This window comes from Diadema antillarum, unplaced genomic scaffold (genome assembly GCF_040938485.1).
Source record: "Diadema antillarum isolate AM-2024a unplaced genomic scaffold, OU_Dant_1.0 seq00002362_RagTag, whole genome shotgun sequence".
NCBI lineage: Eukaryota > Metazoa > Echinodermata > Echinoidea > Diadematoida > Diadematidae > Diadema > Diadema antillarum.
The window spans coordinates 103,385-175,473 of NW_027272976.1; the positions used below are offsets into that span (position 1 = coordinate 103,385).

The 72,089-nt window shown below is 38.3% G+C and overlaps 2 protein-coding genes across 2 annotated transcripts; both read right to left on the minus strand.

Moving 5' to 3' along the window:
* Positions 1-8,159: 8,159 nt before the first annotated feature.
* Positions 8,160-57,574, minus strand: LOC139714653 (zinc metalloproteinase nas-6-like). The gene is made up of 16 exons (XM_071626332.1): positions 57,305-57,574; positions 55,607-55,663; positions 55,205-55,232; positions 17,584-17,670; positions 16,904-16,965; positions 16,026-16,113; positions 15,543-15,660; positions 14,961-15,139; positions 14,304-14,516; positions 13,215-13,241; positions 12,694-12,822; positions 12,136-12,156; positions 11,536-11,655; positions 10,608-10,736; positions 9,744-9,884; positions 8,160-8,434 (listed from the first exon to the last, which is right to left on the minus strand). The coding sequence occupies exons 1-16, from the start codon at positions 57,359-57,361 to the stop codon at positions 8,223-8,225; spliced, it is 1,668 nt and encodes a 555-aa protein (XP_071482433.1). The 5' UTR covers positions 57,362-57,574; the 3' UTR covers positions 8,160-8,222.
* LOC139714652 (uncharacterized) lies at positions 34,394-39,564 on the minus strand. The gene is made up of 5 exons (XM_071626331.1): positions 39,547-39,564; positions 38,921-39,040; positions 37,537-37,665; positions 36,647-36,787; positions 34,394-35,402 (listed from the first exon to the last, which is right to left on the minus strand). The coding sequence occupies exons 2-5, from the start codon at positions 39,027-39,029 to the stop codon at positions 35,191-35,193; spliced, it is 591 nt and encodes a 196-aa protein (XP_071482432.1). The 5' UTR covers positions 39,030-39,040; positions 39,547-39,564; the 3' UTR covers positions 34,394-35,190.
* Positions 57,575-72,089: the final 14,515 nt, after the last annotated feature.

Genomic DNA, 72,089 nt, shown 5'->3' on the forward strand with positions numbered 1-72,089 from the left:
TAGTAAGAAAGTGTACTTCACAAAAATATTTCCATACAAGCTTTGCACTATAAACTAACAGAAAGTTGGAAACGTGCTCGTTTTGATAACCACGTTTTCCCCTGACCGGTAGTTGCAATTGTTCTTTTGCCCTGCAGAGTTTCAAGTTTGTCTGTTATGGAAACCTGTGTAAAGACATGTTCACGTGACTTTAAAAAAAAGTAAGGTATCAAAGCTTCAAACGTATACTTCGTGGAGGCGTGATAAAGCCCCTCAGTGGCAGTGCGTTAATACATCGTCTGACGTTAATTTCTCCCGCCGATTGAGAGGGGGGGGGGGGGGTGGAAGGAGAGATGAAAATTCATTGAATCTGTGAAGAGGCAGCGAGATATACAATGACGGGATCTCAGCCAATATCTCGCGGGCACAATGGGCTCTTAGCTACAAACGAGTAATTTATTTCTTTCTCCTTCAAGTCGGTGGAGGCCCCTGACAGTAGCACCCCCCTGTGCCGACACGTGCCCCCTCAGTTCGCCGGACGTTAGGCGGCGCTGTCAACAGCCTCCTCCTCCTCCTCCTCGCTATGCGGCGGGCCAAACTTTGTCGACGAAATCATATTACTTGGAACGGGTGACCAAGTACTAGTTCCCTGCCGGGGAAAAAAGTGCGACGAATCCGGCGCAGTATACCACTCGCTGCTGCTGCTCGGTACTTCATCCGCACACTCTGGCCACGATGTATACTGAATATGATGAGATGTAATCGACACCTAAGGTGAGAGGTTCTAATTAGCATAGTCATCTTAATTTCATTTTATCTCATTTCATTTCCAACAAAAGTACAGAATGCAATATGGCATTTGCATATACAAAACCATAGAGTACAATGTGACTCATGCATTTTCAAGCGAAATTAATGCAGTTTTTTTTTACAATAAAACAAAATGTTGTTTAAGGAAATGCATATAAGGCAAACTGTATTTGAATTGTATCAATGAAAAGATGGCGACATCATGACATGGGTATTCAATTCATGTTGAATTTCTATGTGATGTTTATCCACTATATATCTTCACGAGGTAGCAAATGTGGAGCCTGTTGCGTAAAACTTAGTACCTGAGAAAAACGTGTGTTGATATATAGCAAAGCTTCTCTTTGTGTTAAGTCAATAATTGGGGAGGGCGAGGATCATTAACTTGAAATTTCGATTCTTCCCAGAGTTTTTCTCGTGTTCAACGTTTTATGCAGCAAGCCCTTGGTCACATAGTTATATAGGCCTACAGAGTCCGCAGTGGACTAACTTTAAATGGAAACTCAACTGATTAAGGCACGGAAGAAATACTCATGTCATTTATGTATTTCAATGAATATGAACCTCCACGAATTAGGTAATTTAGATATAACATTAAGATCTCAAGGAAAATAAATCTTTCTAAACCATACTTAAGGTACTTCACTTTTTCTGGTAAAGACAAGAACCAGATTGAAATCATAATAGGCCTACTTACACTTCATATTTTTAAACATGCACAGAGCAGCAGTATGAGATAATGACACGTAGAAATAGAACGTTTTGAAAAGAAAAAAAGGGTTAGTCTAACCTCGAGATATTGACGAATGTGATTTGACAAAGGGCAATGATACCTCCGACATGGGTAGCGATCAACTCATTTTATAAAGTAAATCTACGGGAAATTGCCTTATTTCAAATTAACGTCTACAGATATAAGATTGGAAGTGCTCTAGGGAGAATAAGGTTCTTTGTTTTAAGTCATAATAATGACATTTTTATGAAGATTACTGTATCTGACAGGGGAAGAGAAATAACGTAGGAACCGTAATCAGCCTCAAATTCGAAAAAAAAACAGCAACTAAAGACTTTAACAAAAAAAAAAAATTGGCCATTCACTTTTGAAGAAAAAAAGAGACCAAAAACAAATATAGATGCATAAAGCACTGACATTTGGAAAAGCACGGACCAAAATTCCCCCTACACTACATGAAATTATTTGTTAATGGCCATAAAACATATCATCGAAGGAAATCTCTCATTCCGAATAGAGGAAACATATCCAACTCGCTATCTCATGAATGTAAAAAAACAAACAAAACAAACACACATATACACACACATACACACACACGCACACACACAGACTCACATAAAAAGAAAAAGGTTTGCTCACGTCATCGAATTGGGCACAGACGAGTCAATGGAATGAACGATCTGTGAATACCTCAGACTTTAATGAATTGGTGAACATCGGCGGAATTTCTGTCTATGTACAATCCAGGATACAATTGTTTCCTCCTCAATTCCGTCGTCTTGCTCTCTAGCATTTCAAAACAATGACAAGTCGTGAAAGCAGAGGGGGATGGTTTATTGTTTGATTTCTTTTGACGCCGATGATAGCCTTTGAAAGCTTGTGAGGCTTCTTAAGATACGCCTTCTAATAACATTAACTTTAGTCAACAATATCTCGCTCATTTCAATTCTTTTTACACTTTTTTAAAGCTTAGATATTATTACTCATGGTTGAATAGAGAAGCCGTTGACTGTCTCCAGTTGACGAGAACGCTTCTAGCTAGGCCCAAGTATCTTTGTCTTGTATGCATTGTTTGCATACAGCTATATAGCTTGTGATGTCACATGAGTACAACGATATTAAGAAAGAATAAAGAAAATTCAACATATTTCCATTTTTCTCGCATAACAAAAGAACACTCGACTTCTCTCTGTCAGAAGGCAGGGGGAATAATATTACCCTTAACATACGTCACAAGAAATGTGCACTTTATTCAAAAAGTAAAGTTTTGTGAAATTCTCTTTTTATTTTCCTTATATAGTTGTACGCATGTGACATCATACACTGTAGTAGTCTTTTCTTCCAGCAGTGACTGCGCAAATACTTAAAATATTCGTAACTATGAACGGATTGTTCAATTTTCCTCAAACTTTTACTGATATAAAATGTTCTACTAATATTGCTGCATTCTCTCAATCCTTATGTATATGAAGGTGGACTTGTCCTTTAAAGGCTGTCACAATATCATTCTTCCGACCGTTATGGAAGTGTCGATGAGCAATCAAGATCACGACCTCCCGGTCTGTGCGCATGCCAAGAGATGGGTCACCATGCGAAGTGCACTTTGACGTTGATTGCACCTAGAAAAAGCGGGAAAAGGAAACATCAAATGGATTGATAATGATATGATAATGCAAGGGGACGTCCACTGGTTTTATTGACATATGTTAAAGTGTCATGTTCAAGTTACTAATTGTGAGCTTCAAAACAATGCATAATCTCAGCTATCATTTTGATGGTACTTCCAAGGAGCCAATTATGATAATCTCCTTTGCAGACATCATCATCACTACACCTTCTTTCCACACTGGCTAAAGCTCATCCTGCAAGGGTAACGAATAATAACATTGCACACGCCCCTCCTACTGCTGTTCACTTATACCATGATCAATTATGATACTTTCAATCTTATCCCAAATGCTCCAGTATAACAGAAAGACATCGCACTATAAAACCCGTATATCGTATCCTTGTTATTTGTGTATCACTGAATGAATAACCACTTTTTCAAAGGCGTCATCACTTCGTGAGAAAGAGAGAGGGAGAGAGGAAAAGAACACTATTCACGTAGACACCTAGCTGACTGAAGTGTTCTCTGCCTATTCTGGTATTGAGGTCCTTTCAAAGGCATGAAAGGAATCTGATTTATTTCTGTCGTCAGCACTGGGAAGGATGACCATCACAACAGAGCAGTGACCACCAGGTAGGCGATAGTTCAAGTACAATACGACTCACGCCGTGTCACTGAAAGCCGTGGTGCTCATATACCTAACCTTGAGCTCTTATAAGGTTCCTCGTTCAATACTGGACTTCTGTTCCATTATTCATATCAATGCAACGTGCTTAGCTGTGCTGTGGTGATTCATGCAGTAAGTTCGAGTTTGGAAACATTACTAAGTAGACGATCACAGTGTGAAAAAAAAAAGAAATAATACACAGATAATATGCATATTGTATATTAATGTATATGTATGTTTCTCTGTAATAATGATACCTAAACTATCTGCCTTTTCTGTCTTTCTCAACATTTCAAAGAGAAAATAAATGTCCCTTTTATTCAGAATTCATCGTTGAGGGTGCTTCACTGGTGATTTTGGAGATTTGTGGAAAAATTATGACGATGTAATGATAATTATCATGATGATGATGATGATAGTTACGATGGAAATACTAAAATAGCAATAACGATAGTACTAATACTGCTATTATTATTACTACTACTATACAAATACTAATAATCATCAATACTATTACCATTATTCTTCTTATCTTAACTTATCATTATTACTATTGTTACTATTATTATTATTATTATTATCATTATCTTTATTATTATCATTATTATTATTATTGTCATTAGTGGTAGTAGTAGTAGTAGTATTATCATTGTGATGATGATGATGATGATGCATGACACAAATTATAAAAGCATGCCGTCTTTGTATGTCGGTAGTACACGAGCAATGCAAATTGCAGTTTATGAATTTATTCCTCTCCATATGCGTTAAACCAGTTTTACGCCTGTTTAATTAACCTGTGATGTCAAATCTGGAAATTTGATGCGAGAAGCTGGTGTGCGTTGTGGAAAGTCTATGTTGGATATCACAACCCAGCAAAGACAACTTAATCACTGTTCCCATCACTCCATTTCCAACAGCCTACATGTTTACCCATTGTTTAATACAGTGGTACTTAAGGGTATTGTTTACCATTGGGAGCAGTGATTTAAAAAGATGTCCGAGATATCACATTTGATACTATGTGTAGGTCAGTTGTATCACTCACAAAAAATCCTAGTTATAAACATTTCACTTTAAAGCATCAGATATAAGGAGATACCACTATTTTTTCTCACTAAATCGTAACTGCAGACGATTTAGTCTATATAAACAGAAACAATGTTATTATAATCATTGTTCTTTTTTGGCATTATCTTATTTAGCAATAATTAACATTGGTTATAATAATTACACTTTTTACCTCGTTTATTTTATCCTTCACTCCCATTCTATAACTTATTTTAAGCACTAAAGGTGGGTTTTTGTTTCACCTGCAAATTGTAAATTATGCCTTCAATTCCATATGATTCAGCTTAATTTTTACTACCTTTATCATGTAACAATTCACTTACGTAATTCATGTAAATACCTAAAATATACTCATTGTGTTCATATACCCATGTTGTGTGTTTGTGGTTGTATTTTATAATTTCGCTGGAAATGAAAAATAAATGAAACGCGATGATAGCAACACTGTTTCCTCATCGGAAACAGCAACAGCAATTCTTTCCTCTATTCAAATCTAGTTTCAGCATTTTCTAGTATAAGATTGTTTGAATAACTGATGGGTTTAACCTGAGGACATTGCGTTGATATCAATCAATACATTGTGAATTGAACTAGAAATGAACGAATCGTTAACGGGTGAAAGCCCCTTATCTCCCAAAGCCTTTTCAATTCACACTACGTTTTCCCCTTGATAATAACAGCTGATGTCAGAATATCTGATATACATTGTACTCTTTTTCTCGGAAGCATTTCAGTGCAAAAAACGGAAAGGAAAGAAAAAAGATATCCAATGGACTTTTCAATTTCTCTCGTTGGGTCAAGGCATTGGTGGTCTTTGAAAATAGCAGGAGCTGATACGTCTTCTTCATGCTGAGTTAATGCAGCGTTATAAGCCAACGTTTCCTGGTGTTGTGGTGGGTGTTTATTTTGTATTACGACGAATACAATTCCTTTCTTAGCGAAGCCTCTCCCTCCTCCCTCCCTCTTTGACGTGTATTTTTGAAGGTAAGATTTTCTTCAAAGTATATAGTGGCTCTAATTTGCGAAAACACAATATAAATACACAATAGGGGGAGAAATTTAATTATGCACACACGCATACATACAAAATATCTGATATACAATATACTAGTATACAATCATGATGTTTTATATACTTATGCATATGTATATATACTCATATATATTATATATATTATATTTCTATATATATACAAATGAATACATATGTGCATATATATATATATATATATATATATATATATATATATATTTATTTATCATAAGCAGAAATGGACGAATACATACAAAAGTGCTACCATATACTTACCTCTTAAGTTTCTTTTATGCTTTTCACATTATTTTAGTTTCCCAGACTCACACTCTAATCCATCACAATCGAGTGCTTTAGTTCTTGTGTCGTGTGTATCATTGCTCGGATCATGTTGATCATACCACTTATCTCCTACACTAAATACTTATTTGCTAGGATTGTACAATTTGCATATCACTAATAATTTTAATATCCGTATATTTGAGTTGTTTTAAATACATTCATTTGAATGTTTTTACAAGACTGCGTCATTCCATGCCATCTTAGTAGGATGAAGCAATGACGAAATTTTGCGAGCTGGTAAAGATCAACATTGTAATAATGCATGTTTATGTGCGTGTGTGTGTGTGTGTGTGTGTGTGTCTGTGCGATACAACAGCTGTTACCGCTGTAACTCTGAAAAGTTAAACTTCCAATGCCGCAGAGCGAAAAAAAAAAACACACACGAAAGGTTCATATTCTGCGTCAAAACTTGTATAGGTATAATTGATAGAATGGAAAAAAAATAACCTTAAATATCAGAAACTCCGTCAATCTCTCTTTGCCCTCGTCACATCGTATGAGGCAGAATATCTCGCACCATCATTAGCATTCTCTCATCATCTGATGTCTTCGGAAACATCCACTCCGCATATACAATCATTACTCCAGATGACAAAAAGCAACGCGTGTCTACGCAATCATCTGCGTTGCATAACGTCCACCATACAACTAGCGTACAACACACGACTGGAAAAGCAGGAGGGAAAAAATATATGTACGACATTTCTCTTTATGTGTTAACGACAGGAGGAGTGAATTTTATTCACAGGTATATAATATACTACATGTACTATGGTAACACGAAAACATTGTACAGCATCAATATTAGTACAAAGACCTTGTTAGTATAAATTTATGTCCTGTTTGTATACTTTGTAAAAGTGATTATCAGAAAAGCGAAGCTAGTAACAGGACTCTGTTTTTTGTTTTACTGTATTTTTTTCATTTTCTATACGTCATGAGCACCGCTCAGCGGCGCTGACACATATTTACATGGCCCTAACCTTTTCTTTTGTGTGCCTTGAGTAATGATTGACACAGAATACCCAATAGAATATTGTACGCACTGTCGACATCCCTGGAACCGAATGGTTTAACCAGAACAACTTTACGGAACACGTGAAACACTGACACAATAACAAGACTGCGGACTTCGCGAAGAACTCAGTCCTGTTGTGTAGGCACAGCGCCCTAACTCAATATTCGTTCTCAATCACTGATCTTACTCTAACAAATTCTTGAAATAAATTTGAAGAGTATGACTGCTATACATGTTTCCTTTTTGATTTTTAGATCCTCGATCATTGCTAAGCAAAACACAACCCAAAATTTAAGCGCGTGCTCACAAGGATCAATTACATTTATAGATACTACAGCAGCTCTCCTCAGTTTTTGGATTGTATTTGTTTGTTTTTATTTAACTTTGTTCAACTGGTTAATTGCACTTGACAATTTGAAACACGCATGCGTTACCATGGTGATTCGTCGGTAATGCAGTAAAGTGTTTCTCTCTTTCCTCTGAGCATAACGATCTTACAGTCACTTTGGGTACGAAATGATTGCCAAAGTTTACGACAAGTTAGAGTTACAGCTGATCATTACGAAGAACAAAGTACTGTGTTCAATTTTCACACAGAAGGTGTAATGAATGTGATAAAGCTTGCTAAACCTCTCGTGTTTGCAATCGTATGTTAACACAACAACTGCTGTGTTTAACTGAAGGATTTAGTAATAGGGTTTACGAAGATTACAGTATTTTGTGTTATTGAAAACACTGCATAGTTTGTAACACTTTCAATAACTGAACATCTGCGTTTATTTTGTCAGGTCCCTCACGTTCTTGGACCAACAGGTAAGGCCTGTAGAGGTTCCTTGAACGTTTGTCAGTGAGTAATGTACACGCACTTCATTGAATGCTGACTCTTGATTTGATGTCGACATTAATCAGAATTGGGTTATACAAAATGTTACATCTAAAGCAGAGGTGTAGACATGACTACACCAATCTGGAAAGAACAACAGTGGCCAGCGCAACCACCAACCACTGCTGCAGAGACCAGCGGCCGCTCGCCCCGTTACCGGCGTAGAGTTGCTCCGGACACATCCCGCAAGTCGACGGGCAAAACATGTTCATGTACTCCGGCTTGCTCTCGCACATGCCTTGTGATTGGTAGATGGAGCAGTAACCGTTGGTGTCCTGGCATTGCGCTGGATTTGGGGGAGAAAAAGGAAAGGTGGAATACATTAATGTCTGTGTAAAGCAGCTACGACCAAAAGTCGATACGCACAGATTGATTCTGACAAAGAGGACAAACGAAATGCATATCTTTAATGGTTTTGTACATCCTTGTTGGGTGGAGGTGAAGTGAGGATTATTCGTCTGAAAAGCCAGGCAGCTCATTTAGAGGCTCGAATGCTAACAACTAGTAGAAGGGCCACTTTGAGAATTCAGGATTCAGTTTTTTTAACCAATAATGAAAAAAAAAATGGATGCAAGTGAAAAGTAACTCTCTTTCCCTGACGTAGATGGCGTTTATCCAATCATAGGACTGCAATTCTTCTTGAGCACAACCTCCGTCACTGCGCAAGCGTATAATGACGATGATAAAAACGAATGAAGATGATAATCATGCTGATTTTCATAACTAGTAAATGACTGCAATTTGATTGACTCTCATCATGTCGTCATAATTAGCCAAACTTTCAATCATGGTTCTGTAAAATTATGCATCATCATTTCAGTTCCCATGCACGGCAACGTTTCGTACCGACTGCCAAAGTACATAATGTATACGGAATCGTCAATGAATGATACCTACCCCACCATACTAATGTAGCGATTCCTATTCTGTCTGAGGACGAACATGATTATAATGGTTACCGGGGCTCGAACCTCTAACCTCACTGTGCAATGTTGAGACTTACAGAATCACAAAGACATCTGCATCATCTCTCCGCCTCCTCTAATTTCTTATTTTTCTAAATCCTGATATAACCAAATCTTAACCCGTGTTTAAAACAAACAAACAAACAAACAAAACAAACGTTACTTGTCCCGTTTCCTTACGTATCAACCTTTCATTTATCGCATTCTGATAACTCAGATCATGGTGAAAATTGTGTTCTTCGTCACCGTCTTTTACGTCAAAACGTGTCTTCTACATATACCATGTTGATTGTGTCACTTGGACAATTAATCTAATCTTGATACAGCTACGAGGATAGAGAGGGGGTTTTTGGTTCCAAGTGGTAAATGAGCTTTGTAACTCTTTTTTCCCCGTGAAGCTACGAGCATAGAGGCCTTTCTTTCGTTGTTGTATTTTTTTTTTCGCCCGGTATCATCTGGTCATAATTATAAAGTTAGGCCAACTCTGCTCCACTGGGTAACGATATGGCGACATAATGCTCTGCTAAGCTAGATTAATTGTCCAAGTAGCAAAGGAATATATGCCATGTTGTACCGAACTGAAACCGAGTCGGCCAAATTGTGTGTACGGATAGCTTTGTTTTAGCCTACCTTGCGGCACGAGGTCAAGAGGCGAGCTGGCCGTGCAGAGCCCGCAACTCTTTCTGCAGTTGTAGTTCATGTAGCCCGGGTTTAGGTCGCATTGGTCGTAAGCTGCCCAATCAGGACAGTTTTCATTATAATCTTCGCAACCTGTAAAAAACAAATGGAGGGAGAAGAATATGAGGTATTTGAGGCATAAATCAAAAGTACTAAATAGAGAACGTAAGACCCAATTTTGTTCTTGAGTTGCCTTTTGCTTTTGCTATTTCATTTTTCCATTTGAGACAAAGGTTTGACATTCTATATACAGCTGCACGAGCTGGTCTTCCATGGGGTCCAGTTGGATGTGCTCTTTGCGATGAATGAATGAAAGACGCGATCTTTTTACGTGCATGAGATGTCTTTAGTTATTGCTTTTACTGTTGTTTGTTTTTTTCTTTTTGTGAAAAAAACTACTCTACTAAATGATATTCTTCTGAATTTCTACCTTGCGTATGGATCTTGAAGGCATTATCTACACTTCAATACCTTTGAAACACGAATGACTGAGAGAAACAGAAAGGTGATCGATGTGGTGACGACGACGACAACAACGACGATGAGGACGATGATTTTAATCAAATTGTAATCAAATGAATAAAGTGAAGCTGTTTCGTTACATCAGAAGAACAATCGTCTCTTTTTCTCTGATTTTACCGCGATAAGCTGGATATCAAACTAGGTGGTAGATTCAATGCTCAACGGTGAGTTTGATACCACACACAAGCACTGTGAGTAAATTGATAACAACACTCTGTGTACTCCAGTAACTTATATCGATCATGTCCAACTCTTAAGTTTGGCTTTCGACAAAAGATGGCGCTATGCACTTACTTTTCATTAGGCCTTCACTGCACTGTCCGCACGATTTCGGGCAGTTCGTCAGCATGTAGTCTGGGTTAGCCGAGCACTGGTCAAATCGAGCCCACAGGGCGCAGTTGTCGTTCAGGTCCACGCAGTTTTCTGGTCAAGCATAGAAAAGAACACACATAGTTTTAATCAGGGATGATTTCATCGTAGTGACATTCAGCCCTGTGGCCGATTATATGCCAAAACATGAATTACTGCTTTACAATAAAATCTGCAGTCGGTGATTGTGTGCAGTGATACCACTTACTCCATCATGCGAACGTTCACAATTTCGTTTCTTAGTTTAATTGCTATCATTCAAATTGCAAATTGGCATAAGGTAACATATTTTCATAAATTCATTGTTTTGCACTTTCATACTAAGTACATGCACCTGTTGCATCAAATTGCTGTGTTTAGAACATAAAATTATTTCTATGTCCCATATCCCGAACTGACTTCCGCTGACAATTGTGTCATGATTTACGATCAGAATCACATTCGGTGATCTCCGTGTCCGCTAGGGTCTAGGGCCATTACCCCTGGGCAATTACCCCGGACCTTTCTTCTGATCCTAACCCTGATCCCAATCCTGAACCTAATCCTAAACCTAAATTTAACCCAAACTCTAACCCTAACCCCGATCTTTACTCTAACCTTATCACAAGATTAAAAAGATTAGGATTATGGTTAGGTTTAGGATTAGAATTTGGGTTAGAGTTAGGATTAGGTTCAGGGTTAGGATTAGGGTTAAGATCAGGGGAAGGGTCTGGGGTAATTGTCCAGGGGGTAATTGCCTTAGATCCCATGAAAGAGTTTTGGCTGCTTCATTGGTGCGTTTTGATTTTGTTTTGTGTGTTTGTTTCTTTGTTTGTCTGTCTGTATGTATGTCTGTCTGTCCCATCATTCTCACCTGTTACGACGTCACACTGATTGCAGCTGACTTGGCAATTTGGCAGCATCCACGACGGATTGGCTTCACATTCACCAATGCTTGCCCAGTATTCACAGCTTTCGTCCATATCCCTGCAGTCTATCAACACGAAGAAAATAAAGCAGAGGAGATGTTAGACCGAAAAACAAGGTAACAAAGGTTCAAATGAGCAACGGCGCCTTTCAGATACAGGTCATTATAAAAGCAATGACTTTTGTATGGTCACACTTAAATTATTTTCAAGGTTTTAGTGAACATGAAAATAAAAACAGGAGTTTTGTAACGTCAGTAAATTGAGATGAAGACTCGTTTCAGTTTTCTCTTTGATGCTTGTTATTTCGCCATGCGATTTATTGTTTTTCCCCGCAGTACCCTTCATGTACACAGAAATTAACGGGATGAATTAACTTCCCAAACTAGTTTATTACTCTGGGATTGCTCGAGAACGCAAGCCCATATCATCATAATATGGGGAAAAATCATACGATCATAAGACGTCAATTGATTGAAAGGATTCTATTATAATTTGATGTAACGCTAAGTAATATCTGAATAATTTAAATCTGCCTCAATACTCACTTTCATTGCCTCCGCCGGTGCCTGATGAGAAAACAGGAAGAAAAAAGGGGTATGAGAGCGATTCGTCAAAAACAAAGATCACAGAAGATCCTACGCGTTCTGCTTTTGAGACAAATTCGTTGCAGTACAGATTACAGCATTACAGATTAAAGTTTACTACTGTTTTTCAAAAGGGATGAGGCGTGGATGTGATGTCTCTCTGGTTTTTCAAGTGGAGAAAAGAGAACGGTCATTAATTTGCATATATTCCTGACATCGGTAACTATGTATTCATGCATTCGTTAGTTCGTTCCTATAGTTTATTCATTCATTATCCATCTCCAACAAAACATGTAAATATCTTTTTTAACAGAAGATATGTGCATATATTGACATTTCAAAGTATAATAACCTTATGTAAAATCTATAAGTATAAAGTGAAATAAAGTACGACAAAAAATTTTGAATCGAGGAAAATGCTGGGCTGGGGAGGGATGCTAAAAGAGCAGCATAAGATTGTAATTATGATCGCATGAGACATGAGGCATGCACGAAGCCACAAAAATTACTCTCTGATACCTGTATCGGGTTGGCAGACGTCGCAGCTGATGAGACAGTTGGCCAACATCCACTGGGGGTTACGCTGACAGAAACCCGCTTCGGCCCAGGCCTGACAGTATTCATTCTTGTCAACACAATCATCTGGGTCTAAACAATTAATGGGGACATAAGGACAATGAATCAAGAAGATAAATAGATAGCTAGATATAGAAAGAAACCCTAAACATCTGACGAATGGTGGGGATTGACGTTGTTCTATGGGAATAAAATTGTCTTCGATAATTGAAGAGGAGCGTCAAATGACAAAACAGTACATCAGAAACAAAGCAAACCCCTCAAAATTGATGCTTTAATAACATTGCATCACTGGAAGTGCTGAAGCAGTATAGGAATGGGGACATCCGTGTATTTCTCTATGTTTTGCCTGAATCCGTATAATAGCGGTCTGCACTCCATTTGGTACGTAGTGGGACTTTATATGATCGTATTGTGTGTTGATACTCTTGGTGTTCAAAGATGAAGTTACCACTCATTCTTACTTGTCGGGTTTGTCCCATCATCTCCACCTCCACCGGTGTTGCCTGTGAAAAAAAGGAGAAAAAAATAAGTAAATAAGGAACGACTGACTGACTGAATGAATGACTGACTGACTGAATGACTGACTGAATGAATGAATGAATGAATGAATGAACCATTCAATCAATTTATGTATGTATATTTATGTATATACCTATATACACCTATATAACGATGTGTATACAGACTCACATAAAAAGTCATGGCAATCAAATTCATTTTCCCATTTTGATGAAGTTCTTGGCTTAAATCTCAAAACAGTGGATAATAGATAAATGGACTAGAATGACTAAAATGGGTTTTAAGATTTTGCATCCATGCAGGGTTGTCTTTGCTACTTTCATTTTCATCTTCATAATTGTACAGATGTAAGGATTATTCCTGCTCGTTACTTGACTGCCGCACCCAGGACAAACGTCAAGAGGAATATAATTGAAGACATTGTTGTAATAATGGCAAATTGCAGAAGCGGCATGAGAATAAGGCCATTATAAGATATATGTAATTGTGTGTGTATATTACAAGAACCACACCTGGTGCACTATGGAGTGTGGAAAGAGAAATGCCGAATAAAGAGAAGTGCACAACGTTTTGCATTTTTTTGACATAATGTCTGTGTAGCATGCTACAAAATGTGCAAAAGTGTGGACTTCGTAGTTATATGTTGATAATGATTGTATTTTGGGGGGCCATTTTTGTCTCCCTCTACAAATTGAATTTGTTAAGATTGCAACAGCTGATCTGTAAATTAACAAACATGTCGGAAAAAAGGAACCAGTGGGACTCGAGCCTGTCGTCCACTGCTTTCCGACATGTTTGTTAATTCACAGATCATCAGTTGCGATCTTAACTAACTTAATTCGTAGAGGGAGACAAAGTGAAGAAAATGGAACCTTCACCTTCACCCCTCTATATCTTTCTTTCATTTAATGATTCTATTCTTCTCTCCCTCGGATCCGCTCAGGCGTTAGTCCAAGTAAGATAAAAGCAAGTTAGTCCAAGCCAGTCAAACTCTGCCCTACTCAAAGAAGGGAAATGACCGTTGCACTCACTGCATTCATAGAGGATATTGATTTCGTCGATGTCAACGTTGCTGAAATCGGACCGGTAATCGAGTCGCACTCTCTGGTCGCGTGCGACGATGGTCGGTTGGCCGTTGGAGCTGAAGGCGGTCATGTGGTAGTGCATGACGGAGAAGTAGTCGTACGAAGTGCCGAGGTGGTCGATCCGAGTCAGATCGTACTTGTCGAAGTTGTATTCGAGCCCTGCGGAATTTTAAATCGGACAAAAGTTGTGAAAGTGATGACACTCTTGCTGGACTCAACTGCTATCGATACTACAGAGATGACCACAACCGACTCTGCAGAGGAAATGTTTCGCTCGTTTACAAGTGATTTGACGCAGAAAGCTCATTCTTGGTTATCACTGAATAACTTCCGTCCATCGTATTACACGTACATAAGGAATAGATCAATTGCTGGGGGAAATGGGTGAATGATCGATTCTTGTTCTTGTTGTCGTCGTCCTTTTTTTAGGGGGAGGGGGAGTTGTCTTCTGCTTTCGTGCAAATTGAAATCGCATTGAGCTGGCATTAGTCATGCTAGTCAATCATTATATATACTGTTAACTACAATAGCTTATAATGATTACAATAGCTTTAACTATAATAATAGCTAATATTCAAGTTTGGAAATTCTTGAGGCCGTTACCTCTGATGATGTTCTGTGTGTAGATGTAGACAAAGCTATCTCGATCAGCTCTGGTCTGCTCGTGCTGGAACCCGATGGCGTGCATGAATTCGTGGATGATGGTGCCCAAATTTGTCGTGCAGCCCACCCCGAGAGACAACTGCTGGCGACCGCCGACACGCCCGACTAGTGAATAGCAGCTATATAGGGCAAGGAGCAGAGAGATTTACACTATGTTAAAAAAAGCTACTGTCACGTGAAATACCCATCAATGTGCAATTTAAGCTTGATGGCTGTTTCATCAAGCATAAAGATGCAGAAGTTTGACTGGAGGCAGCAGCAGAAGAAGAAAAGAAAACGGTGTGTGTGAGCAGGAGTAGAGAGTTGTAGATACCAAAATGGACAGCGGTCATACGTTTAAGTCACGGTGATTCGTTCACACGAAGTCTTATCTTCCGGAATAGGTGCTTTGTCAGTGGAATTTTGATCAATTTGCTGGAAGGAAAGACCTGGTGATTGTTCTCTTCCTTTCGTAGTTTTTCTCTGTCACGTCGCTGTCGTTTTTGTTTGTTTGTTTTTGTTTTTCTTTTGTTGTTTTCTTACCCGTTGCCAGGAAAGACCTCGACGTAGTCCCGCTGGTTGGTCCGCTGCACAAAGCGAATACACGTGGTGTCATGGTACCTCTGAATGGCTGTTTGGATACGCTGACGAGCCCCGTAGTCTGCATGGCGCGATCATGGTTCGAAAGAAACAAGTGACACATATATTCAAACAAAAGAAGGCGAATGGAGCTGTGAGTCGATTGTTGGAAAAGCAATGCTGGGTTGAGAAGCAATTTATCATAGAATTTGAAAAGCAATTCTCGACAAGCTCTTTGGTGGTTGAGGGCAACTTTTTTTTTTACCAAGATGTTCATAGAATATGATTAATCTACTGAAAAACAATCTATATAAAGTGATCGCCTGTCAATGAAGTTACTGAAGAATGTCTGAACTGTAAACCGGATATTATAATGACAGGACTCAAGTTGGAAGTTCAAAGAGTTCATGTGATTGCGCAGTTGAGTTTGTTTCCCGTGGGACTTACCGAATCGGTTATCGATGGTGTAGGGGACCACCCCATTTGGCCATCTCAATGAGCGGTCGCGAATGGCATTTCTTCGCCCCCTTCCTCCCTATCAAAAGAAGAAGGAGTAGGAGGAGGAGAAGAAGAAGAAGAAGAAGAAGAAGAAGAAGAAGAAGAAGAAGAAGAAACCTTCCAAAGTCAGTTCATGAACAGAATGCTTTACCTGATATGTTCTATTACACATAGAATATAAACTTGCATTTAGAGGTTGTGTTAGTGATCTGTGATCGTACAGAGAGGGAAGAATAAGATTATCAACATTATCAGTCAAAACTAGATGAACTTCGAATAAGTACATGCGAAACAATAAAAGATTACGTCAATGATTTCGCAACTGCATATTCCTCCGTAAAGGTTGTCGAAACAAAGTTATTACACAGTTAGAATGACATCAATGTATTTTTTTATAGATTTAATCAAAAACAGGATATTTAGTAAAGCTTCTTTGTCCACGTGAATTTGAGACTGATAGCGAGGCGTTAACATCACTGAATTCCTTAATTTGCATTATTATGTGACTATATCGCGATTGCACTGTTTCGTGTAAACACGAAAACCTGTTACATCATTTCCACCAACATGCTCGGTTCTCAAAATTCGTGCAATTTTTGCTTGATCTTATTTGAAACCATATCAACTTTGATTTTCAGAGGTATATTAAAATATTTAAAGAGTAACTTTCGCCAAGATTTACTTTGTGTTATGTTTTGTTGGAAGAAAAATGAAAATGAAATAAATGAATTGAATTGAATTGAAAGATTGGTCAATCATGCTGCAGACATCTATCGGTGCATGTCAAGAATATAATTGGAGGAATATTAAAGCGAGAGTGAACTTACCGTATCCCCGCAGGGAACGACAATATCCCCCTCCGAGAGGCACGTGGTGTCCTCACCGGCTTCTACAATGACAAACAAACGAACAAACAAACACGTAAATCAGGGGAGTTATACAGTCAGTGCAAAAAGAAATAATAATAAGGCACAGCACACCTGCGTGTATGTGTGTGTTTGTTTGTAGGGGAAGGTGGATTGTTGGAGAATGAACTTGGTGTGAAGCAACAGATCATGTCACTTTACCCTTGTGATTTGTAAGTGATGGTACATGGAACTCTTTTGGTACTCGGACATTTGTTTCGTGTACATAATACCAGAAGGCAGTTTCCCCAAAATTTGGCTCAAAAAGGTCATATAGAGTTAATCAAATAATTGATAATACTTACATGAGCATCCATTCTTACCTATGACATCAATTGAACAGATTTGAAATCACAATCTAAACAAGCTGACACTAGATGAATACTGTGCGCTTTGATGACGTATAGGTCTATTCAAGGTTTCAGATTTCAGTTTCAGGACACCAACATCAAAATATTCAAACACATTAAGCACTCTTGCAGCAATCAAACAATTTTTAGTTTACAAGTTGTCGATTATCATTCAATCATTATTGTTATTAGCAACAGATTTGTCACTATTTTTTCTTGCTCAAAACAAACTTTAGCTGAAGGATTTCTTACCACTTGACTTGTTCATAGCTTCTATGTTCATGTTTAAGATATGCTCCATAGCATCTCCTTCTCGCGGCGTTCCGAAAAATCGTAGTTCTACAGGAGGCAAAACATAATGAACACAGACAATAATTATGACGGATCGATGTGACATAATCAACGACGTGGTTAAAATAGAGTATATTTTGTATCATGTTTCGATATTTTGACTAATGAATATCTACTAGGAACACTTTTCTATCAAGCTGATAGGAGTGCTCTATACAACCTTCAAATTCCAATAATACACATTTTCTTTTTCATTTTCTTCTATTACGGTGTATGTATTTTCAGTCTTTTTGCTTTGATGAAAAGCGCGTTGAGCATTTAATCAGAGTGGAGAATGGCGCTACTGAAATTGCATGTATCATTATTATTATCAATTTATCTTCACGTTTGTGTAATCATTTTAGAAAATATCTCCGTCATGTCTGTGTGTTCCTTGCTTCATTATATTACGAAACAGATGGAAACAAGAGTAAAAAGTGAATTCCACCCACCGGTCAACCAATCCGTCAACATGGTATTTTAGTTTTAGGACGAGAAGCAATGTGACCAAATATTTTTTTTTAATGAAACAAAGCAAATTGTATAACTGAAAACACACAATGAATAACTTGAGTATGAATGTTATGTTGAAAGTAAAAGGTAATTCCAGGATTGTGTTAGTGAACAGGGCAATGGCGTATATTTTCACATGCACGATTGCGATTATGAATTTGTTATTCACTCTATAAGTATAGGGGAGAATTATATGAGAAACATGTTTAAAGGGGCTTTATTCGTTTCTTCTACACCTTGGTATTTTTTTAATGATTACTTGGCTTTTCACAACACCACTTAAAACGTTAACAATCACACATAATAATGACGATTTAATACTAATATGGATTAGATGACAAAGAAAACAACCAGATGGATAGGAAAAGATATGTATCAACAATATTTTGGACTAATACGCCAAAAAAAAAAATGAAACGGAAAATAAGGAAAGTGGTTTAAACAAAGTCTGACCCCTGATAACTATGACAGGATGCGTATAACAGTAAGTGTTAAAAATATTTAATAAGTGTTCAAAAATCGAGTTGCGGATTAAGACGCTGACGCTGCAGATGATCAAGATGATATGATAGAAATGATATATGGCAACATTTAGTCTCTTAGTACAGCTAGTACACGTCGGGTCAATCGATATTACAACGTTGTTATGGTGTATGAGATATTGTATGTTAATATGCTTCTGTTTCAGTTTCAGATGCACTTTGTGATTGTGGTTTTGGGTGTATACATGTAATATGTTTCATGTATATTTGTTTTAACATCCACTGTACGACGAATTTCCGTTGCAGACAATAAAGTAATCAATCAAATACCCACGAAATTTTTATTGGCTTTTTTTTCTCTTCTGGAGTAGATTTATATACACCAACCCTGTCAGGAGCACCATTAAAAGAAGAGTAATGACAGATAGTAAGTATCAAGCAAAAACTAGCGATCAGAGAATAAATACCAAGCTGCTGCAACAAAGTTTTTTTTTTCTATGACTTTTTTTTTTAGGGATATTACATTAACTTCCTTTTCTGCGGTTTAGGTCAAGCAAAGAAAACGCAAGCAAGCAAGCAGATGTACCCAATTAGCAATATTCAGAAGGAACAATGTGGATATTAATTGTATGTTAGCTTCAACCGACGGAGTTCAGTCATACAGGTCGACAAAAAAAAAAGATATAATGAAAAGGATTAATTTCCTTGGAATTGTTCGGCGTTAATGTATAAAATGTGACCCTGCACCTCAAAACAAACAAAAAGTCGCCAGACATGAATTTTTAGTTAAGACCGTATTCTGAAAGAGCAGACTTTAAGCTTTAAAATGATGTATAACTCAAATTTGAAAGAAAGCACAAACTCAGGAAAAGTGTGAACTGAGAAAAGAGGCTCTCAAGTACAATGTCTATTCAAGCGCTTAATCTTTACCAAACCGTGCTGGCTGTGTGATGAATGGGACAAAAAACAGGAAGTAAACCACCAGAGTAACAACAATGAAGGGATTATCAAATTAAACCGAAATTAAGCATGCCTCATTAACACATTCTGTTCATAATTAATGCCAACTTTCAAAGCAGTAGCACTATTCTTTCAAAAGTTATTAGAGTTGAAAGTGAAGAGTGTGGACAAGGTTTTTCAGAAATGAAAAAGGGATTCTAAAGACACACCTAATCACACTATTCTACCAAAAATGTTCGAGGTAAACTGCTAAAAAAACACTTTTCTGCCCGTTTTAAGATACCAAATTTTAGCATAATGTTAAAGAAGACCCGCTCTTTCAGAAAATATGAAAAAGTCAAGTTCGGCTAGGTTGACCCATTTCACTTATTTTCAGTCCTTACGCAAAATTAGTGTGTGCGACTTTATGTTCGTTTTGAGGTGCACGGTCACAAATGGTCCTGTCAGCACAAACAAACAAACAAACAAACACACACACAGACAGACACACACATACACAGACAGAACTAAAAGCGATCATGATTGGCTAAAAAAAAATAACGTTAGCACAACAGTTCAAGTAATAATGATAGTGATATGAATTGTCTTGTTATGACAGGCACATTATCATAACTGCAGATATACAGGTCCTCTGGATGGCAATACATGTATATGGCCAATACAGTTCCTCTGATGGCTAAAAAATGTAAATTTGTCTTACTGTCTGCCGGCGGCTGTACTAGATCCACCTGTAGATGTGACATAGGCACGTATAGAGAAAACAGGTACTTGAGCGAAATGGGGAAAAACGTGTACAAGGAAAATCTGAAATTCATGAAATACGAAGTCCAAAATGCCTATTGTTGGACACAGTCAACCTGTATTGCGTCTTAAAGGACAAGTTCACCTTCATAAACATAAGGATTGAGAGAATGTAGCAATATTAGTAGGACACATCATTGAAAGTTTGAGGAAAATCAGACAATCCGTTCAAAAGTTATGAATTTTTGAAGTTTTTGTGCAGTACCCGCTGGATGAGAAGACTACTGGAGTGTATGAATAACTTAGATGTCACATGCGTACAACAATATAAGGAAAATATAAAGAGAATTTCACAAAATTCCATCTTTTGAAAAAAAAAGTACACATTCCCCTGACTCGTTACCAATAAATGTTATGGGTAATATTATTCCCCCTGCCTTTAGAAAGAGGCAAGTCAATTGCTCTCTTATTATGCGAAAAAAGTGAAAATATGTTGAATTTTCTTTTATATTTTCTTTATACTGTTGTACGCATATGACTCACAAGCTGTAGTAGTCTCCTCATCCAGCGGTTCCAACACAAAAATTAAAAAAATTCATAACTTTTGCATCGATTGTCCAATTTTCCTCAAACTTTCACTGATGTGTTCTACTAATATTGTTGCATTTTCTCAATCCTTATGTTTATGAAGGTGAACTTGTCCTTTAACTATCAAAAGTTATCACAGACACCCATCATGAGAGAAAAATTCTGACGTATTTGGCAGGAACAAAAGTTATACTCTCCCCTTTTTGCAAAAAGCAAAGCTGCCAAAGCCACTTCACATGGTTTCCCACCCTACAAGTCATTAACTTTGATTTTTTTTTTCAATATACAGAAAGTATCTTGGTAAGTGTTGGTACATGTATACTTACTGAGCCAATACGAACGCCACGTGCGTTAACCTGTCCGACCTTGTAGTCATATGCTGCCTGCAATCGGAGACAAAAAAAAAAAAATTACGTTAGCAGGCTGCACACGACACGCTGATAAAACTGAATTAAAAAGAATCATGATATTCTGGAAAGGCAGTAAAATTGCTGCATATGAACTGGACGATAGAACAATGCTAAGATTAAAAAAAACAAAAAACAAATAGAGAAATCTATGCAACGTTCCATGAAGTTTCAAATTCATTGAAATGCATGTAGTCCATGGGACTGTTAATGATTTTATGGAAATCACAATTATCTTTGGGTGTCTGAGCTTTGAATGATGGCAAAAGTTATTTTAATGCAAGTAAATGGGCATTTTTTAGGTAAAAGGTTACATTTCAGGGATGTCAGGTTATTTTCTATTTCCAATTTGCTTTCCCCATAAATATAATATGATCTTTGAGAACACTTAAATGAAAGATAACTTTACCCCCAAATTTCTTCAAACAAGCAAAATATCGGAATTTATGCGAAAATGAAAATTCTTGGGCGAACACACATTAAGAGGGACTGACATCTATGTAACATATGAAGGTGAAATGATAAATTTTTATTGAAAATTTGTTGTTTTGAAACTGAATCGCCTGATATTGAATAGAAAAGACAGAAAAGACAATATCAGCCCTTAATTTCTACTGAACAATGTGTCTCATACCATTTCTAGGCTTTGAGGTGAACGTACGTTACGTGGACTGACATAACTTTGGCAGTTTTGTTTTCATCGATGTAATCAATTTTCAATACAACATTTCGTCCGGACAACCTTGCTGCCTTCAAATCCTAGGTTTGATTCATTGATTACCATTCATATTCGTATTTTGTCAATCATATTTGAAAATTAAACATCCAAACTCTTCAATTGTCACCGAAATTCATCCCTGCTACTTACAAATTCAATATTTTGCCATTCAAATTCGGTAAGTGATATATGGACCTTTATGTCGAGGACAAATTAGAGCCTTACTCATTTCTGTATCGGTCGAGTGGGTAAATTTGAGAAAGCGAATAATTGTGACAGGAAAATGCGTTTTTTTTTTATGTATGATAAAGGTGACCTATCATGGTAAATGCGACGAGCAAACGTTCACCTCTTTGGTTAGACTGTTGAAAGGCAAATGAATCATTTCATAGCCTTATACCATATAATCTGGGAGACAGTTTTGGATGAAACTGAGGAGCTGAATGCCAATAGGTGAGATCGATTTTACTGTCTTGATCTTAGCTCCTTTAGTGAATTTGAATTACAATTAACACAATATGGTGAAAAGTGCATGAAAATGTTAAAACATTGATGGACAAGAGATGAGATCAAAACAAGCATTTCCACAATCGAGAGTGTCTGTGACGAGATCGACAATATCTTCTTATTTTCAATAGAGTGAAATGACGACGAGAATGGGCGGGGAAAACCACTATCTAAGTTAGAAAAGAAAGCATGGCAGAATTCTTCTGCTATGTGCAGAGTGAATTTACAAGTTTTTTTCTTTCACACACACATCACTAAACTGCATCACTTTGATATTGATATAATAGTAAATTTCTTTTGTCAGCAAACGTGCGATGTTCGACGAAGAGAGACTGAATTTGCTTTTAAAGATACAAAATTCTACCAGGCAGTGGTGTTTCACAGTGAAATAATTGTATACACTTAAAACACATATCATAAACAGTGGAAAAGTTCACTTACATGTGACACTCCTACACCCAGACACAGCACCATAAACGCAATGCACCCTCGTAGCATCCTCAGCTTCGGTAATATTCCTGTCCACTCGGCAAATCGTTAAAGCGTAGTTCCACCAGTTTATACACCTGTTATCTGTTCTGAACGCTTCCACCAAGTCCAAATGCGCTTCTGCTCTGGAGACCACCTGAGGAGTCCCTATTTATTGACCGGTCTTACGTCGATTAAAGCCAGGAACCAGACCAGGTATGATCCGATGACCTTTGCCACTGGACTGTTGAGGCTGTTGAGGGGGTTGAGGCAGCTGCCCAAAAAGGTAAGCAGTATCCGTTCGAAGATCTTTATCACTGCAGTGACATCATTGACAGCCAATCAGAATGGGTTATGCAGGTTAGTCACTGTCGGTCATTAAGATAAGTTTTCGTGACTTCTTCCACGAATACACATTTTTTTTTTCTAAAGCAAAGTGAAGAAATCATGGAAGATAGGCGAATGGCGCGCTGTAATGATGTAGCATATATTCATAATCATCCTGGTCATTTGCGGTATTCAATGTCTCTCAGAGGTGATTGATGTGACTAGCGGTAGCATATTTTTTTTCCCTAACTGCAGATTATAATTTGATTGTCATGATCGATGTATATCTTTGGTTTACTCTGAACAAATGTCAGTGATAACTGGAGAAAGATGCTGTGTTTGTCAATGATTCAGCTGTAAGAAAGAGACAAAATATCATGTGTCACTTTAGATCATCAAACCAAGAATTTTAAGGGGATCTGGATGAGGGCACATTCATATTGCCTTTCGTAATATTAAAGGAAACCAAAACTAAGGGGAAAATGTGGATTGAGTGAAAGCAGCAACATTAATAGAACACACCAGTGAAAGCTTGAGGAAAATAGGACTATCGATTCAAAAGTTATGATTTTGTTTGTGTGTGTGTTGGAACCGCTGGATGAGGAGACTACTAGATGTTATGATGTCATGTGTGAGCAACAAAAAGAAAATATTAAGAGAATTCCACAAAATTCTTTTTTTTCATGAAAATTACACATTCCATCAACTTGATACTGACGTATGTTAATGGTAGCAACTATTGTCCCTGCTTTCTAAAAACGATTAGTCAATTGCTCTTCCATTGTGCTAGAAAAGTGATTTTTTTTGTGGAAATTCCTTCATATTTTCTTTTTACATTATTGTTTATACATAACATCATAACCCCCAGTAGTCTCCTCATCCAGCGGTTAGAACACACACAAAAAAACTTTAAAAATTTATATCTTTTGCATCGATTGTTCGATTTTCCTCAATCTTTCACTGATGTGTTCTACAAAATGTTGCTGCTTTCACTGAATCTACATTTCTCTTTGGGTGTTGGTTTCCTTTAAATCCCCCTCGTGAAGACATTATTTCATTATGAGCTCCCTTTTAGATACTTGATATCGTATATCTAATAATATGTTTGATTTGTTTAAGATTCATTATTGTCTGATCTTTTGATGTTACAGTATCGTCTGAGGCAAATTATTGTTCAATGGGGTCCCATTCTTTCTCTCTTCTTTGCTTTTTCTGTTTAAAACAACAAAACACCAATATTGAAGAACTTTCGTCGCAACTTGTTTGTAGATGATTTCCTTTGAAATCTAGCATGACTACTCATTCAAAGTACGGATCAGCCTTTCCGTTTATCGACTGACCAATTTACTGTCATTCCGCTCTGCTGGTCGAGCCAGCTATCGCAAGATAAGTGGCTGCCCTTATTTGGCGAGGTTACTTTTTGTGTGTGTGCAATGATTGAGAGGAAAGTTTCGGGTCGTGTGAAAAATGCAAATTTTTTCAAAGTTACGTAACAGATTGAGCGCGCGTCACCTCAATGAGAATGCTTCTTCAAAACATTATGGAAACCCTTTGGCCCGAATTCACGAAGGTGGTACAAATTAAACCATGGTTTAAACCATGGTCAAAACCATGGATAGCCAAGTGTCGCACGGACTATTTCGTTACGAAATCAGTAATTTCGTCGACAAAATGACTGTTTTGGTAAACAATATTATCATTTCGTGGACGAAATACTCATTTAGTTAAAAATGTTGTCATTACGTTGCGAAAAAATCATTTCATCGACGAAATTACTTATTTTGTAACGAAATGTTCGCTGTGACACTTGGCGCTCCATGGTTTTTGTCCATGGTTTAAACCATGGTTTCATTATTTTGTACCAACTTCGTGAATTCGGGCCTTCGAGACTGAATTATCACTGGATACTTAAGACTACCTCGCCTTCGTATAATGGCATTCACGTTTACTACTAGTAGTTGGGAGGCGGCAAGACCAATAAGATGAAGAACATGTGGTTCAACATCTGAAAGACATTACAGAAGTCTCGGGCAAGGCATTTTCACCACACAGTCCACAATGGTCCAAATGCATACCAGTGTCACTATGCGCCACTATCACTAACCATATGCAGAATTATTTCATAAGTACATATTATGTGCGGGTATATATATATATATATATATATATATATATATATATATATTCATTTATATCCATATATGCGTGTGTGTGTGTGTGTGTGTGTGTGTTCATGTGTGTGGGTTATTCGTGCGTGGTCGAAAGCAGCAAAGTGATTGCAGAGGCATCCCCACCCCTTTGAGATATTCAAAATATAGCTCCACAAACACTGTAAACATTAACCAAAAATCCTAGTACTCTTTCTTCTTTCTCCTTCTAAAGGTGCATATCCCAAGGTCTCGGAGATCCCTGTGCAGTGTAATAAAATGTCATCAGAGTATATTCATTTGAATTATAGACAATGAGCAAGACGCCACATCATTATCTCCCGAGCGTACCGTGTTCACAGGTACATGTATGACGTTGGATTTACATTGGCAACACGCATGCACGGCGCCATTCAACAGATTCCGAAAGACACCTTTCACCCCTACTCACGACAAGTTCACTGAACGCCAACCCTACAGCTGAAAATTTCACTCTTTAATTGTGTTGAGTGGAGAGAAAATCATCAGGATTCGACTGCCATCAGGAAAGGATTAGTATCCCAAATCCTTGTTGCAAAATTGATTGTTTAATTCTTCATTTCTTCGGATGGTTTGTTTCTTTTTGCTTTTTTAAGATCTTATCTTATTTATCTTACCACTATAATCATTACAACTTGAATCACTTACTTGATATAATCATTTTATGTAAGTGCAGTTCAGAAGAAATACGTGCTCCAGCAAAGGCGGATAAACTGTTTTCTTTGAATCGTATGATGTTGTGGTTGTGTCACCGGACTTCGACTTCAAGTAAAGAGATGGGCAAGGGTCATTATACCATGGAACAATTCAGCTCCGTGATTACGCGCACAGGATAGAGTGGTCAGGATTGATGAAATTTTTGTGATACCCATATGTTCTTTGCTACTGTCCACTTTTTTCTCTCTTCCGGCGGACTTCCGGTTACTTTGGCAGCAAGCGTCAGTCTGCTGAGAATAACTATGTTTGGTTTAATTGGCCTTACTCTCTGATGACATCTCTTCCTGAGATAATGTTTAAAGTACTGACCTGTTCTTTCAATGGTGTCTGGATCCGCTAAGTAGTCAAGTCGTCAAGTATTACGTAGATCGAGCGCTAACATAATATAAAGCATCATGTTGGACCCCTTGTTTTGTTTAATTGCATTAAAGTTATCCATCATGTCCACACTTTTGGTTACCATGCAGTCAAGCTTTGTGTTTATTTTTGGCAAGTGTTCTGTATGGAAATTAAGATGTACCGCATGTTATTACGTTACAGATGCGGGTATATTCTATGCAACAAAATTGCTGGAATAAAAAAAAATAGCTGTGTAACTATGATGCCATATTCATGTTTACACTGTTAATGAAAATCAACATTGATGAATAGATATTTATGAAATAAATCAAATCAAATCAAATCAAGCCTGTTACACCTAACTCTGTGCGTTTTGGCTTTGGAAGCGTACCACAGAACCGATTCGGGCGCAGAGGCCATTCGCGTATCTATAGCAGCAAGATTGTTAAGTCCATCTTCCCCTCCCTTTATAGGGCAAACCATACAAACATCTTATCGTCTGTTAGTGGTAATCCATGTAATTATGTTCGTTTGAAATGTTGATTGCTTTGTGAACACACACACATTTGGGAGAGGACTCGAAAAGTTTTAAGAAGCTGCAACAATTAGTGATTGCCAGAGTTTGTTTATTTTAAACGAGACTCCCCGAATGGCACTGAAGCTACAAATACCTCTAAAATGACGTTTATGTTTGAAGTCATATCACACTCAAAATCCATTTTGGATAGGTGTGTTTTATGCCATATCCCTATAATGTCGTCAGAGAGATCTGATCTTGAACTTATCCATTGTGGAGAAATAGCTCAAATCGGGCATGAAACTGTATTTTTCAAATCTTGGCATGAAAAAAGTATCAGGTATATCAACGATTTGGTTGATAACAAGGGAAATTTGTTGACCCGTGAAGGTTGTGAACGGACTTTGTTTGAAACTTAAAGGGACGCAGTCCTCACGAAATTTGAAAAAAAAAATGTTGTTGTTGGTACCTCCAATGAACTACTTTCACCAAAAACAAACTTTCAAATCACCAAATAAGCTCGTAAATTTTGGTTGAAAAAGTGTGAATCTGCATTGTGAATATGCTAATGAGCAAGTCCTGGCGGAGAGTCAGACGTCACCGTGGCACAACTCTTCCCAGCCGTGTTCTGCTCGTTATCCGTACGCTCCCTAGTTACCCGGATGCATGAAGACATCGGTGGCTACTCCGACTCGTATTTGACATTGTTTCTACGTTGTGTGTGTGTGTGTGTGTGTGTGTGTGTGTGTGTGTGTGTGTATTGTGCATTATATTCGCACAGTACACGTGTGGACGGTACAACTAGATCTACGGTAGATACGCGTACGCACCCCGTACGCGGTTTGCCCTTCGCACTTTTCAAGTCTCAAGCGCAGCTGCAGCCCTGTCGCCGCTCACGCATGTTCTATAGTACGTACAGATTGTACATATAGGTAGAAACGGTTCTACACAGGCGTGCTAGTACACTATAGGGGCGACCGCATTCAGCGTCGTCTGGTCAGGCTATCATACATCAGTAGTTTTGCAGAAAATTTCCCAGGAAAATCCTTTTTTCCGTCCCAGACCCACAAAAGTATCGTGAAAGGTGAGCTGTATGGCTGGGAAATCTCGGTACAACGATGCCGAACATAAGAAACTTAGGGCCTACAAAATCTCGAAATCGTGTTGTGACCTGCCTGTGCGTGGACAATTTGAGAACCGATGTTTTTACGTGGACCGGGAGGCTGTGGCCCTTGGTTAAACCGAGAAAACTCCTGAAACCAGATGCAATCCCGACCATTTGCCCACATGAGTTATAAAACAGAAACACCTCGAGCATCGACTTCGAAGAGAACCGAGGGAAAAAAGCGTAGAGAGGTAAGGAAAGTGGCTAGCTATGTTTAATTTACCGTGGGCCTGCAGCCGGGGTTGGACTGCAGCACAGTGCCACTGAGCTAGCTACCGCCAGTGCCAACTGGACATGCACGGCAAAGTGGAGCGAAATCATATCCCTACGACCCCCTGTGTTTACCCTTCCCGGCTCACGTCATATTTTTTTTTTTCGAGGAAAGGCGATATCTGACTACTTACAGAAATATTGAGATACAAAGAATATTTTCTTTGAAGAATTCGACTCTCTCATGCACAGGTTATCTTCGGTTTGAATGCCAAAATCAACTGGACGGAGTACTGTGTACATTAGTATGGTAAGGATTCGCGCGCGCGAGTGGTTTCTACGCTAAGAAGTATGCAACACGGACAGAAGCTAGAAAAGGACCGTGCCTATTTGATGTCAAGTTCATGGTATATTTAGTTTAAAAATACATATAAATTTATGTTAACAATACTAAGTTTTCATGAATTATATATATCTAAGCTTGAAATATTTTGTTTGAAATTATAAAACCACAAACTTTCACATCATATGATAAAATTGCAACTAATCATTTGAACACTTAAATTGGTTTTTAGAGGCACAGCTGTCAACTTGGTGAGTAGGGCATGCATGACGTACCATCTTTTTGCCGGCTCTTACACGATCGCTTGCAGGAATTATTTTTCAAAAATCGCGTACGGAGACAATTTTTGATGTCCACGCGTATAAATTGGTGAAAGGTTATATATTTTACTCTTCTTAATTATCAGTACAGTGAAAATCTCAGGACTGCTTCCCTTTAATTACCTGTCATATTATTCAGTAAGACAAGTTATTAAGTGTCGGTTTGGTGGTTATTTTCAAAGAATATAAAGTATTGTAGATCCATTATTGCCATCACATATCAAAATACTTCTGCAAGAATTAAAAGATATAGGTTTATTCAAAGAGCTCTTTTTGGAAAAACAAAATGTTTACCTTTGATATGTTTTAAATGGAACGACATTTGGATAGTCCCCCTGAAACTGTCAAAATGGAAACGTATCACACTGTGATATTACGTTTTACTGTAGACATTGGGTCGCGATATTTTCTGTATAAAATAATAAAATAGTAAATAGGATTTTGTTTTTATATAAGCAGCCTGTATAAGATATGGAAAATGTTAGTAGTGATAAATGTTCGTTTTGTATAGAAGAGTTTGAAGATATTGTACATTTCTTTTATGAATGTGGAACTAGTAAGTCAATCTGGACTGAAATTGAAAAATGGATAAATGAAGGTTCTAGAGACGCATTATTGTTTTACTATGAAGATATGGGAGTTAACACGACAAAGCAATTAATGACTGCTTAATTGGCATTTATGATATTATTTTTCCTATTCTGAGAAACTGATTAAAATACCTTTGTGAGTGAACGCATGTTCGGAAATTAAAGTTTGCAGACGCATTATATGTATATCAATATACATTGTATAACACATATATACATATGTATGTGTGTCTGTGTGTGTGTGTGTTATACATATTTTATCATACATTTTCTCACTTGTTCTTCTTCCCTGTCCTTTAAGGTGTTGCTCAAGAAGCAATCATGCCTTTACATAGAACGAGAAAAAGAGAATTTGGATACGACAACCTGGACGAATCATGTCCATTGTTTCAAAGTCTATGCCGCACCTGAAAGGAAGTTATCTCAGATATGTCTTTCCAAAAAGGAAATGATTGCGTGGACAGAGTCGGTTAACGTGGAGATTCATAGCCTTGCTGATTATTTGAAGGAAGTACTTTTGGCGTAAATCAAACGCCCCCCGAGATTTAAAACAAGACTACGCCGTTTGGCTGAATAAACTATTCTTGTGTAATAGACACATCGAAAAGATACTACTAAAAGTTCGTCAGCCCAATTATCAATATATAATAGGCATTTACGTTCATTTTGGTAGGTTCTTTTATAGTATTATTTATAGGGGTTTGTACTCCAGCAAACATTCCTATAAGTCACGGCCTTATTGCTGGAGTTAGAATTTAACAAGCGCTTGAGGAGAGTTGGTGAAACTGCCCAATTCTGATTCAGTTCAGTTCAATTCTATATAATTATTTCCATTGTTCTTCTTCCACAGAACATGAATGATATACGAACATTGTAAAATCATCTCATCACTTTAAACCTTAGCCAATCTCTCATTCAGAGAGGAGCTAGATGTCCCGAGAACAACAGAAGAACTCAGCACAGCCATGACTGTCTCTCCAGTGGAAAGGCTCCTGGGAAAGATGGCATCCCGCCAGAAGTTCTGAAGAGCGGCACATCAGTACTTTAACACAGACAGTACCTCCACGAGCTCCTGTGCCTTTGCTGGGAGAATTTAAGGGTCGCGTCTCCCAAGACGTACGCAACGCCAATCGTCACTAGACCTACAATGACAAGGGAGACTGAAGCGACTAACGTAACTACCGAGGCATATCCCTTTTTAGCGTTGAATGGAAAGTCTTCGCCAGCGTCCTGGCAGGCGCCTGCAGAATCTTGTATGCCTACCGGGTGTATCCAGAGTCGAAGGTAGGCCGATTCCCCAGTACCCTGCGATACGGATGCAAGTCCTGGACAACCTACTCCTGTCAAGAGTAGCGGCTCAGCACCGTCTACCTTCACTGCTTTAGATATTTCCTGCTCATAGTGGCAGGATAAGGTCCTGATGTCCTGAAGGTCCTCACATTTGGAACCAGGGGGTGTTTCATAAAGCTGTTCTTAAAGTTACGAACAACTTTAAAACGATTGGTGATCAGTTCTGATGTGCTATACTTATCAGAATTTCAATAATTCAGCACAGGAACTGATCACCAGTCGTTCTTAAGTCGTTCGTAACTTTAAGAACAGCTTTATGAAACAACCCCCAGATCGTATACCGATGGACATGCTATATGGAGAGATGTGCGAGTGTTTTCGTCCCATATAGAAAGACCGCATTTTCATTTCAAGTGTGTGTGCATACGCGACATGAAGATAACTGAACCCGAACCCAACACCTGGGAGGTCATCCCAGGAAACTGGCACCCATGAGTCATACGGCCCGCAAGTTCGATACTAGGCAAAATAAGGCCTATAAAAGTCCGACAGTAGGCAAACAGGGCCTACATGAGGAGGTTTACTTTTTCCGTCCTGTGGGTCATTTATCGCTTAATATAGTGTCGAGCTTGTGGGTACGTGCGACTAGTACCGAACTCATGGGCCTTGTGTGACCATTAAGTGTCGTACTCGTGGGCCTTATTTGCCTTTAGTATCGAGATCAAGGGCTGAGTAACTCGTGGGCTGTTTAACTCGTGGACTGAATGACTCGTGGGTGTCGAACGTGCACCCGTCAAGTGGGCTGAACCTGCAAGAAACAATCAGCAGGCTGACAAGAGAGCCAGAAGGAAGACTAGGGCAGCCCCTGCCTCAGCGCCAGCCTCATTAATCTGCTCCAAGTGCTTCAGAGATTGCCACTCGAGAGTGGCACCATCAGGAGCTGTTGTTGTTGTTATCATTATTATTTTAATTTTCAAGGCGCGTGTCATTTAGTTGTGGATACATGTATCTACTAATGGCGAGTGATTGTCTGGCTTCCAGACCTTCTGCTCGTAATAATTTCTCTCCTAGAATATTGACGCCCTCTAACGACAAAACCGTGCATGAATTCAGACAGCAGTGCCCAGGGCAATCAGCATTCTGTATGACGCCTAGTCCTTCAGGCATGTCCATTGTTCAGGGCCATTGTCTGCAAACACTCACATACACATCATTGGTTCCTGTGCGAAGTTCAATTTTTGTAAAGAGGGTTAAAATTTGACCAAAATCTGAAACCTTACTTCAAAATCAATCTTAGATTTAATGAAACTGATTTATGCTTTCACGTCCAAATGACCTCTAACCAAATTGTACACTATCCAGCTATTACTCATATCAATGACAGTTTTATCGAATGACATATTTGAAGTGCCCTTTAACAGATCTATGTCATCTTTCCTACCGTTGCTGACATCCTCCCATTCATATGTATCAATTCTCAGATTAGCCCGATATGATCTTAAAATTATACCGTGTCATTTCTGTCTAAATTTTGTTTTGTTTTTACTTGTGTCTAAGTTGCTCGTATATTCGAGAATGTTAATGCAAGATCCATTATGATTAATACAGGAATTTAGATAAACCAAGGAGGTACTAGGCAAGTACCTCCTTGGATAAACATTGCTAAAATTCTCTAGTCTAGATTGTATCCTAGTCTATCTGTCATAAGGTGAATAATGATCGCCTGAGAAACGCAATAAGCAATAAAAACAAGTGCATGCTGCGTTCAATAAAATGAACATTCTTGTTGTGAATAGTTTCATAACAAGTTTTTATGCTGCTGCAAAACCTTATGATATTGATCTTTGTTTTGGCACCAAAGATATGCAAGCGGTTAATGATGGGAAAGTAAACATAACAGAAGGGACCAAAATAGGGCTGTTATTGATAAGATTGTCCTCCGTTATCACCTTCCCGAATAAACACAGAGGGCGCATTTTATGTTAGCCACCTTTCTTTTACCGCTCACCATGCACCCATGTCGCAATACAATACAATTCAATACAATACAATACAATACAATACAATACAATATAATACACGTACAACTGGCAGCATTCGGTGTCAGAATGAAGTCCTGAGACAAAACGTTAACGTTTTGTTGGAATATAGTTGATGCACTGAGCCTTCTTTATACAAGCCAACAGTTTCACAAATTTATTCATCCCTGACATGTGACTTTTGCTGCTATTTGCGAACGATATTAAAGTCATCATTCAAGCATTTTAATTAAATATGATTAACTCTGCTATAGTATATGTAAACAAATCTTCACAATTTTAATGCCACTAATTCTCTTCCCAAAACCCCTGAAGAGCTATAATAAATGAATAAATGAATAAATAAATAGATAAGCATATATATAAATAAAGTCATTAATTTATTACCAATTAATTAATCAATTAATTAATTAAATAATTAATGAGATTATAAAAAAACAGCCCGAGGTTGGGTTTAATCCCCCTAAAGCCCCCTAGCCAGCAACGAAAAAAAAAAGAAGAAGAAAGAAGCCCAAACAGTATTTAAATCGCCTATCCTCTCCCCCTGCAGATCCGCCACTGTTACTTGTAAGATGTTGAGGTCCAAAATAGTAACATGTCCAGTTTACAAAGTGCCTATGGTTTATTCGCAAATAAGGGAGTTTCACGGTTGTGATTTGTGCATGTGCAGAACAAATGCCAAATGAGAATGTCTGTGTATTTGCCACTGACTTTAAAACGTAAAGAAGTCTCGAGCAACTATGAGAATTATGTCAGTACAATGTTTGTGTTTCAGACTAAATTAGAACGTACAGGTGTAAGTCATTCATCAACACTGTTTAGCATAATCTCTCCATGCACTTTCTCAACATTGATTTAATACAAGATGACATGCTTCGAGAAGGAATTCTTGATCACAACACATGTCCATGTTATTTCAAAGTCTGTGGTGTAGGGGTCAAATGAGACATGCACTAACCATGAACTCCCTTATTGACAATGAATGAATGTTACACGAAGACATATGTATGCATATCATATATATATATATATATATATATATATATATATATATACATATATAAATATATATGTTAGACACATAGACACACACACACATACACACACACACACACACATATATATATATATATATATATATATATATATATATACGTGTGCATTGTTATATATGCACAACCATAATGTCAACGTACCGAAATGTATTTCATAAATTCTACTTGCCACAATTTCCGAACCTCGAACCTCAAAATTTTGACACGATTATACAGATGTATTATGAAACAATAATTTAATTTAGTCAAGAGTAAAAATACAATCTAGCATAATATAATACATACACAATGCGGAAAAAAAATGCGCCCGGCGCAAGATGGTATTGCTCTTATAGCAATGACCAGTACTCATATTGTGAAAATTAACTTAATTTCACTTACATTGTTCATCTAAGCTGAACAAAATAACAGTATATGAGTAACAATATCATAGTACTAGTAGTGTTGTTATTGCGACACAATGTTCATGGATCATCAAGTACAAAAATGATCATCTCAAATCAAAATAGTACTAAGCATTGCATTGTCACAAATATAAACAGCCCTTACTGAGCTTTGGTGGATATTACATCTTAATCATTCTGATTACTTTCTATCATTGAATAAGTCTTTGATGACGAAGAAAAGGATGGCTAAATTGTCTTTCGTCACATTTCACTTGTCAAAGTGACTATTTAAACACCGTCACGTATTTCAGAAGATGTAATAAGTGTAATATACTTGGAGGCCTACCTGTTTTTGCAATCATTTGACAACGAGACAGCTGCTGTGTCAAACTAAAGAATTCTGTAACGGGGTTCACGAAGATTAGGATGTTTGTGTTATTGAGAACACTGCTTAGTTTGTAAGACATTGAATGACTGAATTTTTGCGTTTTATTTTGTTAGGTCCTCACGTTCCTACAGTAGGACCTGTAGGGGTTCCATGAACATTGACAGTAAGTAATGTTTACGCATTTCTTGGAATACTGACACTAGATTTGATGTCGACATTAATCAGAATCGGGTTATACAAAATCTTACATCTAAAGCAGGGATGGAAGCATGGCTATACCAATCTGGGAAGAACAACAGTGGCCAGTGCAACCACCAACCACTGCTGCAGAGACCAGCGACCGCTTGCCCCGTTACCGGCATAGAGTTGCTCCGGACACATCCCGCAAGTCGACGGGCAAAACATGTTCATGTACTCCGGCTTGCTCTCGCACATGCCTTGTGATTGGTAGATTGAGCAGTAACCGTTGGTGTCCTGGCATTGCGCTAAATTTTGGGGAGAAAAAAGAAAGGCAGAGTACATTAATGTCTGTGTAAAGCAGCTACGACATAAGTCGATGCACACAGACCGATTATGCATGAATGCTCATCAGACAAACGAGATGCATATCTTATTCTTGTACATCCATGTTAGGTGGAGTCGAAGTGAGGATTATTCGTCTGAAAAAAAAGAGGCTCGAATGCTAACGACTAGTAGAAGGGCCACTTTGACAATTTAGGATTCGTGCACTGATTCTTTTTTTTAACGTAGATGGCGTTTATCCACTAATTGCATAGCGATTCTTCTTGACCGCACTCCTTCGTCATTGCTAAAGCGTATAATGACGATGATAGAAATGAATGAAGATGATAATTACATTGATGATCATAACTAGTACATTATCGCAATTTGACTCACTCTCATCATGTCGACATAATAAGCCATACTGTCAATAATCGATTATGGTCCTGTAAAATCATGCATCAACATTTCAGTACCTATGCACGGGAACGTTTTTTAACCGACCGCCCAAGTACATAATGTATACGGAATCGTCAATGAATGATACATACCCACCAATGTAGCGATTCCTATTCTGTCTGAGGATGAACATGATTATTATGGTTACCGGGGCTCGAACCTCTAACCTCACTGTGTAATGTTGAGACTTACAGAATCACAAAGACATCTGCGTCATCTCTCCGCCTCCTCTATTTTCTTATTTTTTCCAATCCTCAATAATATAACCAAATTTTAACCCGTGTTTAAATAAAACAAACAAACAAAACAAACATTACTTGTCTCATTTCCTTACGTATCGACCTTTCATTTATCGCATTCTGATATCTCAGATCATGGTGAAAATTGTGTTCTTCGTCACCATCCTTACGTCAAAACGTGTCTTCTATATATTCCATGTTAATTGTGTCACTTGGACAATTAATCTAATCTTGATACAGCTATGAGGATAGAGAGGGGGTTTATTGGTTCAAAGCGGTAAATGAGCCTGCAACTTTTTTTTTTTCGTGAAGCTCCGAGTATAGAGGGCCTTTCTTAAGTTGTTTTTTTTTTCGCCCAGTGTCATCTGGTCATAATGATAAAGTTTGGCCAACTCTGCTCCACTGGGTAACGATATGGCGGCATAATGCTCTGTTACGCAATAAAGTAGCAAAGGAATATACGCCATGTTGTGCCCAACTGAAACCGAGTCGGCCAGATTTTGTGTACGGATAGCTTTGTTTTAGCCTACCTTGCGGTACGAGGTCAAGAGGTGAGCTGGCCGTGCAGAGCCCGCAGCTCTTTCTGCAGTTGTAGTTCATGTAGCCCGGGTTGAGGTCGCATTGGTCGTAAGCTGCCCAATCAGGACAGTTTTCATTATAATCTTCGCAACCTGAAAAAAATAAATGGAGGGAGGAAGAATATGAGGTATTTGAGGCATAAATCAAAAGTACTAGATAGAGAACGTAAGACACAATTTTGTTCTTGAGTTGCCTTTTCCTTTTGCTATTTCATTTTTCCATTTGAGACGATGGATGGATATGCCATATTCAGCTGCACGAGCTGGTCTTCCATGAGGTTCAGTTGGATGTGAGGGCGGGACCACTTCAATGGGTTAAACACCCTGCTCTTTGCGTTGAATGAATGAAAAGCGCGATCTTATTACGTGCATGAGATGTCTTTAGTTTTTGCTTTTGCTGCTGCTGTTGTTTGTTTGGTGTTTTTTCTTTTGTGAGAAGAGCTGCTCTACTAAATGATATTCTTCTGAAATTCGACCTTGCGTATGGGTCTCGAAGGCATTACCTACACTTCATTACCTTTGAAACACGAATGACTGAGAGAGACACGAAGGTGATCGATGTGGTGACGACGACAACGACGACGATGAGAACGATGAGGAGGATGATTTTAATCAAAATTTAATCAAATTAATAAAGTGAGGCAGTTTCGTTTCATCAGAACAATCGTCTCTTTTTCTCTCATTTTACCGCGATAAGCTGAATATCAAACTTGGTGGTAGATTCAACGCTTAACGGTGAGTTTGATACCACACACAAACACTGTGAGTAGATCAATAACAACACTACACTTCCATCCAACTCTTAAGTTCAGCTTTGGCAATAGATGGCGCTATGCACTTACTTTTCATCAGGCCTTCACTGCACTGCCCGCACGATTTCGGGCAATTCGTCAGCATGTAGTCTGGGTTAGCCGAGCACTGGTCAAATCGAGCCCAAAGGGCGCAGTTGTCGTTCAGGTCCACGCAGTTTTCTGGTCAAGCATAGAAAAGAGCACACATAGTTTTAATTAGGGATGATTTCATCGTAGTGACATTCAGCCCTGTGGCCAATTATATGCCAAAACATGAATTACTGCTTTACAATAAAATCTGCAGCAAGTGGTTGTGTGCAGTGATACCACTTATTTCATCATGCGAACGTCCACAATTTCGTTTCATAGTTTCGTTGCTATTATTCAAATTGCTAATTGGCATAAGGTAACATATTTTTTGATAAATTCATTGTTTTGCACTTTCATACTAAGTACATGCACGTGTTGCATCTAATCGCTGTGTTTAGAACATACAATTATTTCTATTCCCCATATCCCGAACTGACTTCCGCTGACAATATTGTGTCATGGTTTACAATTAGAATCACATTGGGGGGGGGGGGGGGGGGTCAACTCGGTTTCAGTCAGTCATAATAATGACAAGTGTACTCCTTTGTTAAATGTTTTGCCTAACAAGGGATCATGTCGCCATAATACTACACATTTGAGCATAGTGCAGTTTGTCAGCCAACCTCAGCTGTGTTTTGATGGCTCTGGCCCAACTCTCAGAGTAGCGCCCTCATTAGAGCATGGAGCTCCTACAGAAGCTCCATGATTAGAGCTAGGGATTTTAGCTGGCTGTTATAGCAGTGCCCGTGGAAATGATCTCCGTGGCCACTAGGGTCTAGGGCAATTACCCCTGGGCAATTACCCCGGACCCTTCCCCTGATCCTAACCTAATCCTAATCCTGAACCTAATCCTAACCCTATCCCAAACTCTAACCCTAAACCTAACCCTAACCCCGATCTTTATTCTAATGTTATCACTAACCATTATTCAGCCGGGGGGGGGGGGGGGGGGGTAATTGCCCTAATACGGACCACTGGTCGATGGTAGAGAACGTTATAAAGGGTCTCTTGGGCTCTGGCTGCAGGATGTGTGAAGCATCCTCTTCGACACTGACACACTCACGAAAGCGTATCAGGGCAATTGCCCGACTAAATACTGGTTAGTGATAAGGTTAGAGTAAAGATTATGGTTAGGTTTAGGATTAGAATTTGGGTCAGGGTTAGGATATGGTTCAGGATTAGGATTAGGGTTAAGGTCAGGGGGGGGGGGGGGGTCGGGGGCATTGTCCAGGGGGTAATTGCCCTAGATCCCATGAAAGAGTTACGGCTGCTTTATTAGTGCGTTTTGATTTTGTCTCGTGTGTTTGTTTGTTTGTTTGTCTGTCAGTCTGTCCATCATTCTCACCTGTTACGACGTCACACTGATTGCAGCTGACTTGACAATTTGGCAGCATCCATGATGGATTGGCCTCACATTCACCAATGCTTGCCCAGTATTCACAGCTTTCGTCCATATCCCTGCAGTCTATCAGCACGAAGAAAATAAAGTAGAGGAGATGTTAGACGGAAAAACAAAATAACAAAGGTTCAAATGTACAACGGCGCCTTTCAGATACGGGTCATTTTAAAAGCAATGACTTTAGCATGGTCACACTTAAGTTATTTCCACGGTTTTAATGAACGTGAAAATTAAAAAAAAAAGGACGGAAGTTTTGTAGCTTCAGTATATTGAGATAAAGACTCGTTTCAGTTTTCTCTGTGATGCATGTTATTGCACCATGCGATTTATTGTTTTTCCCCGCAGTACTCTTCAAGTACATATAAATTAACGGGTTGAATTAATTTGTTTTCCCAATCTAATTTATTACTTTGGGATTGTTCGAGAACGCAAGCCCCATATCAAGGCCCATATTATCATATGGGGGAAAAATCATACGATCTTCTAAGACGTCAACTGATTGAAAGGATCCTTTTATAATTTGATGTAACGCTAAGGAATGTCTGAATAATCTAAATCTGCCTCGTACTCACTTTCATTGCCTCCGCCGGTGCCTGATAAGAAAATAGAAAGAAAAAAAAAAGACAGAAGAGTGATTCGTCAAAAACAAAGATCACAGATGATTCTACGCGTTCTGCTTCTGAGTCATGTTTGTTACAGTACAGATTACACATTACAGATTAGATTTTACTACGTTTTTAAGCGGGATGGGAGGCGTGGGTGTGATGTCGCTCTGGTTTATCACAGCAGAGAAAAAAAAGAACGGTTATAATTATTATGTTGCCATGGATATCGACTTTACATCCAGTGAAAATGGCGCTCTTAAAATACCATCTATTATTATTAAGCGATATCTCTGTGTGTATCCAGGTATAGCCTCTTAAGCGTCAACACGTGGTCCTCAGTCCCATCTATACTTGATATTAGCACAGCCAGACCCTCATTTAGTGGAGGTATACCCCTTGATCAAGAGGGACATTGTGGATAACACACCCTGTCCAGGAGCGTTTGTAGGAACTCGCCAGCCAGTAGTCGACCGAACCCAGTATCTGACCCCGTTAAATAATCATTCAGACCATTTATCCACTACACCTCAAATTCTCTGAGAATCAAGATGTGTTCTGTGGCATGAAAAATTAATGCATGTAATTATTATCTGAATGCTGAGTGTGTGCCATGTTTGCGATCTCCTCTCTAGAAACTTCTCCATCTACTTGAGTTTCCTCGAACAAATCATGTATATATTAATTTGCATATATACATATTCATAACATCGGTCACCACGTATTCATTAATCAATTTATTCATTCATTCATACATTCGTTAGTTCGTTCCTTCGTTCATTCATCCATTTATTCATTCATTTTCCATTTCCAACAAAACATGTAAATACATATATTTCTTTTTTTTTACAGAAGATAGGTGCACATCTTAACATTTCAAAGTATAATAACCTTATGTAAAATTTATAAGTATGCCATTAACAAGTAAAGTGAAATCAAGAACAACAAAAACATTTTGAATCTATGAAAATACTGGGATGGGGGGGGGGGGCGGGGGTGCTAGAAGAGCAGCATAAGATTGTAATTATGAACGCATGGGAAATGAGGCATGCATGAAGCCACAAAAATTACTCTCTGATACCTGTATCGGGTTGACAGACTTCGCAGCTGATTAGACAGTTGGCCAACATCCACTCGGGGTTACGCTGACAGAAACCCGCTTCGGCCCAGTCTGGACAGTACTCATTCTTGTCAACACAATCATCTGGGTCTAAACAATTAATGGGGACATAAGGACAAATGAATCAAGAAGATAAATAGATAGCTAGATATAGAAAGAAACCTTAAACATCTGACGAATGGTGGGGATTGACGTTGTTCTATGGGAATCAAGTTGTCTTCGATAATTGAAGAGGAGCGTCAAATGACAAAACAGTACATCAGAAACAAAGCAAACCCCTCAAAATTGATGTTTCAATAACGTTGCATCACTGGAAGTGCTGAAGCAGTATAGGAATGGGGACATCCGTGTATTTCTCTGTGTTTTGCCTGAATACGTATAATAGCGGTCTACACTCCATTTGGTACGCAGTGGGACTTTATATGATCGTATTGTGTGTTGATACTTTTGGTGTCCAAAGATTAAGTTACCACTCATTCTTACTTGTCGGGTTTGTCCCATCATCTCCACCACCACCAGTGTTGCCTGCGAAAAAAAGGAGAAAAAATAAGTAAATAAGGAACGAATGACTGACTGACTGACTGACTGACTGACTGACTGACTGACTGACTGACTGATTGACTGACTGACAGACAGACAGACTGACTGACTGACTGATTGACTGACTGACTGACTGACTGACTGACTGAATGAATGACTGACTGAATGAATGAATGAATGAATGAATGAATGAACCAATCAATCAATCTATGTATGTATATTTATGTATATACCTATATACACCTATATGACTCACATAAAGGGTCATGGCAATCAAATTCATTTTCCCATCTTGAAGTTCTTGGCTAAAATGTCATAACAGCGGATAATAAATAAATAGACTAGAATGACTAAAATGGGTTTTAAGAATATGCATCCATGCAGGGTTGTCTTTGCTACTTTCATTTTCATCTTCATAATTGTACAGATGTAAGGATTATTCCTGCTCGTTACTTGACAGCCGCACTCAGGACGAGCGTCAAGAGGAATGTAATTTAAGACATTGTTGTATTTACGTGAATGGTAAATTGCAGAAGCGGTATGAGAATAAGGCCATTATAAGATACATGTGATTGTGTGTGTATATTACAAGAGACACACCTGGTGCAATATGGAGTGTGAAAAGAGAAATGCCGAATAAAGAGAAGTGCTCAGCGTTTTGCATTTTTGACATTAAAAAAAATATATATCTATGTAGCATGCTACAAAAGGTGCAAAAGTGGGGACTTCGTAATTACATGCTGATAATGATTCTATTCAGGTGCCATCTTCTTTTAATTTGTCTCCCTCTACAAATAAAATTTGTTAAGATCGTAACTACTGATCTGTAAATTAAGAAACATGTCGGAAAAAAGGAACCAGTGGTACTCGAACCTGTCATCTACTGCTTTCCGACATGTTTTTTTTTAATTTACAGATCAGCAGTTGCGATCTTATCAAATTCAATTCGTAGAGGGAGACAAAGTGAAGAAAATGGCACCTGAACCTTCCCCCCTCTAAACAACATCTTTCTTTCATTTAATGATTCTATTCTTCTCTCCCTCGGATCATCCGCTCAGACGTTAGTCCAAGTAAGATAAAAGCAAGTTAGTCCAAGCCAGTCAAACTCTGCCCTACTCAAAGAAGGGAAATGACCGTTGCACTCACTGCATTCATAGAGGATATTGATTTCGTCGATGTCAACGTTGCTGAAATCGGACCGGTAATCGAGTCGCACTCTCTGGTCGCGTGCGACGATGGTCGGTTGGCCGTTGGAGCTGAAGGCGGTCATGTGGTAGTGCATGACGGAGAAGTAGTCGTACGAAGTGCCGAGGTGGTCGATCTGAGTCAGATCGTACTTGTCGAAGTTGTATTCGAGCCCTGCGGAATTTTAAATCGGACAAAAGTTGTGAAAGTGATGACACTCTTGCTGGACTCAACTGCTATCGATACGACAGAGATGGTCACAACCGACACTGCAGAGGAAATGCTTCCCAGTTTACAAGTGATTTGACGCAGAAAGCTCATTCTTGATTATCGCTGTGTATCTCCCGTCTATTGTACTACATTTACGTAGGATTTAGTTACAATTGCTGAGGAATATAGCTGTATAATCGATACTTGTTGTTGCTCCTGCTGCTGCTGCTGTTGTCGGGTTTTTTTTGCGGGGGGGATATTTCTGCGTTTGTGCTAATTGAAATCACATTGAGTTAGTAATAGTAAAGCACTATACTATCAACTACAATAGCTTATAATGATTATAATAGCTAATATTCAAGATTGGGAATCCTAGAGGTCGTTACCTCTGATGATGTTCTGGGTGTAGATGTAGACAAAGCTATCTCTATCAGCTCTGGTCTGCTCGTGCTGGAACCCGATGGCGTGCATGAATTCGTGGATGATGGTGCCCAAATTTGTCGTGCAGCCCACCCCGAGAGACAGCTGCTGGCGACCCCCGACACGCCCGACTAATGAATAGCAGCTACGTATATAGAGCATAGAACAGAGAGATATACACTTTGTTTAAAAAAAAAAGATAATGTCACGTGGAATACCCATCAATGTGCAATTTAAGCTTGATGGCTCTTTGATCAAACATAAAGATGCAGATGAAGGCAAAAGGATAAAAAGAAAAGAAAACGGTGTGTGAGCACAGGAGTAAAGAGTTATACAACGTAGATACCAAAGTGGACAGCGGTCATACGTTTAAAGGTATTATTTACCATTTGCAGATGAAACAAAAATTAAACAGTAGTGCTTAAAAATAGTTCTAAAATGTGAGTACGGATAGAAACAACCAATGTAAAAATTTGACCAATATAATCAATGTTAAGCATTGTTAAATATACAAAATGTGAACAATAGTTGTGATAAAAATGTTTCCGGACCAAACCGTCTACAGTTATGGTTTATTGAGAAAAACAATGATATCTCCGTATATTTTTTGCTTTATTGCAAAAAAAAATATATATGGTAGGACGTTGTGTGATACAGCTGACCAACACATATGCACGAAATGTGATATCTTGAACATTTTTTCAAATCACTGTTCCTAAAGGTAAACAGGACCTTTAAGTCACTGCGATTTGTTCACACAAAGTCTTATCTGCCAAAATAGCAAGCGCTTTGTCAGTGGAATTTCTGATCAATTAGCTTGAAGGAAAGACTTCCTTTTGTAGTTTTTCTCTGTCACGTCGCTGTCGTTTTTGTTTGTTTCTTAATTTGTTTTTGTTTTTCTTTTGTTGTTTTCTTACCCGTTGCCAGGAAAGACCTCGACATAGTCCCGCTGGTTGGTCCGCTGCACAAAGCGAATACACGTGGTGTCATGGTACCTCTGAATGGCAGTAAGGATGCGTTGGCGAGCCCCGTAGTCTGTATGGCGTGATCATGGTTCGACAGAAACAAGTGACACTTATATTCAGACAAGAGAAGGCGAATGGAGCTGTGAGCCGATCGTTGGAAAAGCAATGCTGGGTTGAGAAGCAATTTATCATAGAATTTGAAAAGCAATTCTCGGCAACCTCTTTGGTGGTTGAGGGCAACTTTTTTTTTGACCAAAATGTTCATAGAATATGAATACTCTACTGAAAAACAATCTATATAAAGTGATCGCCTGTCAATGAAGTTACTGAAGAATGTGTGAACTGTAAACCGGATATTATAATGACAGGAATCAGGTTGGAAGTTCAAAGAGTTCATGTAATTGCGCAGTTGAGTTTGCTTCCCGCGGGACTTACCGAATCGGTTATCGATGGTGTAGGGAACCACCCCATTTGGCCATCTCAATGAGCGGTCGCGAATGGCATTTCTTCGCCCCCTTCCTCCCTATTAAAAGAAGAAGAAGAAGAAGAAGAAGAAGAAGAAGAAGAAGAAGAATCCTTACAAAGTCAGTTCATGAACAGAATGCTTTACCTAATATGTTCTATTACACATAGAATATGAAACTTGAATTTAGAGGGAGTGTTAGCGATCTGTGATCGTACAGAGAGCGAAAAATAAGATTATCAACATTATCAGTCAAAACGAGATGAACTTCAAATAAGTACCTGCGAAACAATAAAAGATTACGTCAATGATTTCGCAACTGCATATTCCTCCGTAAAGGTTGTCGAAACAAAGTTATTACACAGTTAGAATAACATCAATGTATTTTCTTATAGATTTAATAAAAAACGGGATATTTAGTAAAGCTTCTTTGTACAGGTGAATTTGAGACTGATAGCGAGGCGTTAACATCACTGAATTCCTTAATTTGCATTATTATGTGACTATATCGCGATTGCGCTGTTTCGTGTAAACACGAAAACCTGTAACATCATTTATACTTCATGCTCGATTCTCATAAAATTCGTGTTATTTTTGCTTGATCTTATTTGAAACCATATCAACTTTGATTTTCAGAGGTATATTATTATATTTAAAGAGTAACTTTCGCCAAGGTTTACTTTGTGTTATGTTTTGTTGGAAGAAAAATGAAAATGAAATAAGTGAATTGAATCGAATTGAAAGATTGGTCAATAATGCTGCAGACATCTATCGGTGCATGTCAAGAATATAATTGGAGGAATATTAAAGCGAGAGTGAACTTACCGTATCCCCACAGGGAACGACAATGTCCCCCTCCGAGAGGCATGTGGTATCCTCACCAGCTTCTACAATAACAAACAAACGAACAAACAAACACGTAAATCAGGGGAGTTATACAATCAGTGCAAAAAGAAATAATAATAAGGCACAGCACACCTGCGTGTATGTGTGTGTTTCTTTGTAGGGGAAGGTGGATTGTTGGAGAATGAACTTGGTGTGAAGCAACAGATCATGTCACTTTACCCTTGTAATTTGAAACTAATTGTACATGGAACTCTTATGGTACTCGGACATTTGTTTCGTGCACACAATACCAGAAGGCAGTTTCCCCGAAATTTGGCTCAAAAAGGTCATATAGAGTTAATCAAATAATTGATTATACTTACATGAGTATCCATTCTTACCTATGACATCATTTGAACAGATTTGAAATCACAATCTAAACAAGCTGACACTATATGAATACTGTGCGCTTTGATGACGTATAGGTCTATTCAAGGTTTCAAAGTATTCAAGATTTCAGTTTCAGGACACCAAAATCAAAATATTCAAACACATTAAGCACTCTTGCAGCAATCAAACAATCTTTAGTTGACAAGTTGTTGATTATCATTCAATCATTATTGTTATTAGCAACAGATTTGTCACTATTTTTTCTTGCTCATAACAAACTTTAGCTGAAGGATTTCTTACCACTTGACTTGTTCATGGCTTCTATGTTCATGTTTAAGATGTGCTCCATGGCATCTCCTTCTCGCGGCGTTCCGAAAAATCGTAGTTCTACAGGAGGCAAAACATAATGAACACAGACAATAATTATGACGGATCGATGTGACGTAATCAACGACGTGGTTGAAATAACGTATATTTTGTATCATGTATCGATATTTTGACTAATGAATATCTACTAGGAACACTTTTCTATCAAGCTGATAGGAGTGCTCTATCTTCAAATTCCAATAATACACATTTTCTTTTTCATTTTCTTCTATTACACACAGAGAAATTAGGGTTCTATTAGGGTTCTTATTTGCACCCTACGAGCAAATCTAACTAAGTGGCACCTTATAGGGTTCGGGATGGATGTAGAGGTGCAAATCTGAACCCTAAAGGGAGCCAAGTCTTAAGGGTTCGAATTTGGAACCATTCCATAGTCTTTCCCGAAAGCTGACATGTGGGTGTTGAATGGTGTTTGCTTAAAATGACACACTATTTTTGGATATTATCGTATATTTTTATTTGAAAATATAACTACACGTTGTTAAAGACTGACAGTGTCATCAGTAATACTGTACTAAAAAAATACTACTTGAATTAAACATTTGTTTTTTCTTCTCGCACCGGGATCAAGAATATCATTTCAATGACGTTATCATAGAGAGAAAGCAAACGAGTACAAGTACACGTATTATGCGTGCACGCGTGGACCGTTGAGCACTTGGTCAATGGCAAAGCTAAAATCGCATGCGCACGCCACGCCGTAGGTCGCGCGGTATACGTACGTGCATACTACTGACGTTCCTCGTTTGGAATGGACAGACGACCGTGAGGTTTGGATGATGAATTAATCTTTTTGATGAGCCAAACGTTGTGAGTAGATAATTGTACTGTAATTCCGTTGAAAATATTTCACAGTAATCGATGATATGTGTGAATTATGCTCATAGAATGCTGAGTGGTGAAAACTGATGCGAAAGAGTTGTATCGAGGTACATGTGTACTAACATGTCAGAAGTGCGATCATACATACAGTAAAGCATAGCGAATAAGTCAATGAAAGTGCACGTTAATACGGAAAGCCTCAACCAAGGTACTAACTACGACCAACAGCCCCATATGCATAGCGTAATTACGCTATGCGTATGGGGCTGCTGGACGCAGTTACCAAGGTACGTACGTAAATAGGTGACCGGATATAGTCGCATCATTTTCGTTAATGGGAATTATTACGTTTGAGCCGAGTTGAGGCTCAGTTGGATATTGGTTTCTGTGAAGTTGACAGAAAGAACGATGTAGGCATGTATGATGTGCCTAATGAAGAAAAATAGTGTTCCTGGTTCATTTAGGAGAATTTAAGACATGTATGAAGATTGAAGTCAGAAAATTTAGGTTGGCCTTGACTCCTTGTTGTCTATCAATGAAAATAGAGTGTGTGTTATAAACATAAAATGTCTGTTATCACAGAGCATAAGCAATGACACACGATATGTGAATTTAGATAATATCCACTGGAGAAGTTGCATGTGCTAGACATGACATAAAATAAGTCACATAAACAAGGTATGTAAACGGTAAATCACTTCAGAAGTACAAATACTTGATCCCATACTTTAGCAGGTAGATACTCCAATATTGACTGTATGTTGAACTTTGTTTTATTCAATTACAGGTTGAACCTTGCTGATCCATGCTGATGCATGGTGTTAACTTGGTCTCATACTGGGCCAAAGGGACCTGTGTTTGATTGATTATTTATCATCGAGTTCACTATGCATGAAGTTCAATGATGGTCTTCAGGATGAGTGATGCAGGTCAACCTCGAGAGACTGGTGAGCCATATAGGATGCCAGAGCTGGAGATGGAAGATGTTCAGGATGTCAATCCTGGTTCCTCGTTGAGTCAGTGTGGAAGCCATGCCAGTTCTTCTGAGAGTGATGGCCAGAAGGGCATACTATTTGGCAGCTGAAGCAGCTGCTATAGAAACGCATCAAAAACTAGAGCTCGAGGAGTTTCGACTTATGCAGCGTAAGATGAGATTAGCTATGAAGACCATGCTGCATGTTGCTGAAGCAGAGGAGCAGATATACCTTGACTACGAGAACAAGAAGTTGGGAGTCGGCTTTCCTGTGAAAGCAGAGGATGAAACCTTGCTGTACCCAACTGAATGTGCCAACCAACCTGTACACACGAGTGCACCGATTTCCCTGACTAGAGAAGTAGCAAAAAAGTTATTTTCAAATTTTCTTTGACTTTTAGCAGATATAGTGCAAAAGCCAATAAGATCATCAGCATCATGTAGTATCCCTGATCCAGGTTTGATGAAAGCCCATCAATTTTTCCGTAGATACATCCGTACAGACCGGGAGACAGACAGGCAACCTGAAAACATATGCCTCCGGCACCATTCAGGGCGGAGGCATAATAATGAGACTCCTATATGTCATGTATGTTTAAACCATATAAAATTTGAGACGGGCTACATTGAATTCCCCCCCCCCCCCCATTAGAATTGCTAAACACCACGGCTCTAGAAACATCTTTCCATTTTAATCCAGAAAGTAATCACCTCCCTGTTTTTAGCCGAGGGTGAGAATAAAGCCACTCCATGAAATGAAGATTAGCATTTTTTTTTGCAAAATATATGTGAAAATGTCTAATTTCATAGATAACAGTAACTATTTATTCTGTCTTCTAAACTGTTGTCAGGTTATTCCCTTTCTTAGAATGCACTGGCTTTGAATATTAACAAGAATACTCTAAAGAAATATATAATAGAAAAGTACAAGAGAACGAACTTGCAAATTACAAATTTAAACACAGTCTAAAAAGAACTTGACTTCTATTCACTTTTATCTTCTTTTTTTTTTTGGGGGGGGGGAGGGTGCATTATGAATGAAAATATGAATCTGCTAATGGATATGAAATACTGAAAGTATGCTTTCTATTATATTTCATACTAGATGGGGTTAGTTTTTATTGTTCATATTTTAGTTATTTCTTCACCATCGATAGCCTCAGTGCTTCAACAACACATGCACACTTTGAATTGATTGTTTAAGTAGGGAACACAAAAAAATAAGTCGCTTGCTGTTTTTTGTAGTAGACAGCCACACAATGTATGTCAATTTTGGGCAATCTCTGGCAATGCAATGTCATAAGTGGAGTAGCTTTGTGACACTTGACAAAAGCATGATTTTCTCACAAACCCTTTATGTATAAAAGGATTAAAAAATAGAGTTTGTTCCAAAACCTGAGAAAGCTCAACATATCATATCTACTTTTTTTTTGCATATAAAAGAACACTGGACTTCACTCTTTAAGAAGGCAGAAACTATTATCAATTCCTTACATACGTCAGTGACTTGTCAAGGAAATGTGCATGTTTTTCCTAAAAGAAAAAAAAATGAAATTCTTTTTAGGTTTTCCTTGAATTGTTCTACGCATGTGACATCATAAACTCTTCTCACTCTGCTGCGACTGCACAAATGATTTAAAGATTATTAACTTTTGAACTGAATGTCCGCTTTTCAATTTTTTTCTGATGTGTTCTAATAGTATAAGCCCGCTTGGGGTACCAGTTTGAGCATGTGCAGAAAAAGGTTATTTGTACCGAGAGACAGGTTGTTTTTTTAATTTCACTGAGATAAGCATGTGTGATGCTAGGATTATTCATGGAATCCTTATAAATGGTGCCTGCCAGTACATCCACTTGACAGCAAGCCTGGTATTTGGCAATATTAACACACAAAAAAAGTTTGTTAACATATTCAAGACAGCACTTAATAAAATAGATGATTCCCTAAGTGTTGATTGACGAACCATACTGGTGACTTCATCTACACTGGTTAGGTTCATTCTTTGTTTGAATATGAGATCCATAAATGGCTATGGTGGGCAAGCTGCTGCATTATGTCACTTTGCATTTGTACCTATGTGCACATGAGCTATCTCCGGACTGGCTTATTGCTGCGCATTCACTCAATCCACATGTAGGTCTATTATGAAGGTGGACTTGCCCTCTAACTCTGATTATAATTTCAAGCTTTCTTTAAGTAGGTTGTATAAAGTGGTGATATATTTGTGTAAGGTTTGGTGAAAATTAAGTGTTAAAATCATAAATGATTGGGAGAGTTGTGAGACTGTAACATCAACACTTGAGGTATTTCTCATGCATGATCATAAATCTCTGTAAAATATTGATGGTAATAGTAATAATAATAGTAATGATGATGATAATAATAATAGGAATAATAATGATGATAATAGTAATAATAATATATTTTGCTCCTGATCATTATGCTTGTGATGGTGCCAATACCAATACCTGCTTTATAAATGTGAAAAATCGACTGCTCTTTACAATATTTTGAATGTTGGGGCTAAACTGCATACATTGTGTAATTATATTTTTGGTCTACTGAGTACAATGTGCTTCTTGTTTCCATCGCTTGGAAAAAAAACCAATGTATCAAAAAAAAAAACTGTTTTTAAACTTGTCTCACTGAAGACATATTCCTTCCTCTTCATGTCCAGTCTGTCATACCACTGATTGGTTAACCTTATTTTCCCTTTCTTAGGTAACATTTTCTGTGGAATTGTTAATGTTAATTTGATGCAATGAAAAGTGTTTTCAGATGTGCTATTCTGCCCGAGATTTATAACTGGGACATATCTTTAGCTGTGTGCATAAAAAAGTAACCAAATTTAGATGTGCATTCTTCATTTTTTGATTCTTTTTTCACCTTATCATTGGTGTAATTGTATATGAAAAACAAAATGTGAAGTATACTAATTGTATAATGGGGCACATTCGCAAGCTCTCAAGCTTGGAATTGGATGGAATATGTCAGTACAAGTAGTGAGTTTCAAATATATATGACAGAACTTTGCCATACCCTTCATTGTTTTGGCAATAACTTGTGTACGAGAAATCAGAGTTGACATATCGCTGTTAATGTCTAAGAGCGTCATAAAGGTGCTTTGTAAGATGTACCGGTAAATTCAAGGTACATATCTATGATCCATTCTAGAAGTAAAAGGACAATGTGAAAGATAGTTGCCACATAGTTTACTATTACTCTGCACAAGCTTCAGGGATTTTTTGTATAAAAAGAATTAGTGCTTTTTGTCAATGTGGTAACTTCCTTTAAAAGAAGAAAAAGTAATCATTTGATGGAAAGAACGAATATTTTTCTTCTTATTCAATGTACTGACCAAATTTCATACACTTTTGATTTACATTGCCCTTTTTATGACAAAATATGCATCTCGTATGAGAATTTGTAGAAATACAATGTATATTTGATGTTCATTTTAAAGTAAACCATGAAAAAGAAAATCGCTGTTAACTTGTCCCTCTTCCATGAGACATATAATAAAATGTTAATAATTTATATGTAAGTATGCACTGTATTCATCATGTTTATGTTCTATTTGTTGTTGAATTGAAGTCTCTGACTTCAGTTTTCGAAAGATTGTGGATTTAATTGACTGAGAAACTGTGTGTAAATCTGTGCATGCTATTTTTGCTTCATGTCTGGAGTGTTACCTTAGGTAATTGTTTGTGAAGTCAGTGAATGCATCCAGTATATGATTATTTTGGTTTTAAAAAAAAGTTATAATTTTCACCATATGGGGTGCAGAAAGGTAACCCTAAATAGAGACGTGTGCAAATTGTATTGCATCCTATATTGCGGTGACTTTATCACCCCATAGGGTGCAAAATTACAACATTAACAGCATGAACCATAATGGGTGCAGGTATGAGGTGCAGAAGGGGAACCCTGTATAGAGGTCCATATTTGCACCTTATAGGGTGTTGAATATAGGGTGCTAAATAAGAACCCCCCAAAATAGAACCCTAAATGGAGCCGCTGGTGTTACAACGATATGAACCAGAAAGGGTGCAAATTTGCACCTGAATTTTTGTTCACCCTATGGGGTGCAGAAAGGGAACCCAATGGAGGGGTGCAAATATGCACCATATCTGGTGTTAAATATAGGGTGCTAAATAAGCACCCTCAAAAATAGAACCCTAAATGGAGCCGCTGGTGTTACAACGATATGAACCCTATTGGGTGCAAAAGGGAACCCAATGGAGGGGTGCAAATATGCACCATATATGGTGTTAAATATAGGGTGCTAAATAAGCACCCCCCAAAATAGAACCCTAAATGGAGCCGCTGGTGTTACAACGATATGCACCCTCTAGGGTGCAAATTAGAACCGTAATTTCTCTGTGTGTACGGTGTATGTATTTTCAGTCTTTTTGCTTTGATGTAAAGCGCCTTGAGCATTTGTTCAGAGTGGAGAATGGCGCTATTGAAATTGTATGTATATCATTATTATTATTAATTTATCTTCACGTTTGTGTACTCATTTTAGAAAATATCTCCGTCATGTATGTGTGTTCCTTGCTTCATTATATTACGAAACAGATGGAAACAAGAGTAAAAAGTGGATTCCACCCACCGGTCAACCAACTAGTCAACATGGTATTTTAGTTTTAGGACGAGAAGCAATGTGACCAAACATTTTTTTAATGAAACAAAGCCAATTATATAACTGAAAACAAACAATAAATAACATAAGAATGAATGTTATGCTGAAAGCAAAAGGTAATTCCAGAATTGTGTTACTCAACAGGGCAATGGCGTATATTTTCACATGCACGATTGCGATTATGAATTTTGTTATTCACTCTATGGGGAGAATTATATGAGAAACATGTTTAAAGGGGCTTTATTCGTTTCTTCTACACCTTGGTGTTTTTTTAATGATTACTTGGCTTTTCACAACATCACTTAAAACGTTAACAATCACACATAATAATGACGATTTAATACTAACATGGATTAGATGACAAAGAAAACAACCAGATGGATAGGAAAAGATATGTACCAACAATATTTTGGACTAATACGCAAAAAAAAAAAAAATATGAAACAGAAAATAATGAAAGTGGTTTAAACAAAGTCTGACCCGCCCTGATAACTATGACAGGATGCGTATAACAGTAAGTGTTAAAAATATTTAATAAGTGTTCAAAAAATCGAGTTGCGGATTAAGATGCTGGCGCTGCAGGGGATCAAGATGATATGGTAGAAATGATAATATATGGCAACATTTAGTCTCTTAGTACAGCTAGTACACGTCGGGTCAATCGGTATTACAACGTTGTTATGGTGTATGAGATATTGTATGTTAATATGCTTCTGTTTCCGTTTAAGATGCACTTTGTGATTGTGGTTTTGGGTGTATACATGTAATGTGTTTCATGTGTATTTGTTTTAACATCCACTGTACGACGAATTTCCGTTGCAGACAATAAAGTAATCAATCAAATACCCACGAAGTTTTTATTGGCTTTTTATTTTCTCTTCTGGAGTAGATTTATATAAACCAACCCTGTCAGGAAGAAGAATAATGACAGATAGTAAGTATCAAGCAAAAACTAGCGATCAGAGAATGAATACCAAGCTGCTGCAACAAAGTTTTTTTTTTCTATGATTTTTTTGAGGGATATTACATTAACTTCCTTTTCTGCGGTTTAGGTCAAGCAAAGAAAACGCAAGCAAGCAAGCAGATGTACCCGATTAGCAATACTCAGCAAGGAGCAATGTGGATATTAATTGTATGTTAGAAAGTTAATTAACTTCAACCAACGGAGTTCGGTCATACAGGTCGACAAAAAAAAAATATAATGAAAGGATTAATTTCCTTGGAATTGTTCGGCGTTAATTCTCGCTATCGCCAATGACGTAAAAAGTACCCGGATGTGGCTTTTTCGTCAAGATTTAGGGCACTTGGTAGCAAGGGCACTTCCGGCGCGGGGCATAATTTGCACAACGCTAGCGTGCGCGTACGTGTACCTTACCTATAGCGCAGCGCCGACCACGGATACTAGTACAGTGGGCCAATAGGCCGCTGTACCGCCCGAGCCAGCGAGTGGCCAGGCAGGCCTGTCATACTCGTACACTGTAGTCCCCGCCGGCGGCCGGCCTTGCATTAGCATGCACCATAGACAGAAAGATCCGTCTGTCCGGTGGACTCTTTTATATTTATAACGCTGTCCTCCGTAGACGGAGGGGATCGGTGAAGCCAGACGCAGTCTTCGCGGAACATTCCCCGACGAACAGATACAGACCGATCTTTCAGTCAACATGCACCACTGCACGCAGCGCATAAGCTAATTACATAACACATATCGGTACGGCGTACTGCTTGATCATGCGATCGATGTGCACATCACAGATCAGTCATCTCTGCATACGCTGAAAATATGCTGGAAAATATTCACCCACCTGGATATACAGTATATCGTCATGGAATGCCCATCTTTTTTTTTTTATTTGTTCTCTGTCGAAATGTCACGAACACAATCGGGAACGAACAGTGATCTCGAACTTATCCTGTCTCCGAAGCAATTTCTTCCAAGTAAGTTCGTACAATGTACGTAGGCACTAGGCCTACTACCTAGTGCTACTATAATACTACCACTACTAGTAAGTCGCGCGTGCACGTACTGCGCTGTGGAGTCACCCGCAAACTTCACCCACGCGGCCACGTCACGTCTCGCATGCCAGTAAGGGTCCTATTTCTGCAGATTTTTTTCATTTATTGTCGTGCGAACAACACATGGCAGCTTCGCAGCAACAACCAATAGTCGTATTAACAGCAATTTCTTAAGAATGGAGAAATTTCAAATCATATTAAAGCTGTAATTCAAGTCGAGAAAACCGGAAGTACACGTAGAATACAGTCGGTTGTGTGTGTAAATAGCATTAGTCACGTATCACGCGCGTACGAACGGAAGTGACTTTGCTACCGGACTATCCCATAATGCACCGTAAATGACGCTTAAATGAACATCCGGGTACTTTTTACGTCATTGGCGATAGCGAGAATTTATAGAATGGTCCTGTCAGCACAAACCAACAAACACACACACAGAGACACAGACATACATAGACAAAACTAAAAGCGATCATAATTCAAAAGCGATGGAAAAAACATAATATTAGCACAACAGTTCAAGTAGTAATGATAGTGATATGAATTGTCTTGTTATGACAGGCACATTATTATAACTGCAGATATACAGGTCCTCTGGATGGCAATACATGTATATTATGGCCAATACAGTTCGTCTGATGGCTAAAATAAAATGTAAATTTGTCTTACTGTCTGCTGGCGGCTGTACTAGATCCACCTGTAGATGTGACATAGGCACGTATAGAGAAAACAGGTACTTGAGCGAAATGGGGAAAAATGTGTACAAGGTAAATATGAAATTCATGAAATACGAAGTCCAAAATGCCTATTGTTGAACACACTCAACCTGTATTGCGTCTTAACTATCAAAAGTTATCACGGACACCCATCATGAGAAAAAACAAGGAGAGTCTCACCTCCCTGCTCTGACGTATTATGAAAGAACAAAAGTTACTCTCCCCTTTTCTTGGCTAAGCTGCCATATAGCCACTTCACATGGTTTCCCACCCTACACGTCATTAACTTTGTTTTTTTTTTCTTCAATATATATACAGAAAGTATCTTGGTAAGTGTTGGTACATGTATACTTACTGAGCCAATACGAACGCCACGTGCGTTAACCTGTCCGACCTTGTAGTCATATGCTGCCTGCAATCGGAGACAAAAAAAAAAAAATATTTACGTCAGCAGACTGCACACGACACGCTGATAAAACTGAATTAAAAAAAAAAAAATCATGATATTCTAGAAAGGCAGTAAAATTGATGCATATGAACTGGACGATAGAACAATGCTTAGATTAAAAGAACAAAAACAAAATAGAGAAATTTATGCAACGTTCCATGAAGTTTTAAATTCATTGAAATGCATGTAGTCCACGGGACTTTTAATGATTTTATGGAAATCACAATTATCTTTTTGTGTCTGAGCTTTGAATGATGGCAAAAGTTATTTTAATGCAAGTAAATGGGCATTTTTGAGGTAAAAGGGTACATTTCAGGGATGTCAGGTTATTTTCTATTTCCAATTAGCTTTCCCCATAAATATGATATGATCTTTGAGAACACTTTAATGAAAGATAACTTTGCCCCCAAATTTCTTCAAACAAGCAAAATATCGGAATTTATGCGAAATTGAAAATTCTTGGACGAACACACATTAAGAGGGACTGACATCTATGTAACATATGAAGGTGAAATGATAAATGTTTATTGAAAATTTGTTGTTTTGAAACTGAATGGCCTGATATTGAATAGAAAAGACAGAAAAGACAATGTCAGCCCCTAATTTCTATTGAACAATGTGTCTCATACCATTTCTAGACTTAGAGGTGAACGTACGTTACGTGGACTGACAATAAGTTTTCAATACAATATTTCGTCCGGACAACCTTACTGCCTTAAAATCCTAGGTTTGCTTTATTGATATTCATTTATTGATATTCATATTCGTATTTTGTCAATCATATTTGAAAATCAAACAAACTCTTCAATTGTCACCGAAATTCATCGCTGCTGCTTACAAATTCAATATTTTGCCATTCAAATTCGGCAAGTGATATATGGACCTTTATGTCGAGGGCAAATTAGAGCCTTACTCATTTCTGTGTCGATCGAGTGGATAAATTTGAGAAAGCGAATAATTGTTGTGATAGGAAAATGCGGGGTTTTTATGTATGATAAAGGTGCCCTATCATGGTAAATGCGACGAGCTAACGTTCACCTCTTTGGTTAGACTGTTGAAAGGCAAATGAATCATTTCATAGCCTTATACCATATAATCTGGGAGACAGTTTTGGATGAAACTGAGGAAATGAATGCCAATAGGTGAGATTGATTCTACTGTCTTGATCTTAGCTCCTTTAGTGAATTTGAATTACAATTAACACATGGTGAAAAGTGCACGAAAATGTTTAAACATTGATGGACAAGAGATGAGATCAAAACAAGCATTTTGTGATGAGATCGACAATATCTTCTTATTTTCAATAGAGTGAAATGACGACGAAAATGGGCGGGGGAAACCTCTATCTAAGTTAAAAAAGAAAGCATGGCAAAATTCTTCTTCTATGTGCAGAGTGAATTTACAATTTTTTTTTCTTTCACACACACATCACTTTGATATTGATATAATAGTAAATTTCTTTTGTCAGCAAACGTGCGATGTTCGACGAAGAGAGACAGAGTTTGCTTTTAAAGATGCAAAATTCTACCAGGCAGTGGTGTTTCACAGTGAAATAATTGTATACACTTAAAACACATATCATAAACAGTGGAAAAGTTCACTTACATGTGACACTCCTACACCCAGACACAGCACCATAAACGCAATGCACCCTCGTAGCATCCTCAGCTTCGGTAATATTCCTGTCCACTCGGCAAATCGTTAAAGCGTAGTTCCACCAGTTTATACACCTGTTATCTGTTCTGAACGCTTCCACCAAGTCCAAATGCGCTTCTGCTCTGGAGACCACCTGAGGAGTCCCTATTTATTGACCGGTCTTACGTCGATTAAAGCAAGGAACCAGACCAGGTATGATCCGATGACCTTTGCCACTGGACTGTTGAGGCTGTTGAGGGGGTTGAGACAGCTGCCCAGAATGGTAAGCAGCATCCGTTCTAAGATCTTTATCACTGCAGTGACATCATTGACAGCCAATCAGAATGGGTTATGCAGGTGAGTCACTGTCGGTCATTAAGATAAGTTTTCGTGACTTCGACCATGAATACACATTTTTTTTTTCTATAGCAAAATGAAGAAATCATGGAAGATAGGCGAATGGTGCGATGTAATGATGTAGCATATATTCATAATCATCCTGGTCATTTGCGGTATTCAATGTCTCTCAGAGGTGATTGATGTAACTAGCGGTAGCATATTTTTTCCCTAACTACAGATTATAATTTGATTGTCATGATCGATGTATATCTTTGGTTCACTCTGAACAAATGTCAGTGATAACTGGAGAAAGATGCTGTGTTTGTCAATAATTCAGCTATAAGAAAGAGACAAAATGTTATGTGTCACTTTACCCCCCTAAAAACTGATCGATGTATATCTTTGGTTCACTCTGAACAAATGTCAGTGATAACTGGAGAAAGATGCTGTTTTGTCAATAATTCAGCTATAAGAAAGAGACAAAATGTTATGTGTCACTTTACCCCCCTAAAAACTGAAATCAACATCCTCAAACTAAGGATTTCAGGGGGATCTGGATGAGGGCACATTCATATTGCCTTTCGCAATACTAAAGGAAACCAAAACTAATGGAGAAATGTGGATAGAGTGAAAGCAGCAACATTAGTAGAACACATCAGTTTAAGTCTGAGGAAAATCGGACAGTCGATTCAAAAGTTATGATTTTGTTTGTGTGTGTGTGTTGGAACCGCTGGATGAGGAGACTACTAGATGTCATGATGTCACGTGTGAACAACAAAAAGAAAATATTAAGGGAATTCCACAAATTTCATTTGTTTTCATGAAAATTACGCATTCCATCAACTTGATACTGGTAGCAATTATTGTCCCTGCTTTCTAAAAACGATTAGTCAATCTATTGCTCTTTCATTATGTTGAAAAGTGATTTTTTTTTTCCCGTGTGGAAATCCCTTCATATCTTCTTTTTACATGTTGTCTATACATAACTCGTCATCACAACCTCTAGTAGTCTCCTCATCCAGCGGTTCCAACACAAAAAGAAAACTGTAAAAATTCATAACTTTTGCATCGATTGTCCGATTTTCCTCAAACTTTCACTGATGTGTTCTACAAAATGTTGCTGCTTTCACTGAATCTACATTTCTCTTTGGGTGTTGGTTTCCTTTAAATCCCCCTCGTGAAGACATTATTTCATTATGAGCTCCCTTTTAGATACTTGATATCGTATATCTAATAATATGTTTGATTTGTTTAAGATTCATTATTGTCTGATCTTTTGATGTTACAGTATCGTCTGAGGCAAATTATTGTTCAATGGGGTCCCATTCTTTCTCTCTTCTTTGCTTTTTCTGTTTAAAACAACAAAACACCAATATTGAAGAACTTTCGTCGCAACTTGTTTGTAGATGATTTCCTTTGAAATCTTGCATGACTTCAGATAAGTCTTTCCGTTTATCGACTGACCAGTTTACTGACATTCCGCTCTGCTGGTCGAGCCAGCTATCGCAATATAGGTGGCTGCCCTTATTTGGCGAGATTACTTTTTGTGTGTGTGCAATGATTGAGAGGAAAGTTTCGGGTCGTGTGAAAAATGCAAATTTTTTTTCAAAGTTACGTAACAGATTTAGCGCACGTCACCTCAATGATAATGCTTCTTCAAAACATTACGGAAACTCGAGCCTGAATTATCATTGGATACTTTAGAATACCTCGCCTTCGTATGATGGCATTCACGTTTAGGCCTACTACTAGTAGCTGGCAGGCGGCAATACCAATAAGATGAGGAACATGTGGTTCAACGTCTGAAAGACATTACAGAAGTCTCGGGCAAGGCATTCTCACCACACAGTCCACAATGGTCCAAATGCATACCAATGTCACTGCGCCACTATCATTTATGATGCAGAATCATTTTTTTCATATGTACATTATGCATATATATATATATATATATATATATATATATGTGTGTGTGTGTGTGTGTGTGTGTGTGTGTAGCAAAAGGACAGCAGAAGAACCCCAATTTGAGATTTTCAAAATGTGGCTCCCCAAACACTGTAAACATTAACAAAAAAAGCCTAGAACTCTTTATTCTTTCTCCTTTCTCCATCTAAAGGTGCATATCCAAAAGGCTTGGAGATCCCTGTGCAGTGTATAAAATGTCCGTAGCATATATTCATTTGAATCATAGGCTTTGAGCAAGACGCCACACAGACGTTATTTACGGAACGTATGTGTTCACAGGGAATGTTGGATTTATATTTGCAACACGCATGCACGGCGCCGTTCAACAGATTCCAAAAGACATCTTTTACCAATACTCATGACAAGTCCACTGAACGCCAACCCTACAGCTGAAAATTTCACTCTTCATTTGTGTTGAGTAGAGAGAATAATAATCATTAATATCAAATTATACAGAAGAAGCAAAACCATCACCAAGGATTAGTATCCCAAATCCTTGTTTCAAAATTGATTGTTTAATTTTTCATTTCTTCGGATGATTTGCTTCTTTTTGCTTTTTTCTTATCCTATCTTATACCACTACAACAGTAATAATCACTCACTTGATATAACTTATAATCATTTTGTTTAGGTGAACTTCAGAAGAAATACGTGCTCCAGCAAAGGGGGATAAACTGTTTTCTTTGAATCGTATGACGTTGTGGTGGTTGTGTCACCGGACTTTGACTTCAAGTAAAGAGGTGGGCAAGGGTCATTATACCATGGAACAATTCAGCTCCGTGATTACGCGAACAGGATAGAGTGGTCAGGGCTGATGAAGTTTTGTGATATCAATATGTTCTTTGTTACTGTCCACTTTTTTTCTCTCTTCCAGCGGACTTCCGGCTTCTTTGGCAGCAAGCGTTAGTCTGCAGAAAATAACTATGTTGGTTTAATTGGCCTTACTCTCTGATGACATCTCTTCCTGAACTAATGATCTTTATCAGTACTGACCTGTTGTATTAATGATGTTTGGATCCACTAAAGGGTTTTTTACACTTGCAAATTTTTGCTTAGTCCCGTACCAGCGGTGGGGCTAAGGGGGGGGGGGGGGGCCTTAGCCCCACCGTTGGTACCGGACTTTCCTTAGCCCACTTTCTGTTTACACTCGTTTTTGCCACAGTGGGCTAGCCCCACCGATAGTCCCATACTATCTGACCCTGCATAATAGCAATTGCTAACCCCGCAATTGCGGTGCCAAGCAAACGAGTGTAAACAGAACGAAAAAATAATCCGGGGCTAAGCGACGGAGACGAAGTCCGACCCCCACTGACCAATCAGAAACGAGATAATCAAGTGCTGCCGGTGCGTGCGTGTACGTGTACAGTGCACAGCGTAATCATGAATATGCATGTGGTTTGGAAAGTACCGGACTAAGAAATACGAGTGTAAAAAGGTCAATTTTCTCCTTAGCCCCGGACAAGAGCTTAGTACGGGACTTATTGGCGAGTGTAAAAAGCTGACAAAATTGGTACGGGACTAACGATAGTCCTGGGTCAGAGAAAGTGAGGGGTTAAGAAACACAAGTGTAAAAAGGGCTTAAGTAGTCCAGTCACCAAGTATTATGCAGATCGAGCGCTAACATATGAAGCATCATGTTGGACCCCCTTGTTTTGTTTAATTGCATTGAAGTTATCCATCATGTCTACTATTGGTTACCATACAGTGAAGTTTTGTGCTTATTTTTTTTTTCAATCCCGAATGCTGTATGCAAATTACCATGTACCACAAGCTATTACATTACAAATGCGTTTTATTATATGCAACGAAATTGTTGCAATTGTTGAAAATAGCTGTATTACTGTGTAATGCCATATTCGTGGATACAACGTTGATGAAATGACATTGATGAATAAACATTAATTGAATTAAATCAAATCAATCAAATCAAATCAAATCAAATCAAATCAAATCAAATCAAATCAAATCAAATCAAATCAAATCAAATCAAATCAAATCAAATCAAGCCTGTTACGCCTAATTCTGTACGTTTTGGCTTTTGGAAGCGTATCACAGAGCCGATTCAGGCGCAGAGGCCATTCCTTGCGTAGCAGATTGTAAAGTCCATCTTTCCCTCCCATGATTGGGCACGCCATACGCACAACTTATCGTCTGTTAGTGGTAATCTACATTATTATGTTCATTTTAAATGTTGACTGCTTTGTGAACACACACGCACTTGGGGAGAGGACTTGAAAAGTTTTAAGAAGTAGCAACAATTAGTGATTGCAAGAGTTTGTTTATTTTTCAAACGAGACTCCCTATAGCACTATAGCTACAGATACCTCTAAAATGACGTTCATGTTTGAAGTCATATCACACTCAAAATCCATTTTGGAAAGATGTATTCTATGCCATGTCCCTATTATGTCGTTCAGAGGGATCTAATTTTTTAACTTATCCGTTGTGGAGAAATAGTTCTACTCAAATCGGGCATAAAAATGAAAAAGGTATCAGGTATATCAACGATTTGGTTGATAACAAGGGAAATTTGTTGACCCGTGGAGGTTGTGAACGGACTTTGTTTGAAACTTAATTACCTGTCATGTTATTCAGTAAGACAAGTAATTAAGTGTCGGTTTGGTGGTTATTTTCAAAGATGTGAACAAAGTATTGTAGATCCATTATTGCCATCACATATTAAAATACTACTGCAAAATTTAAAGGATGAAGGTGTATTTGAAAAGCTCTTCTTGGAAAAACAAAATGTTTACCTTTGATTATGTTTTAAATGAGATAGACATTTAGATAGTCCCCTGAATCTGTCAAAATGGAAAAGTATCACATTATGATATTTCGTTTTACTGTGGACATTGGGTTCAGATATTTTCAGTATAAAATGATAAAATGGTAAATAGGATTTTGGTTTTAGAGAAAAGAGAAATGATGCTCAAAACTGTGTTGTGATTTTGATTAAGCAACAACTGTTTGTACCAAAGTTAAAAAACAATGTCCCTAGGTTTAACTCTATGAAGAAAAAAAATATTGAATACTATGCAGATGAGATATATATTTCTTCTGTATCGGGTACTCTCAACAAGTTCAATTTAAAGTGGCAGTAACTCCAACATTTGTTTGTGTACCGTACATGTTTATTTATGGTTTTATAGATTATGGTTGAATGTTTTGAGTTTGTATTATGTTGACATGGAGATAAGAAAATAGTCCATGGAGGGCTAAAAAAAGTTTTGAAAAAAAATCACACTCTATATAAATAGAAATATTCATGAATATAATATTGTTTTTACCCTACCCATCATCTCATTCTCTCTTCAATCATGTCATATTCTGTGAATTTTTTTGTCATTTCTCATCCTCGAGGAGGAACTGTGTCGATTCAAGACGCATTAGTGTTTTACTATGAAGATACCGGAGTTAACACGACAAAGTAATTAATGACTGCTTAATTGGCATTTATGATAATACTTTTCCTATTCTGAAGAACTGATTGAAATACCTTTGTGAGTGAACACATATTTGGAAATTAAAGTTTGCAGACACATTATATGTATATATATATATATATATATATATATGTGTGTGTGTGTATGTGTGTGTGTGTGTGTGTGTGTGTTCAGTGGCGGATCCAGAGGGGGTGGGGCACGCCCCCTTTATTTTTCGTTAAAAACAAAAGAAATAAAAAGAAAAAAATGAAATGAAACCCGGAAGTGGCACCAGAAATATTAGTTGCGCCCCCCCCCCCTCTTAACAGAATTCCTGGATCCGCCCCTGGTGTTATACATACATTATACCAGGGAGATATACGCACATTTTCTCACTTGTTCTGCTCCCCTGTCCTTAAGGGTGTTGCTCAAAAGGCAGCCATGCCTTTACAACGAGAGAAAGAGAATTCGGATTGCAGAGTCCATTGTTTCACAGTCTATGCCGGACCTGAAAGGAAATTATCTCATTTCTTTCCACAAAGGAAATGATTGCGTGGACAAGGTCGATTAACGTGGAGATTCATAGCCTTGCTGATATCATTGAAGGAAGCTCTTTTCGCATCAATCAAACGCCCCTGAGATTTAAAACAAGACTACACCGCTTGGCTGAATAAACTATTCTTATGTGATAAACACATCGAAAAGATCTACTAAAAGTTCGTCAGTGCAATATCAATATATAATAGGCATTTACGTTCATTTTCGTAGGTTCTTTTATAGTATAGCCTATAGGGGTTTGAACTTTAGCAAACATTCCTATAAGTCACAGCCTTATTGCTGGAGTTAAGATTTAACAAGCGCTTGAAGAGAGTTGGTGAAACTGCCCAATTCTGATTCAGTTCAATTCAATTTTATTTATTTCCATTGTTCTTCTTCCACAGAGCATTAATGATATACGAAAATTGTAAAATCATCTCATCACTTTTTAAAAAAGAAAACGTATTTGGTATACAACGTTAAGATTAAGAGTTTTATGTTACTGGTGTTGTATTATATTGGTACATAAGATAGGGCCTCATCCACGTCAAGCTCTGCTTATGATGGTTCCCTGGATTGATTTCTCCTTTGTCCACATATGAATAGGCCTACAGTATACCTTGACATGATTGTTTTTATTCATATGTTATTACAGACTGATGTCGTTACGAAATTGGCACTTCTTGTATTGATTTGTATATGTTGTCCTATCTTTTATACTACTTTTTTTTGCATACTTTGTATCACTTTGTTTTCATTCGATATTGTATTCGGAGAAAGAAAATGCGGAAATAAAATCAAACCAACCCAACCAAAAATCTTGAGTGCACAATAGTTGAGTTCGCGAGGAGAATTCATGAATTAAAAGCATGTATACAAATTTTGTTACATGATCCATACCCTGAGGAAGAAAAAGAGTGAGACTCCACTAAAGGCAGAGCTTGTATACTATAAAAAAAAAAAAAAAAACAAATACAATCGACCAAAAATGTTCAAAGGGGAAAATGTAAAGTTATTCAAATAATAATTCACATTCTTTTGATGAGAGATGTGTCAGGAAGGAAAACATATTATCAGCGAAATTGTTCGCCTCTTTCGTTGACTCGGACAACATCTTAGCGAAAGTATTGATTTCACAGGGAAGTTCATACATATGGATATACTATATTTAATATGTGAAAAAAGTGAACAGAATTAAATGTGTTTACAAGTATGTAATCTGCATGTATATTGTCGATAACAACATTTGTTCAAAGAGTTGTAATAACTTCTAAGATACGTCATTTTTAAATGTACAGTGGCTAAATCGAAGGCAAAAAAAAAATGATTGCATGATCATCCACAAATTGATGGAATTGGAGAGTCTAAGGCGAATGGAAACATCATTTCTTGTGATGGTGGCCGTAATGTTGTTGCAACCGATATCAATGTTTCGTGAAACATGTGAAACTAAGAACTCTAGCGTTCAATGTATATTTACTGCAAGGGATGCAGTGCAGAAAATACATACCATTTGGGTAAGCAAAGGAATCAGCACACAACTGAATTCCATTTCACCATAGGGATGTGAGACGTGAGTAATAAAACAGGTTGGTTGCAAGAAGCTACTTGAATGCAGTTGGCATGCGTGGTGTTACCGCAGAATGATTAGAATCTCATGGAACCTCAGAGCGAACAAGACAAATAACCGGGCACTATAGAGAAAACTGGATCAGGGCTAGTCATACAAAAGTGGTAATCACCCAAAAGTTCCGACTTATTGGATTCATTATGAGAAGAAATCATATGCAAAAGAGTTTTATTCAGTGGGAAGTGGAAGGCGAAAGAGACGAAGGAGACCAATAACAACCTTTACTGGAAATACTTAAAAAAATACATTGTATAGAGGACTTGATAGCCTCTCATCGATAAACAGAGAGGAAAGATTGGCAGGAACTCCATTCAAGTCACAGCACTATATAATATTTGTGCCGACTGAAATAATGATGGTAATGTGTTCTAGGACTTCAAAGAAACTGTCAGATCTTACCTTTCGTGTAATATTTTAAAGTTTGTTGAATTTTTAGAGGCTTTGCACAAAAATGAGCAGTGCTAGCGGCTTGAACGCTGGATGCAACACTACCTGGAGCTGTACGCAACGTTATATATGCAGATATGTGGTGACAGATGCCGCCTTGGACACCTTAGCCAGTCTCTCATTCATGTAGAGGACAACAGAAGTACAACAGAAGAACTCAGCACAGCCATCGACTGTCTCTCCTGTGGAAAGGCTCCTGGGAAAGATGGCATCCCGCCAGAGGTTCTGAAGAGCGGCACATCAGTACTATAACACAGACAGTACCTCCACGAGCTCCTGTGCTCTTTGCTGGGAGAAAAGCCAGGACGGACATTAGCGATGACAACTGATCGTCACTACACCTACAAGAATAACTGCGACTGCAATAACTACCGAGGCATATCCCGGTCTCCTCAGCGTTGTAGGGACTGTCTTCGCCCATGTCGTCCTGGTATGTGCCTGCAGAATCTTGCCTCCCGGATGTATCCAGAGTCGAAGTGTAGCTTCGACACAGGTCGATTTCCAGCGGACATAATCTCCTCACTTTGCCAGCTGGAGGACGAGGCCGAGAGCAGCAAAAGCTGCAGAAGATAGGTTGCCCCCAAGACTGCCCCAGATTGTCACGGCCTTTCACCAGGACATGCAAAGGAACGTCTGCAACAATGACGGCGGATCTTCCGATTCTTTCCATGTTATAGCGATGGTGACTGAAGCAGGGCTGCGTCCTAGCTCCGACACTTTTTTCCCTCTCCATGCTCCTCCAGTATGTCTTTGACGACTGCACAGGATTCCGCATCCATACTATATAGAACGGACGGAAAGTCATCATCGCGCGACTGCGCGCCAAAACCAGGTGTAGGAGGTGGCATCTATGCTGTGCTGTTCGCAGACGACGCTACACAAATATCGCAAACAGAGGCCGAATATGAATTGCAGAGGGTGGTTGGTTGCGTGTCCCGTGCCTATGAGGAATTTGGACTGACCATCACCATGAAAAGATTAAATCCCTGCACAAGCCACTGACTTCATCAACGACTCGCATCTTGAAGAAGTGGACTTTTTCACCTACTTTGGGTCGACCACCTCCAGCTCCCTCTCCCTTGACTCTGAGATATGAAACTAACTCGACACTGCCGCAGTCATGGCCAAGCCGAACAAAAATGTATGAGAAAACAGTCGGGTGAGTAAGAACACTAAGCTTACGTTTACCAGGTTCGCATGCATGCCTCCGATTAAGCACCCTGCTATATAACTGCAAGTCGTGGACAACGTATGCTGGTCAGGAGAAAAGGCTCAACACCTTCTACCTCCGCTGCAATGGACGCTTCCTTTGCAGTCAGTGGCAGGACAAGGTGATCAACAGAGATGTCCTTCAATCCTAACCTATGGAACCAGATCGTCGACAGTAGGCAAACAGGGCCTACATCAGGAAGTTTACTTTTTCCGTCCTGTGGGTCTTTTATCGCTTATATAGTGTCGACCTTGTGGGTACGTTTGACTAGTACCGTACTCATGGGCCGTGTGTGACTATTAAGTGTCCTACTCGTGGGCCTTGTATGACTATTAGGTGTCGTATTCGTTGGCCTTATTTGCCTCAAGGGCTGAGTAACTCGTGGACTGCTTAACTCGTGGAGTGAATGACTCGTGGGTGTTGAACTCGTGACGTGCGCCAGTCAAGTGGGCTGAAGCTGCAAGAAACGATCAGTAAGCTGACAAGAGAGCCAGAAGGGAGAATAGGGTAGCCTCTGCCTCAGCGCCAACGTCCTCAATCCACTCTAAGTGCTGTCGAGAATGTTGTTGTTGTTATCATTACTTTGATCTTAAAGGCGTGTGTCATTCAGTTGTGAATACATGTATTTACTAATGGCGATTGATTGTCTGGCTTCCAGACCGTCCAGACCGTCTGTTCGTACTATCAAATTTCTCTCCTAAAATATTGACGCCCTTTAACGACAAAAAAGGTAGCAGGTTCAGCTGGATGGTCCCACTGAACTAGTCGTTTTACTTCAGTGCATTTTGTGGAAGGAATACAGTTGGCAAAGGGTCTGGTAACCGATGCATTCATCACGACGACGCCGCCGACGACGACATATTTGAAGTGCCCCTTAACATATCTACGTCATCTTTCCTACCGTTGCTGATATCCTCTATAGGTTTCAATTTTCAGATTAGCCCGAAAATATTATTTTAAGATTATACCGTGTCATTTCTGTCCGAATTTTGTTTTGTTTTTAGTTTTGTCTTTGCTGGTTTATTCGAGAATGTAAACGCAAGATCCACTTTGATTAATACAGGAATTCAGATGAACATTGTTGAAATTCTGTAGATTTTGTCCTAGTCTATATGTCATAAGGTAAATAATGATCACCTGAGAAACGCAATAAGCAAGAAAAACAAGTGCATGCTGCTCTCAATAAAATGAACATTCTTGTTGTGAATAGTTTCATAACAGGTTTTTATGTTGCTGCCAAACCTTTTGCTATTGATTTTTGTTTTGACATCAAAGATATGCAAGGGGTGTAATGATGGGAAAGTAAACATGATAGAAAGGACCAAAATAGGGCTGGTATTGATAAGATTGTCCTCGTTATCACCTTCCCGAATAAACACAGAGCGCACTTTTTATGTCAGCCACCTTTCTTTTACTACTCACCACCCATGTCACAATACAATACCATACACGTACAACCGGCAGCATTCGGTGGCAGAATGAGAAGTCTCGAGGCAAAACGTAAACATTTTGTTGGAATATAATTAATGCACTGAGCCTTAAACAAGCCAACAGTTTGACAAATTTATTCATTCCTGACATGTAACTTTTGCTGCTATTTGCGAACGATATTACAGTCATCATTCAAACATGCTAATGCAATGAGATTAATTCTGCTACAGTATATTCAACATTCAAATTCAAATTCAAAATGATTTTATTTCCATATAAAGTAATACAAAGTAATATACATAACGCTTACATGAGTACTTAACATTTATAGTAACTTTGAATCACGTACGTTTCAACAAAACATGAATACAATTATTATAATATCAACTCTGGTTTGGCTAAATAAACAAGTAAGCAATACAATCTTAATCTATAACTCTACATGGAAAAGAGGAATTCACAAGAAAAGCATGGCTTGTAAAATTTGTGAATTACTCTAGAAGGTGAGGGCATCTCAAGATCCGTTAAGGACTCCATGTATAAAGTTTTTATATCCTGATATCAGGCGAAATAATCAGAAAATAAAAAAGAGACTATGACAAGGACAAGAACAAAAGCAGGAACGGAACAGACAGATAATAAAACTAGATATATTCAAGCCCCCCCCCCAAAAAAAAAAAAAAAATCACATTTTTTATTCCACTTCTCTCGCCTAATCCCTTGACAAACAATGAATGAATGGATGAATGAATTGATGATGAATGAATTAATAGATAAATAAATAGATAAACAAATAAAATAGTTAATTGAATAATTAATAGATATCAAAAAGCAACCCAAGGATGGGGAAGGAGGTTAATCCACCTAAAACTCATTTCAATAAATAAGCCGTAGATCCGCTTCTGTTACTTTTAAGATTACGAAGTAGGGGAGACCGGGTCTAGTTGTTACAATTTTCACATTTTTAGGTCTGTACAAACAACGAATAGAGGAATCGGCTTCATTTTTGCTTTGAGGATACCTTATTTCCCCCTTTAATTAAAAACAGTACAAACTTTGGAAGTCCAGATAATATAAACAAGATATTACGTAATCAATAAACACAAAATTTTGTAACAACTTTCCCCGATGTTGGGGTAAGTTGTGACAGCACATGGGGTACTTTGTTACACCGTAGAAAGTCAACTCAAATCGGGTAATGCAGATCTGACGTGTTAGGTAATTCTTAATATTAACCTGTCTGGGTGTGCATGTTAGCCTATGCTGGGGTGTATGAGTGTGTTGGGTGTGTGTGGGTGTGTGTGTGTGTGTGTGTGGGTGTGTGTGTGTGTGTGTTTGTGTGTGTGTGTGTGTGTGTTTGTGTGTGTGTGTGTGTGTGTTTGTGTGTGTGTGTATAACCATAAATTCAATTGAAAGTGCATTGGGGTAAGTTGTTACACCACTCGATTCTCCAGACGGGTCAAGTTGTTGTAACAACTTGACCCAGTGCGTTTTCATCAAACTTTTCACACGTGTGGCCAATAAACTATCAAACATCACGTGTTGCTACTTTCACCAAAAGACAGCCAAAACACGCTTCTTTCAACCACATACTCATCACTTACTGGAGAAGAATGGATTTGGTGTAATAAAGAAAAATCGAATTTTTCAAAATTTTACTCGGAGAGGTAAAAAAGTGTTTTTTGGACCTACATTCTACATGTGACGTCCAGGCAACGCCAGATTTCGCATGCAGAGATCGTTGGCTAAACGTTTTGATTTGATATTACCATAGAGATGTATACTAATAATATACTAGAGCGCGGACTGCGTGTGGCGCGTACGCAGTGCTCGTGCGCCGAGATGAAGAGGCCGCGCGCCATCTTTGTCCGGGCAAAAACAAACATCGCGTCCGGGCAGCGCACGTGAACACATATGCAACAAGCGCTCAAACACGTATTGGCTTTCAGCAAGAAGATGAGGGGGGTCGGAGATGAGAGAAGGAAACAACTCAAAATTTAAGTTGCTAGCAATCTCTTATTATGAGTGGTAAGGAAAATGAAAATCAAACAAAATTTTACTTTATTCTCAACGAGGTAATACTTTCAAGCCGACCAACACGACCATGGTCCATGCAATACAAAGGGTTCTCTTGGTCTCTAGACAGCCGGATGCCCCTTGTGATACAGTATACTGCGTCAATTTTTGTATTTTTTTTTGCAATTATATTTTTTCTGTATGAGGGGACTGCATTCTGTAGTCGTATCTGTGTATACGAGTGTTTCATTGTATTTCTATTTTTTTTTTTTTTTTTTTTTTGGTGGTGGTGGTGGTGGAAATGAAATAAATCATTTTTATAAGTACGTGTAGGCATATTGGTTCCATGACATACTTATTAATGTTCAAGCTCGAAATGCTAATGTTGAAGCTTACATAAACCCTAACCCAAATCATAACACCTAACCCTAATCTTAATCCTCACCCTGCCTTGAACCAAAAGCCCAATCAGACCTATGATGCTAATTCTATTTTCAGAAAGATATCAATGCCGGAGCATAATATGTCCTGTCACCAGGCATATATTACGTATTCTGAGCTTTTCTCACACTATCACCATCGTGAAAATTAACTGCTCGTATTACTGGTATAGCAAAGGGTGGAGGAACGATTTTTTTTTTTTTTTTTGGGGGGGGGGGGGCCTCAAGGGCCAAATAGGGTACTTAGAAAAGAACACTTTTTAAACTTAAAAAGGGGAGTTTTTTTTTTTTAAAATTTGGAAATTGGGCAAATGCCCCCCCCCCCCCGTTCCACCGACCTTGTATATAGTTATGTGCTGTATTAGCTATCTTAACAGTATATAGTAGCAATAGATCGAGAATAGCTGAGGGAGGGCGGAGTGCCCCTGACGAAGAATTTTGCAAGACCTTTTCTTTTCTTTTTCTTTTTTTTTTTGGTCTTGAATCAATCTGTTTAACACACACTATAAATGTAATTTTAGTTACTTGTGAAAGGAAACTCCGCTCCCCTTCTTTTCTCCTGTTTCTACATCCAAAAGCAGCACATGAACCAGGCATTTTGCAACATAGATCTATGCTACTTTAAGTAGAATTTGTGAATTTAAGAACATTTTCGATTCCAAACTCCGATGGAGACCCTTGGCATAGATGCTAGCCTACTGCCGTTGCATCCCGTCGTCGATCTCCCTGCATGCTCCGCTAGCGCTACACGTTATCGGTACGGTCGCTAGTCGAAATTTGCCGGACCAAAATGGCGAACGCCTCCTTCTAGGGCTCACACCTGTAAATAAAATGGACTGTCCCAGACCCCTTCACAAATTCGTACCAAAGATACCAAAATAAATGAAGAAAAAAATTGATTAAAAATCAATGATGTAGTTTGGCAAAAAACTGAATAGCTGTAGATATTGAGTATGAATTCCTCTACAAACTGCATTTTGGTTGGAAGATGAAAGCTTTTCTGATGGAATTTGAGGGGACTATATTTCATTGGGTACGTGTACGGAAAATAGGTGATTTTTTGAGTGACAAGAACTCGTAGTCTGGCTTTGCGGACCCCTGGACAGAATTAGAGCAGAACAACTCACCCTGGCAATCTGATGGATAAAAGGTAATATCTCACTTATTCAGGTTAGTGAAGATGAAACACCTCATTTCTCCAGCTATTTTACAGAATTTTTTGAAATTTGAATTTTAACACGCGTCTCTATGGGGAATTATTTACCCGTGTGAGCCCTATAGAGAATGCACGCAATACATGCAAGTCTATGGGAAGTAT

Excerpts from the sequence above, each read along its gene's own strand:
- LOC139714652 (XM_071626331.1), bottom strand. The coding sequence starts at position 39,029 with ATGGACGAAAGCTGTGAATACTGGGCAAGCATTGGTGAATGTGAGGCC. Across the intron at positions 36,788-37,536 it reads CAGTGAAGGCCTGATGAAAA|GTTGCGAAGATTATAATGAA; the intron begins GTAAGTGCATAG and ends TATTTTTTTCAG. Across the intron at positions 35,403-36,646 it reads TCTTGACCTCGTACCGCAAG|CGCAATGCCAGGACACCAAC; the intron begins GTAGGCTAAAAC and ends CCCAAAATTTAG.
- LOC139714653 (XM_071626332.1), bottom strand. The coding sequence starts at position 57,361 with ATGCTACGAGGGTGCATTGCGTTTATGGTGCTGTGTCTGGGTGTAGGA. Across the intron at positions 55,664-57,304 it reads TGGGTGTAGGAGTGTCACAT|GCAGCATATGACTACAAGGT; the intron begins GTAAGTGAACTT and ends CTCCGATTGCAG. Across the intron at positions 13,242-14,303 it reads CAATATCCTCTATGAATGCA|GTGGAGATGATGGGACAAAC; the intron begins GTGAGTGCAACG and ends ACACCGGTGGAG.